The 64,428-nt window shown below is 32.4% G+C and overlaps 5 protein-coding genes and 1 long non-coding RNA gene across 9 annotated transcripts in view; 4 read left to right on the top strand and 2 right to left on the bottom strand.

Annotated features, from left to right (window-relative positions):
- Positions 1–16,142: 16,142 nt before the first annotated feature.
- Positions 16,143–22,373, bottom strand: LOC107496097 (uncharacterized). 2 transcript variants are annotated; one of them, XR_008001295.1, is made up of 7 exons: positions 22,160–22,372; positions 20,978–21,249; positions 20,775–20,861; positions 18,727–18,893; positions 18,179–18,615; positions 16,668–16,730; positions 16,143–16,589 (listed from the first exon to the last, which is right to left on the bottom strand). It is a non-coding gene; the product is annotated as an uncharacterized LOC107496097 (long non-coding RNA). The 2 variants fall into 2 exon arrangements; XR_001593569.3 differs by having other exon boundaries at positions 20,978–22,373.
- A 4,208-nt stretch (positions 22,374–26,581) lies between these two features.
- LOC107496052 (protein MAIN-LIKE 1-like) lies at positions 26,582–27,668 on the top strand. Its single transcript, XM_016117255.1, has 2 exons — positions 26,582–26,653; positions 27,144–27,668. Exons 1-2 carry the CDS (start codon positions 26,582–26,584, stop codon positions 27,666–27,668), a joined length of 597 nt encoding a protein of 198 aa, XP_015972741.1.
- A 12,413-nt stretch (positions 27,669–40,081) lies between these two features.
- LOC107496139 (heat shock protein 90-6, mitochondrial) lies at positions 40,082–45,234 on the top strand. The gene is made up of 20 exons (XM_016117335.3): positions 40,082–40,310; positions 40,628–40,801; positions 40,901–40,974; positions 41,064–41,189; positions 41,273–41,366; positions 41,477–41,560; positions 41,639–41,782; positions 41,880–41,993; positions 42,138–42,197; positions 42,314–42,388; positions 42,478–42,582; positions 42,766–42,906; positions 43,013–43,105; positions 43,220–43,297; positions 43,461–43,715; positions 43,807–43,909; positions 44,125–44,299; positions 44,395–44,500; positions 44,593–44,682; positions 44,786–45,234. Exons 1-20 carry the CDS (start codon positions 40,206–40,208, stop codon positions 44,957–44,959), a joined length of 2,370 nt encoding a protein of 789 aa, XP_015972821.1. The 5' UTR covers positions 40,082–40,205; the 3' UTR covers positions 44,960–45,234.
- Positions 45,235–45,629: 395 nt separating this feature from the next.
- On the top strand, positions 45,630–48,440 carry LOC107496141 (OBERON-like protein). Of its 3 annotated transcripts, none has more exons than XM_016117338.3 (3): positions 45,630–45,786; positions 46,268–47,387; positions 47,593–48,440. In XM_016117338.3, the coding sequence occupies exons 2-3, from the start codon at positions 46,301–46,303 to the stop codon at positions 48,207–48,209; spliced, it is 1,704 nt and encodes a 567-aa protein (XP_015972824.1). In that variant the 5' UTR covers positions 45,630–45,786; positions 46,268–46,300; the 3' UTR covers positions 48,210–48,440. The 3 variants fall into 3 exon arrangements, with proteins under 3 accessions (XP_015972824.1, XP_015972825.1, XP_015972823.1); XM_016117339.3 differs by having other exon boundaries at positions 45,642–45,786; positions 46,214–47,387; XM_016117337.3 differs by having other exon boundaries at positions 45,659–45,786; positions 46,264–47,387.
- A 133-nt stretch (positions 48,441–48,573) lies between these two features.
- On the bottom strand, positions 48,574–49,234 carry LOC107496053 (fasciclin-like arabinogalactan protein 19). The gene has a single exon (XM_016117256.3). The coding sequence runs from the start codon at positions 49,191–49,193 to the stop codon at positions 48,609–48,611; it is 585 nt and encodes a 194-aa protein (XP_015972742.1). The 5' UTR covers positions 49,194–49,234; the 3' UTR covers positions 48,574–48,608.
- A 9,824-nt stretch (positions 49,235–59,058) lies between these two features.
- The window catches only part of LOC107496176 (histidine kinase 2), a 10,241-nt gene continuing 4,871 nt past the window's right edge, over positions 59,059–64,428 (top strand). The window contains exons 1-7 of the mRNA XM_016117376.3: positions 59,059–60,496; positions 60,826–61,101; positions 61,649–62,116; positions 62,399–62,674; positions 62,853–63,022; positions 63,140–63,352; positions 63,455–63,641. Of these exons, the coding sequence (XP_015972862.1) occupies positions 60,176–60,496; positions 60,826–61,101; positions 61,649–62,116; positions 62,399–62,674; positions 62,853–63,022; positions 63,140–63,352; positions 63,455–63,641 (1,911 nt within the window). The 5' untranslated portion in view covers positions 59,059–60,175. The remainder of the gene's footprint in view (positions 60,497–60,825; positions 61,102–61,648; positions 62,117–62,398; positions 62,675–62,852; positions 63,023–63,139; positions 63,353–63,454; positions 63,642–64,428) is intronic.

The following is a 64,428-nucleotide window of genomic DNA, read 5'->3' as shown; positions in this document are numbered from 1 at the left end:
AAATCATCACCAATTTTTAGTAGCCATTCTGCAAAATTTCTGAGTTCTTGTATGTTGTTGTTTTCACCTAGTGACAATCTCATGTTTTTTGTAAGCTTCAAAACCTTACAGTTATGACACAAATATGAAGAATTAATAGAAGACTGAATTTTATCTTGCCTTGAACCTCTGGGAATCATAGGTAAAATTTGTCTAAAATCTCCTCCGAAAATAACAACTTTACCTCCAAATGACAAATGAGTATTATACGAATCTGAGCACCTTAAGATGTCTCTGAGGCATTTGTCTAAAGCTTCGTAACAATACTTACTTATCATTGGAGCTTTATCCCATGTGATTAATTTGGTCTTGGATATTAACCTTGCAAGAGGACTTTCCTGTTTAATGCTACACAAAGAATCCTCATTTATGGTCAAAGAAATTTTAAACCTTGAATGTGCAGTTCTTCCATTAGACAACAAAAGTGTAGCAATCCCACTCGAAGCAACATTTAAAACTATACCTCCTTTAGACCTAATTGAGCATGATATAGTTGACCATAAGAATATTTTTTCACAACCACCTTGACCGTATAAGAAGAAAAGTCCACTCATATTACCGCTAACAGCACCAATTATTTGATCGTATGCAAATTTCTGCTCATTAGTTAGCCTTTCTAAATACCCACTTAGTTCAATCACAAGAGCATTAACGTCAAAATAATTGAAACAATTGACTATTACGACTTATATATATACACTAATTACAAACGATATGAATTTTTAATGGAAATACTTGATACTAATAGAAAAAAATTATATAAATAGAAATTATTTAATTTCAATTTCAATTCCATATAACAAAACAGTGGTTTTCAAAATTATGGAATCTTTTTTTGACATATATATTATGCCATACGTATAAATTATACGGGTTATTATATAAATTCATATATATACATAACAAAACAGTTTAATATTATATATTTTTTACATTAATTATATGCCAATATTTTGAAAAAAGAGATAAAAGAAGAGATATATAAATATGTATTATATTATTGCTATATATGAAGCAATTTTATATTGCTTTAATTATAGAGACTTACTATAATTATAAAAAATTTAATTTGAGAAAATAATTTCCATTGCCATAAATAATATACTAAAACTGTTAGTATATTATCTTCTTTATGGTTAGTTGAATTTATCAATGATTTTTTCGTGTAAATCGTTATTACCCAATTTTTAATAATGACTTAATATACAAAATTTGAAATTGGAAATTGTTATTACTAATTCAATTAACTGGTTAATTGAGTAATAATTGTCAAATTATTAAGGTGCAAAATTATTGATTTACTCAATAGATTTTCATATATTATTTATATTTTAAGTAATAATTTGAAATTATATTATTTACCCAGGTAATAATACTATTATTAAATTTTTTTTTGCATTGATTTTTAAATCAATTATTAAGTAATTATTTTTGTTAAGGTAATTGTTTATAAATTATTTCAAATTATATTTTGTTAATATATAATTATTTAGATTATTACTCATGACATTGGTATAATTTCATTTTATACCAATTAATCAATTATAATTATATGACACGGGTGTAATTTCAATTTTATCTACGGATTATTTCCTGTAATAATATACAATATATTATTTATCGTGATAATTTGATTTGATTGATTTCTATTTTATTTATGTACATAAATGATTAAAATATATAACATAACTATCGTAATTATTATAATTTTATGATATAATTATAATTAAGATTTATTATGTTAAGAAATTTATAAAATTATTATTAAAATCAAAGTTTAATTTAAAAATAGTGAGTAATAATTATTTTACACTTTTTTAAGTAAAATAATTATACAATATACATTGATACAGAATTTAAAATAAAATTAAAATATTTATATTAGAATCCTATTATTTCAAAGATTTTTCTATAAACAACATTGATGGTTGAATTTGCAAACATTCCTACGTGATTCATAAGTAAAACTTTTAAACCTCTCTTACTTAACTCTTGAAAGTGCCACATATAGTTGGCCATGTGTAAAAACTGGTTTGGACAAGTACAATCCAATATGAGATAAAGTTTATCCCTGAGACTTATTAATTGTCATGGCAAATGATACTATTATGAGAAACTGTCTTCGTTGGAATCTAACTGGGACGGTTTCATTTGTTGGTACCATATTCATTCTTGGAATCAAAGTAATATGATCAACATTGTTACCCGTTAAAATTTTACATTCTATGACATGATTTCTAAGTTTCCTAACTTGTAGCCTTGTACCATTACAAAGACCACTAGATTGGTCAATTCTTCAGTAACATCACCGGAACACCAATCTTGAGTATTAATTTATGTGGAGTCAAATCAGATCAATTTATGCTATTCAGTAATTCAAGACCATAGAGATCTAGTTGACTCTCCATATTTTCTTCATCCATACAAATCGAATTCGAACTAAGATATAATTTTTTTTCTCTAGGAATGATAGCCATCAGATGGTTGTTGACATCTTCAACGATGTCCAACGTGGGAGCCAATATAGTTCTTGCTTTGAAAAAATCCTTTGAGGACATGTTATCCAAAATATTTGGATAAAAAAAATGAACCAACTTATCAAATACCTGGTCCGAAAAAAGAATAACAATATCTCCTGGAAGACATATCTCAGATTCACCATCTATATTGTCACATATTAGACCATCATAAACTTTCAATAAGCACTCACCAAATTGCTCTGTCTCATCTTGATCTGAAATAGTCGTTCCTACAAAGAATCTCATATTTTTTGTTAGTTTGAGCACCTGACAAAACTTCCAAAGGTAAGATTAATTTGTCCCGATCTTCGTGAAATAATAGAAAGAATTTATTTAAGTCTCCACCTAGTATAACCACTTTTCCTCCAAAGGAAAAATCTTTGTTATATGTTGGAGAAAATCTCATGATATTACCTAAGCTTTTATCAAGCGCTTTATAGCAGTACCTAATAACCATTGGAGTCTCATCCCAAATTATAAGTTTGGCTTTCAACAGCAGTATTACTTGAGGGGAACCAGGTTTGATGTTACATACAAAATCCTTAGTTATATTTAGCGGTATTTTGAACCTTGTGTGTGCCGTTCTTCCATTGGGAAGAAGTAAAGATGCAATACCACTTGAAGCAATATTTAACACAATATCACCCCTTGAGCGAATCTCAACAGACATAAGGTTCTAGAGAAATGTTTTTCCAGTACCCCATGACCATACACAAAGAAAAAACTCCTTCATCATAATACACAGTTGTAACAATTTCATCATAATATTTCTGCTTAGGTGTTGCGATGGCTAACATGTCTGAAGCATTTTTCTTTAAATCATCCCTGATAAAGTTTAGCTCTTCCTTGATAACCCTTTTGGTTAACAAAGAACTATCAACTTCAGTTGCTAAAGGCATAGGAAGATAGTCTTTCAAGGTTTTACCATAGGAATGTAAGATTTTTCTATATCCATTAAGCACAACTAATTAATCTCATCATCTGACATGGTTAACTCTGTATATTATACGATACTGTAAAAATTCAACCAAACTAAAAATGATCAATAATGAAGAACTTTTATAATTGCAATTATAAAAACTTACCCCTTATGTTCATCACGATTCTCTATCGATACAAAATATTATTTGAGAGTTCATGCCAACATCTATCCCAGACATGTTCTGGTCTTGAGATATTGTTGGATGTTAATAGAATGACAAATAACCTTCTAATATATAATCCTGAGACTCACGAGCATGCTTCCTTAATTGCATCCATGAATTCTCTATCATCTTGCAAGAGTCCAAGGACGAAGCATGCATCTCTATACGTAGCATAAATTGTTCCTCCTACTATTCTTATATCTTAAAAATTCATACATCCTCTTTGAGTATTCAAGAGAAGTCGTTGGTAATATTCTTCGATATTTGCTGCAAAAAACTTGGTTAAAATCCCACTTTTAAATTGCTAAATGGATTAGGCTATGCGATTTCAATTATTATGTAGTTACACATTCGTATAAGATTAATTTTTCTAAAAAATATAGAACAATTCTAAAATTGTATAATCTACAAATTATAACTGGTGAAAGTTATTTGAACATTTATTTTCTAGTGTAGATAAATCGAATAAAATGGACGTGGGATACATGCTGTTAAGATTTTAAATTTAAATAATCAAATAAATAAGATCAAAATTGAATATAAACTCGTCATTACCTGTAGATACATGAGTCAACCTTCCAATTGTGAAGCCTTATATTTATAGTTAAGATTAATTTAAATTTTAAAAATTAAAATTTCTCTAACTTCCTACCCACTTTATAGTTAGTTATTATTTCCTTCTTTCTTCTATTCTGCTACAATATTCCAATTTGTATTTGCAAAAAAAAAAATCAAAGTCAGTATATTTAGAAAAAATTAATCCCTTACTTGTTGTACTTTTGATGAAATGCAGGATATGTTTTACGACTTTCTAGTGATAAATGGTCGAATATAATTATATACACAAACTAGAATATTTTCAATTATAGTTTTTTTTCAATTGTAACACATCTAAAATTATTAAGTTATACAAAAAATATTTTTGAAACACATCCAAAATCATAAATCTAAAATTTAAATTTAAACATTAAAAAATAATTGTAACACATCTAAAATTATGATGTTATACAGAAAATATTTTTAAAACACATCCAAAATCATAAATCTAAAATTTAAATTTAAACATTAAAAAATAATTGTAACACATCTAAAATTATGAAGTTACACAAAAAAATATTTTTGAAACACTTCCAAAATATAGAAATCACACATGCAAAAATAATTTAACATTGCAATATATATGAAAATCTCTTCAGACCATTTTATTCGATTTTTGATTTCAAGAAAAATAAAAAAATTTATACAGAATAATAAAAAAGTAATGGTGTCATAGACTCATCCAAACCTTAGGTAAGTTTTCGGCATGGACGAACCGCAACGTTGATGCGGACCAACGGTGATCGAGGAGGAGGAAGGCGACGACGAAGATGAGTGCTGACGAAGGGGAATGCGGCATTGTGACTGAGCGCCGAGAAGGAGGAAGGCAACGTCGAAGATGAGCGCGGAAGAAGAAGGTGGCGCGGAAGAACGGTGGCGGAAGAACGGCGGCGGAGGATGACTTCTCTGGATTTTCGTCTTTCGATGTGCGGCTCGTGATTTTTGATGTGGGGCAAACGTGACTTCTTTGCTTTTTTGAGTGTTTTGTACGGATTTAGTTAATAATTAGATAGTTTAAGATTTATTTAAGAATTTTAAAATCAAAATTTTTAATTTTGAATAATTTAACTTATATGTATTAAATTTGGAATAGAAATTTAAAATTTAAATTTCAGTTTTATTTAGTTTGTATTTTGAATGTGTATTTAATTTTAAAAAGACACTAAATTTATTCATAATTTTTAGATGTATTTGTTTTTAATTTTTTAAATTATTGTAATAAAAGGCTGAATATTGTACCATTTTTAAAGGATACCTAGTTGAATTGAACCACAGGTTACTCATCTTCCAAATGGAATAGAAGCCTAATCACAAATGGTTCTTTCTCTTAGATTTCATATCCAAATAAACCAGACTGCCTCACATGCCGAAATGTACCTACAATCGTAGTAATTCCTAATTTCGTCAACAACTTGTGTGGCTTCTGACAAATCACCAGTGTTGTATAGGGTAGTTGTTACATGGTCATTGTCCTTGTGTACATACTTAAACAAATACTTAATAGAACTTGTTTGGCATGTGTATTCCACATTTATGTGGCACCCGAACTTGAGCAACAATTCTGGATTATAAGGAACAATGAACTTATTGTCTAGTACACATTCCATTTTCTTCACTGTTTGACCGTTATCAGTGAAGAAAACCCTATATTTGGAAAATCCGGCTTCATCAATGAGTGTTTGCTGTCCAAACTCTTTGAGATAAAATTTTGAACATGATCCATTTTTCATGCAAGGTGAATTCTTATTGTATAGACCACATGGACCATGTACCATGTAATTTTGAACAGTTCCATGTAGATTTGGCATTTCATTTTAACCAGGAATCTCAGCTGTTATATGTTTGTCTATGTCATCTGGTGTTTGTGGCTTGAACTCGTTATTCATGAATAAAAGGATATGTGCATGCGGAAGCCCTCTCTTTTGAAACTCTATAGTGCAAACATATGTAAATTGAAAAGACAAATGAGCAAAACATTACACCATAAGATTTTAATAAGGTGTTGCATAAACACAGACTTACATTCCAAAATTTTTTCAAAGATTTGTTCCTCTTTTAGGTCATCAATCAAACCATCAAGTTTGATCTTGAAAACTCGACACAATATATCAGGACGATCTTCTGCCTTTAATCCAATGGGAGTCACTTCTCTTTTTATCTCATCTTATTCAGGGTTACAGGTCATAGTGATAAAATAGTTAGGATATCCTGCATATCTGCAAATTGCAAATGCATCTTTACAATTATTCATCATGTACTTAGGTCCACCGGTAAAAGTACTGGGAATAATGATTCTTTTGCCAAGTCTTGTAGCATCTACATTCCCGTTTATAAGACTTTCATACAGACATTTGTATTTGTCAACCCTCAACTGTGGTTGTTTACACCTAAAGAATTTTAACCTCTCTGATTTCACCATTATGTAGGTATCTACCAGAAACTGTTGGAATAATCTCTTTGATCTTAGAATTAACAAAGATTCACCCATCCTTTTCTGTACGTAGTTGAAAAGCAAAGAATTGTCGCAAAGTGATTGTTTTGTTTTTCTTTGTAGGCCTAGCGGAGATAGAATCTGATGTTGCAATACCCAAACGAAATCCATCCTCCCCATATGGAAACAACAATGGATATTGCAAGGCTAAATAAGATGGGTGAAAAACATCAATTTGTTGGAGCTTTCTAGTTTGACTCTTTATAATAATATCTCTATCTTTGCTTAGTTGTTCGACATCGCTAACAATCAATGCAGCCACTTTAGATGCAGATGGCATGTTGTTTGTCCTGTCATCTGTAGTCCTTTTACTAATCAACTTAAACTTTATGTTTGTGCAATTTTCCTGTTGGTACCTATCTCTCGCATAGCGAAAACTCTTTGCCAAACTATTATATTTTTCTAGCATGTTTCTTAATATTACCACAATTTTCTTATCCCGCTCATTTATAGCTTCATTGGAACTACAAAAAATAAAAATAAATTTTATGCTATTTTCTCTCACATATAAAAAATAACTAAAATGTTTGATTGGTTGCATGAAAATTACCGAAGTGTGCCTATCCGATTATTAATCTTATTTTCTGTTCATAGATATATATCTAGGCAAATGTTGGTCACAGACTATTCGGAGGAAGTAAGCTACCAATGCTATGGTAGTTTTGACCCAAGGCTTAAAAATTAGAGGAGCAATCCCATTATTCACCCCACGGTCAATTTTTCCGGCCATTGATGTAAAACAAAACATTGAATTAAATGCCCTTATATTTTTTAGGAAATGAATACTTCTTTGATCTCCTCTAGTATGAAGCTGAATGAGTTCATCAGGAGGCACAGAAAGTAGAGGAAGCTCGATCTTTCCTTCCATACAACATAATAAAAACTTTGGTTGGGGCAACTATTGGAATGTAGCAAGCCTTTCTTCAGACCACATCCATGCTTTACAGTGTTGACATTGATAAATAGGATTTTATATATCCCACACATTTCCTGAATGAACTCTCTTTAGATACTCAGTTGTCATACCGATACAATTTAGTCCATGATGTACACAAAGATGCAAATAAACATACAGATAAAATTTTTACATACCGTCTAAAGTTTCTGAGGATGGTATAAAATTATTTTCTATATTCACATCTGACATTGAATCATCACAACCATTCAAATAGTTTCAACAGCAAAAACCATATACATTCAACTTTTTCACCATCTCAGTACAGGTTCGTCCGAATAGAGCTACGGTCTCCTTATCGAACACAACAAAAGTTATTATAGCAGTACCATTTAAAACCAACAAATTCAACTTATACCTACTTTTTTTTATTCAAAAACATCAACTAACACTTGACCTGTCACCCTTTAGTTACAATAAAATCATAAAAATTATATTCAACACAATTTAAATGCTCAAACATAATTTTTTTAGGCTTATCAATTTTCTAGATTTTAGTCTAGCAGAGGAGACTTTGGTATAAAATTGTTGTAGGTATATGAATTTTTTCTATGCACTCTATCTCATTTTGACAATTTTTTTTATGGATAGACAATATTTTCATCAATTAAAGGAGTTTTTGTTTTTAATAAATTGTTCTCTTATTGTCTACTAATTGTTGGTATTAAGCTAGATATTGCTAAATAAATTTAAAAGAGACATAATCAATTACATAACTATATTGCTTTTTTATGAAAAGATTGCACAAATAAGTCCAATTAAAGTCGTACCTATTAAAAACATTATTCACGTCCTTATTACAGCCATCGCAGAAGTATGTATCCGCAATAGCTTCTGCCTTCACGCTGCAAACACAAGATTTATACCACTAACTTAGAACATGTTCAACATCAAGAACAGTGGCCAGAATAACATAGAATCCAACCTACATAGGAACAATTTGAAAGTCAAAAAAATAAATAATGAACAAAACATAAAAAAAGTAGTTTTCTATAAGGCACTCACATCCGCAGCCGCACGTAACTCCTTTATTGTCTTCCTCTCAGTGGAATATAAAACTTCATCTTCATTAACATACGCCGGTTTGCCAGAAAACACAGACAGGTACTGCGAGATCTCTCTATAGTACATGCTACTTATCAATCACAACACCATAAAAATACAGTCAATATGCACAACCATAAATAATTCACAATATTTGTACAATACTTTTTTCGAAGCATCACAACCTCAGGAACATCTGGATTTATCAAGAGTCTGGTACCATACATAATGTTCAGTAAAATATTGGTACCTATGTACAATAATCATTGCTTAAATGAGTTGTATAATTATACATGACAGAAAAATTATCGAATGAAAAATAACCAAAAGTGTCATTAGATTTAAAAAAAACAACTATAATCTACTGTAAACCTAATTAATTAGTAAAATTTTTATTTTAGCAATGAGCTATATAAAAAATATTTATTGCAAATATAAAATAATAAAAAGGATTATATAATAACAAAAATATAGCTTGAAATTATATATTGATTAATTAATTGTTGAGTAACGTAGAATTTACAATAAAAAAAACTGGTGATACAATTTATTCACGTGTATATAATAATATTTTTTATTACTTCAAATTTTAATTTATAGAATGCCAACCATTTGTCAGAATTGTTATTACTGTTTTCTATAATTTCACTTGTAATTCTACATGATCAAAAGTATTAAAACACAAAATACAGTATTTATAATTTTGCTTCCACGACATGTAGTATCACACTCTAAAATTTAAAAACAAAAATTTAAAAGCATATACGCCGTTCTCTATTGCTGGCGTATATGCTTGCTTGCTGGGAGAGAGAAGACCCAAAAAGATTAAAAGAAGACTTTGGTGCGGGTTGAAATTAATTGTACGAGATCCGGATAGGTTTTCTATCTGCCCAACTTGAAATTGGGATTAGTCTCCGTAAGCCCATGTTTTGTTAAGATGCAATGGAGGCAAGCAAATCAATATGGTGTGAGCCCTACTTTTTTATTCCTATCAATACTATATAAATTGCCTTTGTATTCATTTTTTTGTGCGTATATAATATTCAATTAACACATTAAGACATATATAATATTTCGTTAATACATATATAATATAAAGTAATTTACAAATTATTTTATTGAATATTATAATATAAAGTGATTTATAAATTATCGTTAATTCATACATAGTACATAATTATATTTAATTAATGCAATTAGAATAAACAACAAATTATTTATTTTATTTCAGACTTTATAAATGAATAAACCAATTAACTAATATAAGGAATAACAATTAATGTAGTAAAATTAATCAAGTATTATATACTATAATAAATTACATTGATATTTAAATATCTAATCAATTCAATTAGCTGGTATAATTAAGTCATATCAAAACACTTAAAAATACACCGTTCTTAATTAAATACTATCTATATTATATAAATCACATTTAAATCCATTTTTCCGTGCGTATATAATTTAAAGTAATTTACAATTTATTTGATTGAATATTATAATATAAAATAATTTATAAATTAACACTAATTCATATATAATATATAATTAAATTTAATAAATTTAATTAGAATAAACAATAAATTATTTATTTTATTTTAGACTTCATAAAGGAAAAAACTAATTCACTAATATAACGAATTACAATTAATGTAGTGTAATTAATTAAGTAATATAAATTATAATAAATTATATTAATATTTAAATATTTAATCAAATCAATTAGGTGAAATAATTAAGTCATTGCAATAAATTATATTGAATGAATTAAAATAATTAATTTGGGAAACACTCTCCGGAGCATGCCACGTCAGCTCCATCATTAAATGCAGACATCCGATTTTTATATAATAGAATAGATTATTTGACAATAAATCTTAATATGATTTTTTACATCTCCACTATGAGAAATAACTATTTAAATATACCAAATAATATGTAACATTACTATATTCATTTTTTGTTTTTCACTTAATAACTATATTCATAAAAAGACCAAATATGATTATTTAGATTTATCAATTTTTATTTCTAATTATTTTATTTTTAGTCCAGAAAATCTTATACATTTATGATTTTTTTGAACAAAATCTACTGTAAAATGAAAATTTTGAAAAAACATCATTTTGCATTGATTTAAGAAATTTAATATTATTTAAATTAATATTAGTTAAAAGCATTCATTTATAATCTATTAGTTTTGATAATTTAATTATTTGTTATTTTAAATTTTTTAATTTATTTATTGAGTCAATTTTATTCATAATTTACGTTTTTATTATTGATCAACTTTTGTTAAGACACGGTTTTTATTTATAGCCAAATAAACAACTTATGAGTCGTAGTCTTGTTTTTTGTTTTTTTTTTTGAAATTTATCTCTTAGCTAAAATTTATTGTTTCAAAAAATATTATGTCAATATATACAGCAAAATACTTTTATAAATAATTAAAAGTAGACATATATACGATTACGATTTTAGTTAGTAACAAACTGGATTATCTTTTTCTATATTTGTGACTAAAATATCTTTTTAAAATAACAAAAAAATTAAATTCAACCTTAATCTGAAAATTCAAACAAAAAAAATTATCAAAACCAAATATCCAGAAAACAAGTAATAGATTATGATCCTAGTACAAACACAACTGAAGAGATCATGATTTTCTAGAAATTTTTCGTCTCTTGGCACAACTAAATGCGCTTGAAAAAATGGAGTAAATGAATGTCTCATTTTTCCTGAAACCCCACTTTTCGCCCACAATGTTTCCCAGTAATGAACATAGCATGTTCGAAAGGAAATTTTAAATGTGTTTACCAAGGTTCTTACTTGATTTGATACCGATCTTACTATGCTACTCCGTCACCGATGCAAATCCCTTCCTGATTTGCTATGCCGGCGCGTCTTTCTTTACGCTCTGCTCGATCTGTGGTGCACAATTGCTGTTATCGATTTTCCGCCGTCGCTGGGAGAAGGAACCCTCCATTAAGAACAATAAGCCCAAAAACGACTTTCAACTACGTCGTATCACCTGTTTCTCTAATTAACTTGTTAATTAACATTTATCACAGAGCCAAAAGCCCAAACCTAATATCCTACCTTCATTAGCATTTTTATTACCTGGTTCACAAAATCAACTTCTATGGTTAGCATACTCCAAAAGTGGCACGCGTCACATTTCTACCGGATATTCTTCCTTTGGTCATCTTAACCACCGTTTGGTTTGGGCACCACAGACGTCGCCTATTTAGAATGCTGAGAAAGAACGAGTTGACGAGATGAAATCTGGAGAGGTAATTGAAAGTGAGGACGAAGAAGAAATTTCTGTTAAAAAAATTTGCCAAATGGAATGTTCAATTTGATTAAGAAAGAGCTGAAGAAGGAAGAGGCGAAGAACTGGAGTATCCAGCCCATCACGAAGGAGCATAGGAGTTAACGGGTGACTGAGCATCATCAATGGTGGTGGAAGCGGACCAAAAGTATTCTTTTAGTTTTGGTCCGCCACCACCAGCGCTGATGGTGCTCAACCAACTGCCACACCTCCTTCAACCAACATTGCTTTACCTCCTATGCTCCTTTGTGAGAGAAAGAGGAGGGAGGTTAAAGGTTGGATGGAAGGAGTGTATTGGAGTTGTGTGTTGAAGGAGTTGGGGTTTTATATAGGAAAGGAAGTGGCAATTTGATTAAAAACTACTATCAAAAGCATAATTGATATGACCATCAAAATGCTATATTTGCAAAGTTGTAGCTACTATTTATGGATAAATATAATTTTATTAATATTTTCTGAACTGTTGTCTTTCTCTGTTTCTCAAACCAGCTTTATCAGTGATCCAACATATTTGTGGTGCTTAAATAATGTGTTGATGATGTAAGCACAACTTGTTGACTTGTACTCTTTATCTATTTGTTTAATTGTTTATTTATGTAGTTATTTATCTTTTACTGAGGAAAAATATAAAATAAAATTACCAAAGAAAAGAGAGAAGCTTGTGCCAAACTTCTTTATTATCATTAAATATGGATTTTCTAATTCCAGACAATTTAATTAAGTAGATTTGTCCTCATCAAATAATTACTGCATTAAAGTAATGCATATGTTGTTCATAAAACATTACTAATTATTTAGCATTGTTTCTTTTCTCTTTGTGCTTAACGTTTTCTGATGGCCAAATATCTTAATCAAATTTCCAACGGAGTCATTAATCTAATTTGTTAGGTTGACTTAACCTTCATTCAATTTTTATGGAGGGAACTGAACCTGCTCTACCTAATTGCACTGAAAGGTACATAAATCTGAAAATTACTGGTGGCAGTAGTCCGTACTAATATGTATGGCAGAAAAGTGGCTCATTTATTTATTATTTGGATGTCACTGAATAAGTTTGGTGAATCATTAATTATGATCCCTCCAATCTGGTTTGACTTTCAATAAATTATAGAAAGATTATCAGGTGTACTACCAGTATTTTAGTTATTTTAACTGTAGATTTAAATTACATAAAATATATATAATATATATTAATTAAAATTAACAGTTAAAATAATTAGAACACCAATATTTTTAGACACACCTCATAACTTTTTTAAATGTGGCTTTCATCATTCCCACCAAGTTTGACCTTCATTAAGGTCACATGGATTGCACGTTCTTATTTTATTAACAAAGGAATAACATCACCATTATGGGGGTGACTCTCTTTTGCACTCCAAGGATATTTTGAGTGAATAAAAATTAAGGTTTTATTTATATATTACCACAAAAGGAAAAAGAAAATGAAAATGATAATCATGTTGTAAAATAAGGAAACTATGTTAATAAACTAATAAAGCATGGCTTAATTTAATAAATTTTCAGCAAGAATAATAATAGAATATTCCTCTCCCCTCATTCATCTTCAGAAGTGTTTTTTTTTCTTTTTTTTTTAAGAGCAACTTAATTGTATTTATTTTAATTATTGTAGTAAACAATAACAAATTTCACTAATTGATTTGAAAAACAGTCAAGAAACAGAAATGATTACGGGAAAAAACCTCATGCCCTAAAAGTAGAACTATGGAGAAGAGATTCTTAAATTCCACTAAGAAGATGACAATATTTTTTGAAGAAAAAAACAGAAGCATTGCATTCCAAGCTGCTTTTTAAAGTGATCTTGCCCATTTAAAATTTTTCTCTTGAAATATGGACTGACAAGTGACAATTAATGGAGAAGGAACCAATAATCATAAAATTATAAATTTACCTTTTACTTAACAAAGAAATAAAAATGTCCCACTTCATTCTCTTTCAAAATTCAAAAACCGTGTCTAGCCAATAATAGAGAAAGATAATTTTTAAAAAAATATTAATTATTAATAAATATAATATGTTAAAATTTTGTTAATTTTTAATTTAGATTATTTTTTTATATGACTTAAATATATTAATAAATTATAATTTATATATAATATATATAAGGATAATAAAGTAATTTTACTCTATTATATTTTTTCCTCGTACAGTTTAATTTTTTTCATTAATTATATAAAAAATTCACTATGATAAACATTTTATATTAATCAGTCTTTAATTAAATTTATTTTTTTAGATGATATTTTAAATAAAAATGAGACATCATGCAATTAAATCTAGAAATATATAAAACGTTAAATGTTGTGAAATTAAACATAACTTCCATATAAATTAAGAATCTACTTGTTCTGAAAATAAGATCACTAGGTAAATTAATTAATCAACTAGTTGAATTCAACACATATATATATATAGCTTAATTTAGGCATCTAAGATATTGTACAAAGATTAAAAATAATATCATGACATTACGTATCATATATTGTTTTTCAACCGCTGATGTTGAGCAAGAATGCAGGATTTTTTTTTATTTTACTTGGTAATGAAAAAGCAATTTAGAAAGTGAGCACATATGTGAGTATGTTTTTGACTTGAGAAGTTTTAAAAGATAAATTGAAGTTACAACAGGAGGGATCAATATCCTTCGCATACTCAAATATTAGGATCTATAAATTTAGTTATTATTATTATTATTATTATTATTATTATTATTTTAGTTCATGATAATAATAAAAAAAATTATGATTTATAAATTTAATTTAGTAGAATAGCTAAAATTTTAGTTTATATATTTTAATTTTATTTTTTATATTTTTTATGTATTTTTTATGTACTCTTTTAATTTTATTATCGTATGATAATTGAATTTGACTTGTGGATTTGACGGGTAATGAGACTTATAAAGACTAATGTGTAAGAGGAACGGCTTAAGGAAGCGCAAAATGTCAGATTCTTTAGGTATACACCATTATTCTTATCTTTCACTATTCTTAATAAATATTTAGTGATATTTTCTTCTGGAAGAAACTCAAAATTGACACATTTACTTTAAGATTTTTTAGGCATGTCTACTTCTTTTTATTTTATTTTCGATGTGTATATGAGAACACCCAACTTTGATAATGCTCTTACCTAACATATAGAGAGTGACTCTAAAACTTTGATGTTTCTGCACATCAGTCAATTAGAGAAGGAAAAAAAGGTATTTTTCCTGAAGGTAACTTCTTATGTTCTTGCATAAATTGCACTTTTGCAAATTGTTATATTATATAGCACGGGCTTTATTTTGTTGCAGATGAAGGAATTAGAGGACTTCATTCTTGAAGAGCTTTACGAGAAGAGCTCAGAGAGAGGCTGACTGTGAGAGAGACCAAGAGTTTGTTTGTAATGCAAGCAATTAGAGATGATAATAATAAAAAAATTTACGATTTATAAATTTAATTCAGTAGAATATTTATAATTTTAGTTTATATATTTCAATTTTATTTTTATAATTTTTTAATAAAAAATATATAACAATATTTTTTATTTTTGTATATTTTCTATGTACTCTGTACGTACTCTTTTAATTTTATTATTGTATGATAATTGAATTTTTAAAAAATCTTCATTCTTCAGCAGCTAATTCTTTAATGCCACATTTTCTCTTATGTAATATGTATTATTTGGGGATCCCGTTAGGGAGACAATGAACTATTTGTACAATGGCTATTGAGTTACAAAATAAACATCTCTCATACTATCTAAAATAATCATCCGAGTACTATGGATAATAAACATCTTCCTAAAAACTTAAACTAATTTTGGGATTTATGGTTTAGGAATTTAGGGTTTAGGGTTTTAGGGTTTTAGGTTTTAAGGTTTTGGGTTTAAGGTTTTAAGGTTTTAGGATTTAGGGTTTAAAATATTTTACACTGTAATATGTAAATACATCAAAATTAAACTCATAAAAATAATACTTCCGTATGTATTTACATAATACTCTGGAAGTAGATGTGATCAACAAAATAATAGTCTTATGTATTAAGATTATTATTTACAATCCGCTAGTTCGCTTTGGAGGTCTTCTCGGACATCCTCGTCCTCTAAATGTAACTGCCTTACCCTAAATAGTAGCTTGCAGCACTCGAACAGGAGTTGAGAAGCTAGCTTCTGTAGTTGCAAAAGATTGCCCATCACTAGCTCCAAGGATTCACTAGCTCCAGGGGATTCAGATCCCTATGACATGGGGAATCCGAACTCTTCTCACCAATTGCAATTGATTGTTTGATTCGGAGATAGAGAGTTGCCTGGCGAATACCTCCGATGCGAGGTCCAGGAACTTCCGCTGTAAAGCGGAGCAGTTATTCGTGGCATCGATGACCACAGCCTTTGAGCGGGTACAGAGCATGTCAAGCTCCTAGGCCGCGTCGGCTGTGGCCTTTCTTTGCCACTCTTGTTCCTTCATCTGCAACAAAATAAAATCCGTGTTATATAATATAACACGTTGCAAAAGTACAATTCATGCACGAACATAAGAAGTTACCTGCTGACAAAGCATAGCTGAACTCTGTTCCTACTCTTTAAGTTTGTTCTCGAGCTCCTTCATCTGAATAATGAACATAAAAATCGTTACATACCCGAGAGAGAATGCTGAGTAATAAGTGACAATAAATTCTAGTGTAACATATATTCAACAGAAACTAAATTTATAGGAAAAATACCCTTTCCTCCTGCTTTTTGCAGGTTTCTTCTTTTATTTTCAATTTCTCCGACAACTGAAAAATTTGTTTTTCTAACTGGTTTTTTATGGATGTCTTCAACTCAATCTAGCCTTCAAGTTCTTTAGTTTATATATTTCAAATTTATTTTTATAATTTTTCAATAAAAATATATAACAATATTTTTTATTTTTGTATATTTTCTATGTACTCTTTACGTACTCTTTTAATTTTATTATTGTATGATAATTGAATTCTTGAAAAATCTTTATTCTTCAGCAGCTAATTCTTTAATGCCACATTTTCTCTTATGTAATATGTATTATTTGGGGATCCCGTTAGGGAGACAATGAACTATTTATACAATGGCTATTGAGTTACAAAATGAACATCTCTCATACTATCTAAAATAACCATCCGAGTACTAGGGATAATAAACATCTTCCTAAAAACTTAAACTAATTTTAGGGTTTAGAGTTTAGGGTTTTAGGGTTTTAGGTTTACGATTTTAGGATTTAGGATTTAAAATATTTTACACTGTAATCTGTAAATACATCAAAATTAAATTCATACAAAAATAATACTTTCATATGTATTTACATAATACTCTGGAAGTAGATGTGATCAACAAAATAATAGTCTTATGTATTACGATTATTATTTACAATCCGCTAGTTCGCCTTGGAGGTCTTCTCGGACATCCTCGTCCTCTAGATGTAATCCTCGTCTTCTAGATGTAACTGCCTGCCTGGGTAGTAGCTTGCAGCACTCGAACAGGAGTGGAGTTGAGAAGCTAGCTTCTGCAGTTGCAAAAGATTGCCCATCACTAGCTCCAGGACATTCAGATCCCTATGACATGGGGAATCCGAACTCTTCTCACCAATTGCAATTGATTGTTTGACTTCGGAGATAGAGAGTTGCCTGGCGAATACCTCCGATGCGAGGTCCAGGAACTTCTGCTGTAAAGAGGAGCAGTTATTAGTGGCATTGATGACCATAGCCTTTGAGCGGGTACAGAGTATGTCAAGCTCCTGGGCCGCGTCGGCTGTGGCCTTTCTTTGCCACTCTTGTTCCTTCATCTGCAACAAAATAAAATCCATTTTATATAATATAACACGTTGCAAAAGTACAATTCATGCAAGAACATAAGAAGTTACTTGCTGACAAAGCATAGCTGAGCTCGTTCCTGCTCTTTAAGTTTGTTCTCGAGCTCCTTCATCTGAATAATGAACATAAAAATCGTTACATACTTGGGAGAGAGAATGCTGAGTAATAAGTGACAATAAATTTCAGTGTAACATATATTCAACAGAAACTAAATTTCTAGAAAAAATACCCTTTCTTCCTGCTTTTTGCAGGTTTCTTCTTTTATTTTCAATTTCTCCTACAACCGAAAAATTTGTTTTTCTGACTGGTTTTGCATGGATGTCTTCAACTCAATTTGGCCTTCAAATTCTTTAATTTATATATTTCAATTTTATTTTTATAATTTTTCAATAAAAAATATATAACAATATTTTTTATTTTTGTATATTTTCTATGTACTCTTTACGTATTCTTTTAATTTTATTATTGTATGATAATTGAATTCTTTACGTACTCTTTACGTAATATTTTAATTTTATATAGTCCTATAATTTACTCCTCTATTCAACTTTGTTCCCTTCATGGTAAATGTCTTTCCTGTTCCTGTTGGCCCATAAGCAAATATGCATACATTGTAGCCGTCCAACACAGATGTTACCATTGATAAGGCATCAGCAAAAACATCAACTGTAGAAACAAAGCAACACTGTCCATTTACGAACCACCAAATTCCAGATCTTGCACAATAAAATAAAATATATAAAATAGTACTAATAAAATAAAGCTTTATATGTATACCTTGATCATCTTTTGGTGTATAAACTCTGTCAAATTTGAATTGTTTTTTTTGACATACTAGTTGTCAAAATTTCATCCTTTGCTGCACCAAAATTCAAAACTAGTACAGCCAGCGGAGATCTCGTCCTTATTTAAGGGACAGCAACGGCAGAAAACCCTAATGTTCCCTAATATTCTTAACAGAAATGCGTTAGTGCCTTTGGCTTAGAATACTCTTCAAATCAAAACAACTTGGGAGATTCTACTATGCTGAACCCATTTCCTTTCTTTACATGCTGATGACAAATGGAGAGGCTGCTGCGATGACACGCGTTGAGAGAGACTGCCCAGGAAAGCTAGCTTTCTGCTTTGCAACAGAATATGGGTCCCACACACTTTTATCTGTCGGTTACTTTTCAGGTGTTTATGTTTCTAACGTTGGATTAAGTAAGGTGTTAATTTTTTTGTTATTAAGGTTGGTAGTTGTTGCAAAAGTGTGATGGGTTATTTTACAAAAGAAGGGTTTGGGTTTAGCCAAAAGAGGCCTTTGTCTTATTACTAATAATGGATTGTAAGACCACCAAAAAAGAGGATTGGATTAGATTGACCCAAAAAAAAAAAGAGGTATGTTTATCATGTTACAAAATATTTTGTTTTGCTGAAAAGTCTTAAATAAGAATATCATAAAAAAAAGCCTATAATAATGTATAATTTAATAATAACTATAACAACATTATTAGTAAATAATTGTCTTACTAATAACCATCATGAATAAAAATAAAAATTTTAAACATTTTTTCTCTAACAATTACAATATTTACATCACACCAACATATTCTATCACTAAGACAAATGTTGGCAGATTGATTTAAAACTTTGTTTACATAAAAGATGAAAAAATAGAAGGAGATAAAAAGAGAAAAAAAAATGACCACCTAAAACTTGGGAAAAAAAAATTCGGTTTTTAATGTCTTAATGGAAAAAAGAAAAAACAGGTCTCAGGAACAACATAACTAGGAATATCATTATTCATTATTTCTGTTGTTTTTTCATAAATACAATAAAAAATTATATTCTAAAATTATAGACTGTTTGCAAAATTAAATTATTGAACAATAATATTTAATACCATAATTATTATTTCTGTTATAGGCCATACTATGTATATCAATAATTTTTATTGATTATTTAATTTTATGATTATTTATTTTCATAGCTTTCGTATTTTTATTTTAATTTATTTTTATAATATTTTTTTTTACTTTTTTCCCCCTCATATTTATGTTTCTTATTTTTATTTGAATTTTCATTCACTTATTTATGTTAATTGAAATTATTAACAACTTAGAAAAAATAAAAATTATAAATGTAGCGATAAGAAAATCGAGTAATAAAATAACTGGGAGTACCGTACTATCTACGATACAAGTAAATAAAGGTGATTGTTATTGACAATTTATTTTTAAAAAATGATCTTTAATTTCATAAAAAATAAATTAACACTTCATTTTCAATTCAAAAATTATATTATCACTATCTTTTATCTTGCCAACAAATATGGTCACAACTTTAATTATTAAATTATACATTATTATAGGCTTTTTTTTATGATATTCTTATTTAAGACTTTTCAGCAAAACAAAATATTTTGTAACATGATAAACATACCTCTTTTTTTTGGGTCAATCTAATCCAATCCTTTTTTTGGTGATCTTACAATCCATTATTAGTAATAAGACAAAGGCCTTTTTTGGCTAAACCCAAACCCTTTTTTTGTAAAATAACCCATCACACTTTTGCAACAACTACCAACCTTAATAACAAAAAAATTAACACCTTACTTAATCCAACGTTAGAAACATAAACACCTGAAAAGTAACTGACAAATAAAAGTGTGTGGGACCCATATTCTGTTGCAAAGCAGAAAGCTAACTTTCCTGGGCAGTCTCTCTCAACGCGTGTCATCGCAGCAGCCTCTCCATTTGTCATCAGCATGTAAAGAAAGGAAATGGGTTCAGCATAGTAGAATCTCCCAAACAACTTTTGCTTATAGAACATGTAAGATGTACCTTTAGACTCTTGAAGTTCATTGAAGAGCTTTTTTCTCTCTGTCATCTCTTCATTGCACTTCACTTTGAGATCTTCACACTGCTTAACTGCAAAAAGTTTAGTCCCTTAAATATTTTTGTAATATTTCAAAACCAAAAAAGTTAAGTGCAACTCAACTCTTGACTAAAGAAAAAAAGAGAACAAGTGTATTACTCAAGCATACCCAATTTGGTGGTTAATTTTTACCATGGTGGTCGGTTCATGTATGGCCATTGGTGTGTTTGTATTCACTTTCATGTTTTCATATCTCAGCCAACTTTCATATCCTCATCCTCGTCACCACTGATGCGGCTGCAGGAGGATGTGAAAGTGACTGCAACATGAAAAACATGAAGAAGTGACCAACGCCTAATGATTAGACATATTGACAATAGTGAAGATGAGTTCCCTGCTTCTACATACAAAGAAAAATTACGGCCAATTTCTACTGTAGCCCTGCAAAATTACCAAGAAGTGCAAAATTACCAAAAAGTGACCAGCATCAGTGATAGAAAATGTGAATGAGAAAAGTAGTATGAAGGAAAATGTATATAATATTTTATTTAAGAAAAATATTATCTACAAAATTATAAGAAAACGTCAAGTTTCTTATGTATATTTGATAGGGGCTGAAACATCTATATACTTCAATCACAATTTCAAAAGGAGAGGGCATGCCTTAAACTTCACAGCTCAAAAGAAAACTTCGCATGAATAGAAAAAAAAAACCCAAAAAATTTGGATCCTTTCTGAAACACAAAAAATAGAGAAAACCTATCATAGAAGAAAGGGAAAAATCAGAATCACTTGCAACAATCCAAGCGCAAATGAAGCAGAAAGTTTTCACATTTCAATTGAAAAGGATAAAAAACAAAACGATAAGTTTTTGGTTTTCGAAGAATCAAAGAGCAATTAAAGTTACTGTTTTGAACGGAATGGAGGAACGAGAAAAGCTGGGAGAATGCTTGTGTTGTTAAAGATCTACCAAAATCACTTTTGACAGCAAACACAAAGTTTAAAACAAATTACCACCAGTTTAAACAGCTACTAGTATTATCATGGTCACACTTTGAAATCACAATCGACATTCTAATCTATTCTCATGATGAAGTAAAGATATATTCAAATTGTCATTAAACAAACTCCATGAGAACTCAGTTTCATCTCTTGAAAATAAAAAATAAAACAAAAATAGAACTAGAACATCGTGAACAGAATCATAATCACAGAAATTGAAATCATTACCATAAAAACAAATTCCAAAATTTTTTAACCCTCTTAAAACAAAACCCAAAAAAAATTCAGACAACCAAATAAACAGAACCAACAAAAAAACTTGAATGAAGTCAATGAAACAAATTCATACAAAAAAACCTTAACAAATATGTAGAACAGAAAAGCTTGAAGAAGAAGGACGGAAGGAGTGTATTGGGGTTGTTGTGTGTGTGTTGAAGGAGTTGGGGGTCAGGAGGGAGTCAGGAGGGAGTCACGGGCTGGGTTGAAGGGATGTTGGTTATAAGGAATAAGTGTGGTCAAAGGTGATCCAACATATTTATGGTGCTTAAATAATGTGTTGATGAACTTATATATTTATGTAGTTATTTATCTTTTACTGAAGAAAAATATAAAATAAAATTACAAAAGAAAAGAGAGAAGCTTGTGCCAAACTTCTTTATTATCATTAAATATGGATTTTCTAATTCCAGACAATTTAATTAAGTAGATTTGTCCTCATCAAATAATTACTGCATTAAAGTAATGCATATGTTGTTCATAAAACATTACTAATTATTTAGCATTGTTTCTTTTCTCTTTGTGCTTAACGTTTTCTGATGGCCAAATATCTTAATCAAATTTCCAACGGAGTCATTAATCTAATTTGTTAGGTTGACTTAACCTTCATTCAATTTTTATGGAGGGAACTGAACCTGCTCTACCTAATTGCACTGAAAGGTACATAAATCTGAAAATTACTGGTGGCAGTAGTCCGTACTAATATGTATGGCAGAAAAGTGGCTCATTTATTTATTATTTGGATGTCACTGAATAAGTTTGGTGAATCATTAATTATGATCCATCCAACCTAGTTTAACTTTCAATAAATTATAGAAAGATGATCAGGTGTACTAAGAATATTAGTATTTTAGTTATTTTAACCGTTGATCTAAATTACAAAAAATATATATAATATATATTAATAAAAATCAACTGTTAAAATAATTAGAACATCGATATTTCTGGACACACCTGATAACTTTCTTAAATGTGGCTTTCACCATTCCCACCAAGTTTGACCTTCATTAAGGTAACATGGATTGCAGAGATTTTTATTTTTAATATTAGGATAGAAGGTGAGTAATACGCAGAAATGAGGCTTCGAATGTGTTATGCATAGATATGAGTTTAATAATTAGTATATTCAGAAATCGTTAATAACGATTTTAATCAAATTGTGATTAACGATTTTTATTAGGAGAGAGAGTGTGGAAAAAGAACCTGGAGGCGTTGGATCAAGTAAGAACGGCTAGGATCAATAAATAAAATGAATGTACCGATTTGGTGGGAGGTGAGCAGAGAGACAGGGTATAGCAACCGCAAGATGGACGATCTATGGCTGGGAAGCATGAATCAAATCGGTACTTTCGATTTGATGCTGTATCTACGTGGCTCGCATGCGGTGAGTCCCTGTGTGGTCAGTCTGTGAGTTCTCTCTCCCAGAAACTCTCACTCATCATTGAGAAGTCCAAAATACCAAAACACAAAATGTGTATTAACTCTTTGCTCTCTATTTCGGTTCCTTTGATTTGAAGTGCCATTGTTTCCATATGAAGGTTGCATGTGAGGTGGAACTCTAGATTTATCATTTTTAAGATGGGGAAGAAAAAAATCTCAATGGATAAACATATTGTGAAATATCTTGATTATCCATTATATGTAAGTACCTTTTTTTGTCTATAAAATTATTTGCGACGTCCGACTCAATGGTGCAGTCCTTTTGTTCCTCATCTGCATTCGGATCAACGAAATCGTAATTTCCTTCATATTCCTTTTCGCTGTCACCGTTATAACTTTCCCCATCATGATCGTCTTGTTCCACCGTATTCGGTAATTGGTCAAACTCCACATACAGCTCAATAACAGATACTCGTGATCGGACTTGATAATAGATTGAGAACATCTCTTGCAGACTTGTGTCATCATTGATGCACATCGCATGAAATTGAACGAATCCACCGAATACTAATATAGGTCGTCTGTATAAAATATTTGTCACTCTCTTTGGCATGTGAGGACTATATTCTGACAAATATAACTCTTAAATTCTTCGAACGACGCCATAAAAGAAAGAACAGATATACAAGGATTATTACACATAAATATCACACCTTCAGCTGTTTCAAATAAAATTTGCCCATTATAATAAATTTTAAAACTAATATTATTATTCATTTTTGTGATCACGAAAATTATATTTCTATTATAATTTTTAACACGAATTAACGAAATATCACCGTATCAAAATAAAATATTTATATAACTAAAATAAACAAAAAAAATTTACCCAATAACAAACAACAAAAAAAATTGCTTGCACACAGCAAAGAAGAGAAACAACAAAAAAAAAGTAAAAGTAGAAGAAGAGCATTAGAAAGAAAAAAAGAGATCGAGAATTGCAAGACATTACATTCACGCACGCATTCTATATATAAAGAAGTTAATAAATAAATCGTTACTCAAGTTTACGAATTAAATAATTTTAAAATAAAAAAAATGAAATCGGCACTAACGATTTCAAGTTCCATAGGTTCAGAAATTATTTTTGTCTTACTTAAAATCGTAACTTCCATTTTTTTTTATCTTTTTTGTCCTATTCAGAAATCGATAATCTCATTTTCACAGTTTTTTGTCTTTTCTGAAATCGTTAACAACGATTTCTTATTGTATTTATTTAACTCCCATATCAATGCATTACACTAAATTAATATAATATCTCTGTATTACACATATGCTTTGATAATATCTAAAAAATTTAGCCTGGATTGCACGTTCTTATTTTATTAACAAAGGAATAACATCACCATTATGGAGGTGACTCTCTTTTGCACTCCAAGGATATTTTGAGTGAATAAAAATTAAGGTTTTATTTATATATTACCACAAAAAGAAAAAGAAAATGAAAATGATAATCATGTTGTAAAATAAGGAAACTATGTTAATAAACTAATAAAGCATGGCTTAATTTAATAAATTTTCAGCAAGAATAATAATAGAATATTCCTCTCCCCTCATTCATCTTCAGAAGTGTTTTTTTTCTTTTTTTTTTCCCTTCAGAAGTGTTTTTTTTTCTTTTTTTTTTAAGAGCAACTTAATTGTATTTATTTTAATTATTGTAGTAAACAATAACAAATTTCACTAATTGATTTGAAAAACAGTCAAGAGACAGAAATGATCACGGGAAAAAACCTCATGTCCTAAAAGTAGAACTATGGAGAAGAGATTCTTAAATTCCACTAAGAAGATGACAATATTTTTTGAAAAAAAAAACAGAAGCATTGCATTCCAAGCTGCTTTTTGAAGTGATCTGGCCCATTTAAAATTTTTCTCTTGAAATATGGACTGACAAGTGACAATTAATGGAGAAGGAACCAATAATCATAAAATTATAAATTTACCTTTTACTTAACAAAGAAATAAAAATGTCCCACTTCATTCTCTTTCAAAATTCAAAAACCGTGTCTAGCCAATAATAGAGAAAGATAATTTTTAAAAAATATTAATTATTAGGTACAGTTTAATTTTTTTCATTAATTATATAAAAAATTCACTATGATAAACATTTTATATTAATCAGTATTTAATTAAATTTATTTTTTTAGATGATATTTTAAATAAAAATGAGACATTATGCAATTAAATCTAGCAATATATAAAACGTTAAATGTTGTGAAATTAAACATAACTTCCATATATAAATTAAGAATCTACTTGTTCTCAAAATATTTTTTTATTCGGTTTTTTCATTTTTCTAAATTTTTATTTTACCGTTTTCAAAACTACATTAATAAAAACTAATTTCATGTAACATGGTCAATTTAGCGATTCATTACAGTAAACACCAAACTAATTTGGTGATGAGTTTTCAGGGATATATTTTCCAATAATATTAATCTCCCCTCATTCATGATCCATGTGTGGCCTCTATATAAAACTGTTGCATGCTATTACATAACTTAAAAATTTTTCATTTATTCATTTAATTTATATTACAGATATATTAAAATATTTTAATTTTATCCCTACAAATAAATAATAAATCCATAATGGACAATAAACAAACTAACACAAATATGATATTAAACTATAGGGTAAAAAATAGAAATAAACCATGGGAGGAAAGTTGTTACATGAATAAGCGAAATTGAAGATTGATTCACGAATGAGCCAAAGCATACTTATATGTAATTCGAACTTATTTGGTTCGAACTACATTTGCATATAAATCGAACCTATTTGGTTCGAACTACACACACATAATTCGAACCTAATTGGTTCGAATTACACACGAATAGGTGTCATCACATAATTCGAACCTAATTGGTTCAAATTACTCATGATTAAGTGCCACCACAAATTTGAACCAATTTGGTTCGAATTACGTACAATTGGGCTATATAAGGAGTTCGAATCAAGCAAATTTGAACCACTTCTCATTTTCCATATCCCACCAAATCCCAGAGAAAACGACCCAGATTTGATCCGAGAAATAGTAGAATCGAAGACTCAGCTGATGGGGGACGATCCTGCAAGGCTGTACCGGTTGGACTGGATTGCTCATATAGCCGGGGTCATCAACGACGAGGTTAGTACAAAGAAAATTTTGTGCACTCGGTTTATTTGAGTTAGTGGTTTTGCATGTGGTTTTAGTGGCAGTTTATGTTAGTGGTTTATCGTGGTGGTATTGCAAATGGTTTATATTAGAGGTTTTGCATGCGGTTTAGTTGGTGGTTTATGGTAAGTGATTTTTTGTAAGTGGTTTTATATGCGGTTGTATTAATGGTTTATGTAAGTGGTTTATGTTAGGTGGTATTGTTAGTGGTTTATTGTAGTGGTATTGCAAATGGTTTATTTTAGTGGTTTTGCATGCAGTTTAGTTGGTAGTTTAGGGTAAGTGGTTTTTTGTAAGTAGTTTTATATGCGGTTGTGTTGATGGTTTATATAAGTGGTTTATGTTAGTGGTTTTATATGCGGTTGTGTTGATGGTTTATGTAAGTGGTTTATTGTGTTAGTTTTTTTTTTTTTGTTACCAGTATTGTATGTGGTTCTAATAATGCGGTCCATTTAATGCGCAGCCACATCGATGCATCAGGAGCATGCGGCGGCAACAAGGCATGCCACTCGATGAGCGTTATGTTCCCTACTTGCAGATGGTCGGGTTATACCATCTGACTAGGCTGAACGATAGATGGTTCCGGTTAGATGAGCCCCTTGTCAGCGCCTTCGTCAAGCGGTGGCGTCCTGAGACGCACACCTTCCATATGCCTTTCGGAGAGTGCACGATCATGCTTCAGTACGTGGCGTACCAGTTGGGGTTGGCAGTGGACGGGCGTTATGTCAGCGGTTGCCTTACAGATTTCCATATGTATATCGAGGGTGGACGTCCAGCTTGGGTGTGGTTCGAGGAGTTGCTTGGAGTGATTCCTCCTCCGAGCCACGTTCAGAAGTTCGTAGTAAACTGCACCTGGTTCCAAGAGACTTTCGGAGAGTGCCCCGAGGGAGCCGATGAAGAGACTGTGCGGCGCTTTGCTCGTGCATATATTATGATGTTGTTGGGCACTCAGCTGTTTGCCGACAAGTCCGGTGTAAACCCCGGTTAAATTAGTAGATAATTAGTCAATAAATTAGTTTTTAATAAGGAGGATTAAAAATGCGAATATTATATCAAAATAGGGTAGAGCTCATCGAAACAAGAATTTTGACACTAATTTCGAAGAAAACGGTCCAAGTTTGGACCGAAAGGACCGAACCGATTGAACCGGACCCGAACCGGGCTGTCGGTTCAACTGGACCAGCCCTATTAAATGAACCCAGCTTTGTCTTCTCCTTCATTACTGCTAGGGGTGTTCAAAACCGATCTGAACCGAACTAAACCGACGGAGCGAACCAAAAACCGAACAAAATCGAAAACCGAAAAAACCGAAAAAATGTATTTTGCTGTTTTTTGCGGTTCGGTTCGGTTTTCGGTTCTGACTATGAAAACTCGAACCGAACCGGTAACTAAAGAAACCCTAAAAAAACCATTAGTTAACCCAACCCATTAGACAGCCCATTACCCCACGGCCCACCTCCCCACCCCCTTCAGAAAACCTAGCGTCCCCATTACCCCTCCCTTCCTCGTCCTCCCTCTGCTCCGCGCCTCCGCCATTGTTGCCAGCTTGCCTCTGGACAACACCAACCCTGACTTGTGTCCCTCGGCCCTGTTCTCTTCCTCGTAGCACGGCTCTCTCTCCGTCGTCCTCCCCGGCACGGCTACGCCATCGTCCTCTCCCAGCAGCATGCCATCGTCCTCCACAGCTCCACGAAGGCCGCAGCAACACACCGTAGTCCTTGTAGTGCCTCTCTCTCCATCGTCCTTTCTGCACTCTGCCACTCTGTCTATATCAGCAGATTATCAATAATGGAGCCTAAGTCAGGTTGGTTCTTCTACTTCTGATCCAGCCACTTGTTATTTTTTGCTTATTGATTTTCTCTGTTCTATTGATTTTATTTACTGTTCTGTGTTCTCTCTTCTGTTCTAATTTTTGCTGGCTGCTGCTACTATTATCTATTTTTTTAATTTGTTATTATTATTGATTATTGATTTTAATTTGTTAATTAATCATTATTATTGCTGCTGCTACTGTAACTGTTATTGTTAATGGTTTATTCTTATTATTGCTGCTGCTAATTCATTTGAATTTGAATTTGTTAATCTATTAGTTAAAAAAGGGAGACTCCAAATGCAATTTTGGTGGTATTTGTGTGGTTTTGATGAATTAGTGGTGTGATGAGGTTGAAAATAGATAGCCGGTATTATTGTAAAAATTTTAACGGGGGAATTCTTTCTTATTGGTCTGATGGCTGCTACTATTTTTTGCTTTTAACTTGTTATTAATTCAATGATTTATTGTTATTCTGTTTTTGGTTTTGATTCACTGTTATGTTGATATTTAATGTTGTATTTGTGATTTTTTGCAGTTTGATCATAGTATGAGGGATAACATTGGTGAAACTGAAGGTGGAATTGGTGGATATGTAATATTGTAATGCTTTCAATGCCGTCAAACAGCACCGGCGGTGCGGCTCTTTTGGTTCTGTTCTTTCTAATTTGTTCTTGCAGCTTTGGTAATTTGTGGTTCTGTTTGACAATTTCTGTTTGAAAATTTGTGGTTCTGAATCCTTTTCTTGATTTTTTTTATCATGACAGGTATAGGATGCATCCAAAGATATGCAAATCCTCTTCACTGCATTTTTATGGAAATAAAGCACAAAATAGGAGCCAATAACGTATATTTGATGGATTGCTGCTGATTGTTGACTTGTTTATTTCATTGTTGCTGCCTTGCTGGTTGTTCTGTTGAATTACTGAATTAGTTTTGAGTTTTGAAGTGATTTAGTATGATTTATCAAGTGTTGGAGGTTTTGAATTACTGAATTATTGTTGAATTACTTTATTGTTGGTATTGTTGCTGCTTGGTTAATGATTTTGTAAATTGCTTGATTTTGTAAATTGTTTGTAAATTGATTTTGTTGTTTAATGTATTTCTTTAGTAAGTTTGATGTCAGTTCAAGTGAGAATATGGGTGACACCGGATTGTTGATTTCAATTGTGTAGTTGTGTTTGACGATTTCAATGTATAAGACTTTGTGAAATAGTATTTTAGTATTTTGTTTGAATTGATTGAAAAACCGAACAAACCGAACTAAACCAAACCGATTTTAATTGGTTTGGTTTGGTTCGGATGGCCTCGACAAAAAAACTGAACCAAACCAAACCGTAGCTTAATTAGACGATCGGATCGGATGACATTTCTCTTAAAAACCGAACCAAACCCCACCGCGAACACCCCTAATTATTGCAGCAACGAAGCTTTCAGCTTCCAGGGAGAAGAGAAATGAGAAATATCCCGTAACCCTTTTGTTAATTTCCAACTCCCGTAACTTCTCTGTCCGAGCTCCAATCGTCGCACCATTTGCGGCCACGCGTTCAACGCGTTGAGCTCTACATTTCTACCGGAACAATTTCATAGGTAACTTGCTATTTCACTTCAGCCTCTCATTTCCCTAATTTTCGAGTTTTGAGAAGGGGTATTGAATTTCTTTGATTTCTGATGTTTTAGGATCCAATTAGCTTGAGAAAAACGTTTACTCTTGCTTATGTGAAGCTTGGGTAAGGTGAGGATACGATAATTTTATTTTAATTTCATTGAATTTGAGCTTTGAGTATTAAATTGGATATATATGTGTTATGAATGTGTATTAGGTTGTGAATAAATAATTGGAGCTTGAAATTGTGAATACTGGAACTTGGATGAAGCAAATTAGTTGAGGTTTTGAGGGCTGTGTTCTTTTAGGAAAATTGTCTTGGAATAATACTTGGGAATTGGCTAAGGTATGGTTTAGGTTTCTTGCATTTAATATATAATGTTCTGTGAAAACTTAGGCTAGATGACCATAGGATAAGTTGGATTGCATGTGTATATTTAATATTTAGTATCCTGTTGATGAATATGGTTGGTTTGATGCTTGAGGATTAATCGGTGATTTAGTGAATTATTGATTTTGAGGTATAATTATTGTGGAGGTTGTTGTGATAATGAGGTATTTTGTGTTATGAGCCTAGGATTTGTGAACTATGATTCTTAGTTGAATTTTGGTTATTGGATTTGAATTTTGTATGAGTATAATTGTTGATCTGAGGTAGATTTATTGTGGTGATTGTTATGATGATAAGGAAGGGTATGTTGGATTGAACAAAAAGCAGGTTTGGACCCGAAAAGGGTGGCAAAGTCTGAGTTTTAGAGGAGATGCTGCCGAAATTTTATAAAATTAGAGATTTTGTTTATATGATTATTTAAAAAGATTTAGATTCAAAAGTTATATGGTTTGATTTAGAGTTACTAAGAAAATGAGTATGTTTTAAGTTTGATTCATTTAGAAAAGAATGAACTATGTTTTGAATAGGAACTATTGATGGACGGAATGGGAGGTGTGACAATGAAGGATAAGGATTGAACATAATTGACGTATAATGATGAATGAGATGCGATTGAGAATGATGTGGGTGTTGATAAATTATAATTGAATTATTTATATGGCTTATGAATTTGAATAATCTGAGATACGAGATTCCCTGGATCAAGTGTCGTGGCTTGCCACCACATGTACCAGGTTGAATACTCGATACTCTGTTGACTCTACGACGTAAGTGTGACCGGGCACTATATAAATTCCCGGGTATGTTACCCCCATTGAGCAATATTGATTATTTGAGATAAAGCTATGCATAGACTCTTGGGGATGCACGTCGGGGGACAGTCTAAGTGCAATACAGACTTGTCGGGTTGGCTGGATAACTGACAGATGAGCCTCATCAGCCATAGGACAGGCATGCATCATATGCCTATTACTTGAATTACTTGCTTGTGCTTTAATTGGGTGTGTCTACATGTACTTGCCATGTTAAATGAGTATTTGTTACCTGCAGTATTTGTAACCTTCTTGTGCTTGCCTTTATGTGTCTATTTGTCTGTGAAAATGCATGATGGAGTTGGAGGTATGGAGGAATGACAGTATGAGATTTAGAATTAAGATTAAGTTAAGTTAGGTATAGATGCTCATAGAAAACCACCTTTTATGGCTTCTGTTTAATACTTTAAGCTCTATAATCTGAGTGTCGGCGTTCTAGGATTGCCTTTGGCATTCCCATGACCTTATATATTATGTGTGTGACACCTTTACTATACTGAGAACCTCCGGTTCTCATTCCATACTATGTTGTTGTTTTTCAGATGCAGGTCAAGAGGCATCTCGTTAGGCGTCTGGACTCTTGAAGCGGAGTGGTTACTGGGTTATTTTGTTATGCTATGCTGTATATATATGTACTTAGCTTTCTCTCCACATAACTTATTCTTTTTGATCCTCCTATAGGTGTATGGAGAGGCAGGATTTTGTTTATGTACATTTGGGTTTTGGATATGTATATATATGTATATATGTGTGTATATTCTCCGGCCAGTCTTGACTTCGCAGGCTGAGTCAGGAGCTCGTTATTTTTTATCTTTGACTCTCTATTCTTGTTTTAGGTTACTTTACACTTGACGGCTGTAGCTTTCTTAGCACGCAAGTTAACTCATTTCTCGAGCGTTGCGCTTTTATATTCGCGATTTTTTTTATTTCCTCTATTCTTCAAGGCTCCTAGCATATTATAATTCTTCTGCTATTATGTGTACTCATTTTATTTTAGAGGTCGTAATACCACACCACCTCTGTTTTACGACTTAAGCATAAAGCTTAGTGTGGTAGGGTGTTACATCCGGCAACCGCATTCACATCAGATGGCTTCCCTACGTAGTTAGGCTTGAGGAGATGGGTTCCTACAGTTGGGGGTCTGCAGCATTGGCATGGTTGTACCGGTGCATGTGCCGAGTGGCAAACAGACATGTGGTGAAGTTAGCGGGCCCACTTCAGCTACTTCAGTCCTGAATCTTCTGGCACTTTCTCAGGTTTAGGCCTGTTGGGTATGATACGTGCAGCTGGCCTTTGGCATCGAGGTACGCTACTCAGGCTTTTCTATTTCAAGTTAAAATAGCTAATGTTCATGTACGCTTGTACTGTATTACAAATCTGTCATACTTCTGATTAAACATAACACCCATGTGCGCTGCAGGTGGTCAGGTTACAGCCCTTCCTACAGCGAGAAGGGTCCTATAGTGCAGAGCACGAGACTAAAGATAGACATGTTACAGCCCAGGAATGTGAGTGTTATTCTGGTTACTTTTATTTGAATAACTAGACATCTGATGTTTCTGTAGAGGGAGTTGGTGTGACAACATAGCTATTTTTTTGTGCAGTTTATCTGGATGCCGTATAGCTCCCCCGAGGTACTTCAGGTTGTGCATCCGAAGGCGTTGGAGCCTTGACACAAGGCGATGTGGCGGTCTGTCACGTCGCTGATATACTTTGCCGTTGTAGAGTGGCATCAGGTAGGTAGATAGGGTTCTACCGCAGTTCGGTGGTGTGCAGCCCCTCCCGCGTCCCGCCCTTAACATCGACCTTCTGATGTCGAAGGACGAGAGAGGCGGTGATCGTTGGTTCCCGTCCGCTTTACAGCATTGGCATATTCTTTGGGAGACCCGTGCGGACCATGTTCTCCGGTTCGATGTTGTTGCCGACCCTGGACCTTCGCACACCTACCTAGACTGGTGGAGTCAGCATGGAAAGAGGTTCTTGTCACCCAAGTTTTATCTGGGGGATCCGAGGGGCGTTCCTATTCTTATCGAGGCGTCACAGAGGGGTCCTGGGCGAGTTCCTGACATGGATCAAGTCGACGACATCCCTGATGAGGGCACCCGTTGCGGGATACGACGATGAGGGCGTGGTGGTCGAGGATGAGGGCATGGAGGCAGACGGAGGGCACCCGTTGCGGGATACGACGATGGTGATCTTCGTGACGTGGACGGTGAGGGAAGGGGTGCAGTCGTGGTTGTTAGTCCCCATCATGGCGGCCTTGGTGGAGAAAGGTACGCCACCGGAGATCCCACTGCCCATGGTGAGGCTGGACTTGGGGAGGGGCCGCTCGAAGATTACTTCGTTGGAGTTCCCCCTGACAACCACACACTTCAGGAGAGTACGCCATGGGTGTGTCCCGGCAGCACGTTTTCAGACTTCCTTGCCGATGTTGGGTATGATGGAGATTTTGGTGGATCCCCCTTCTTAGATGAGATCAGTGCCATCATGCATGATGGTGAGGCTGCCCGTGGGCGGAGTCAGACGACGGGGACACAGGCACCGTTACATGTCGATCTGAATGAGCCTCCCTCCGTGCCTCCTCCTAAGTATTTTGCTTTGGGTGGTACCCCAGCTTTGGCACATACTGCTGGGTCACATTCAGTTGTCGGGCCGTCCTCATCTCGACCGGTACATGTCCAGCCTAGGACGCTTGCATAGCCAGCCCCGCAGGACAAGGACGAGGACGAGGACGACGAGATCGATGATGATGAGCCGCTTATCCGGAGAGGTTAGAGGACACGGGTTCCACGTCGTTGCTTCACGGGGTCGCACCTATTTAGATGATTTCTGTGCCGAGTTGTATGTTACCTATCTTCGTCTATGTATTTTGTTATGTGTTACTTCGTATCCACCTTTAGATGTATGTGTGTGTTACTATGAAAACATATGTAGCATTTTGATATTATTTAATTTCCGCATCATGTCTTAATTAATTTAATTCGTAGACTAATTTATTCCCATGTGTGTTCAACAGACATTTTGTTTAAAACTCCTTAAATGAAATATATTCATCAATTACGATCCCATGCACGTAACATATTCAGGTATGTTCCTTAGTAATTCGAACCATCTTGGTCCGATTTACAATTAGTGGAATTCGAACCAATTAGGTTCGAATTATGTGATGGCACCTTTCATGTGTAATTTGAACCAATTAGGTTCGAATTATGTGTGTGTAGTTCAAACCAAATAGGTTCGATTTATATGCAAATGTAGTTCGAACCAAATAGGTTCAAATTACATATAAGTATACTTTGGCTCATTCGTGAATCACTCTTCAATTTGGCTTATTCATATAACAATTTTTCTTCCATGGTTTATTTGTGTTTTTTACCCTTAAACTACACCCATTCTATTTTACCATAACTTACCTTAATTTTTCTCTCATCAAAACCATTATTTTCTATTTTACCATAACTTACCTTAATTTTTCTCTCATCAAAACCATTATTACCAAAAATGAATTTCTTCCATAATTACCAAAAAAATGACTAGGCCCATTTTTAACACATCTACACAAAACAACCTAGTCTGAACAAGCTTTCAACTTGGCTGATAAAGACAATGCAAAATCATCAATACTTCTCAAGTATACAACCAGTCTCAACCCTACTATGAGCTCATCCTCTTCATCATCACTCAGCGGAATACCAAATTTATTATTTTATTTTATTTTTTATAGAGTGACTTTACTTTACTTAGTTACTTGCATAAGGCTTTGTGGTCCCCTTTTTTCTTTTTCCGGTTACTATTATCCTTCACTTAGGCACGTACGCGTATTTCTATAATTTATAAAAATAGTGTATTATATATAATAAATCTGTGTATAGGAATACCGAAAGTGTTCTTTTTTCTTTTCTTTTTATAATCCTTAAATCTGCTGATGTAAATATATGTTTTATAGTTTGTCATATATCTTTTTATATGTTTTATAGCTAATTAAAAAACAAAATGTCAAACCAATAAATATATGTCATCATATTGTAGAATTGTAAAATCATGTATTCTCCAAAATTGTAATATCCTTTTCAGTTAAGCGCGTTGCACTTTAAAATATTGGGTGATGCTACGGTGCTGAAAATAAGCACCTACTGAAATGAGGTGGTGACAAGGAGAGTGGATACGTGTTGGTATTATTATTGCAGGAGTCACATAAAGTGTGAAGTAGCAGTGGTGGCAGAAATTATGTTGGAAATATTATGTAGTTGTTAATAGTTTAATGAAGATAATTTTTTTGATGTCATTGGACCTAGACATGCTGACTTTATTTTGTAATTGGAGCAAATTATTCTAAAGATTCTATTATTTTATCTTTTTTACAAATTTATTAAACTTTAAAACATAATTTTTTAATTAAAAATTTATCTTTATTATAAAAAACAAATCACATAATTTAAGCATATATATAAAAGTATAAAATAAAATAAAAAATTTAATAAAAAATAATAAATAAATTAAAAAAAGGTGTTTGAAAATTTATAAACCAAGCTACTAAATTCTAAATCCCTAAATTCTTGACAACAAACTCTAAACTTTAATCCGCAATAAAAAAACTCCAAATCCTAACTCAAATCTTATACCCTAAACTCTAAACTGCAAACCTAAATAAAAAATACTAAATAAATAAATTTTAATCATAAATGCTAACTCATAAATCTTGAATCATAAATCACATTTTCTATTCTATCAACAATAAACACTAATTTTTTAATTTTAAACCCTAAATAATATCATATATAGTAAAATATTAATAAAGATATTTTGTATCACTTTTTTAATTAAAAATATTAAAACTTTAATATTTATTTATACAATCCTTTAAAATTTTTTTTTTTCACTAAAACCTAATATTTCAAAATGTCAAATCTAATATTGTAATAAGTAAACGAGTTTCTAATTTTTATGTGAAGATAATTTTGTTTCAACAGGGTTTATTAAATAATATTAAAGTTAATCCAAAATCTTCTTCTATCCTTTAGTAGTCATAAAATCATTTATAAATGTACACTTATAATTTTCATAAGTTGCATTTTGGCCATACAAATTAAATTATGTGAATAGACTAACATACATTAACATAGAATAGACATATAACTAATTTTTATTCAGGACATATACATAATTTTAGCCTTCAATCAATTTATTAATATGAATTATCATTGTTTTTAAATCCTATATATATTCTTCTTTTAGTTTTATTTTCTTAAAAATTTACTATTCTTTTAAATTTTGAATGACTTATTAATTACTTTGTATTTATTATGTTCTTTAATTTTTTTTATAAAAAAATATCAAAATCATCAAATCACAAAACACTAGCAAAAATAATTTTTTTTTAAATTTCTAGAAATTTTTTATTTAAAAGATTGTATACAATAAATATTAAAGTTTTAGTATTTTAATTAAAAAAGTGATACAAAATATCTTTATTAATATTTTACTAAATATGATATTATTTAGGATTTAGAATTAAAAAATTAGTGTTTATTATTGATAGAATAGAAAGTGTGATTTATGATTTATAATTTATGAATTAGTAATTTATGGTTAAATAAGGTTATTTATTTAGTGTTTTTTATTTAGGTTTGTAGTTTAGAATTTATGATAAAAGAGTTGAGTTAGGATTTAGAGATTTTGGATTAGAGGTTAAGGTTTAGAATTTGTTGTTTAGAATTTAGGATTTAGAATTTAACAGCTAGGATTTATGATTTGTTAAATATATTTTTCTCAATTTGTACATTGTTTTTTTATTAATTATATTTATTTTATTTTACACTTTCTTACATATGCTTAAATTATGTGATTTATTTTTTATAATGAAGATAATTTTTTAATTAAGAAATTGTGTTTTAAAGTTTAATGAATTGGTAAAAAAGATAAAATAATAGAAGAATTTATTATTATTATTATTATTATTATTATTTTTATTTTTTTACTGGGATTTATAATTTTAAATCATTATTACTATGATAGCATTACCGTGATTCTATTGATTTTTATGTACAAAACTACAAATAACTACTACATGTTCCAAATATCATGCCATATCCAAATATTATTATTATTATTATTATTATTATTATTATTATTATTATTATTATTATTATGACCCAAAATAATTTTTTAGCAACGGTTCACTTTCTGAATAACTGGGCCCAACTATAAAATAAAAACAGCATGTCTATGTCCATGTCCAATGATAATTACAATTAATTAAAGTAACAGGCTTTCGAAAATTATGCAGTTCTTATTTATTTATCATTTTCTTCACCTATTTATTATTTTATTGTAGCCACAATAATATTTAATAATACAGGAACAATTATAAATAATTAAGAATTTATAAATTTATTCAAAAAAAAACATACTGTATCCAAAAATTATTAACAATTCGGCACTTTTTATTTATTTTTAAAATTTATTTTCTAATTATTTTAATAATATTTTACTTCTTCCAAAATTCTAAAAATTATAAAAAAAATTCTGAAAATTATACAAAAAAATTTAAACAAATAAAAAAATTCTGCGTTTTTATTTTAATCACCGCAACAACAAGAATTTATATATATAGCAAAACCATTAACACACTAACAATAATAAATTTCATACAAAAATAGTGAAAAAAATTAAAAAAAATAAAATTATTCCAAACTATTCTATATATATTTTTAAGTTCAAATCCTAACAATAATAATAACTACTAAAATTTTAACAATAATAATTATAATTATAAAAATTAAAAAAATTGATAACAAACTTACATAATCAGGCACACTGAGATAGTGTATAATATGCAACTCAAGACGATCAACATCTCTCATTTTATTTTTTTTGGACATCTTTCCTTTCTCCCCAGCATGCAAAGCACCAACAACAGAGGGATGAAGAACAGCAATGGAGTTTTGGGAATGGAAAGTGAGGGCTCAAAGGTGAAACTCGGATGGTGAGAGTTTAATTCGCATCCAGCAACCTTGTATGTGGGGCACCGTCTGGGGAGCAACGTCTGAGTGCCGCGTGTCCAACATGCAGCAACTCGGACCCTCCGCTTTGTCACACACAACTCGTACCCTCCGAGTTGATGCTGGTGTCTCGCACGGTCCGATTTCCTTGCCTTCCTGACACCACATCCATGTTCAGCACCCTCCCTTCCCATATTGCGGTTCAACACATTTCATAGTTCCATATCAAAATTAAATTCTGCGATACCAACACGTTTTGTTCTGACTCTGAATATTGGACATATCACATCACATAATTAACCTAAACACTGATCAAACTTTGACTAATCATTATCCTTTTGCTAGTTTTCGTTCTGTTAATGGGCTTGAAGAGAATACAGCTACGTACTAGACATAGTGAGAGAAAAGGAGATAAAAGAAAAAAAAGCAAAAGAATCCGGCCCAAATTGTATCATGTAAGGATGAAACTTGGCCCAACAAAAAAACTTACATTGGGTCCGACGAAACCCGGTTCGACCCGCCTGAAATTGGTGACCCTCCCTGTTTTATATAACCCGGAGTTAGCTCTTTTATTTTTTTTTTCCAAAAAATGAAACACGCGTTGTAGACTTGGAGCGCCCTCCTCCCTTCCCCCTTCTTTCTCTGAAACGGTGGAAGCCCTGGTGATCACCCCCCATTCTCCAACGTCTCTCGACTCTCTTTCTCGTCACTCTCTCCCACGAGTTCAAGCTCTCGTCAGCTCGTCTCATCTCCGGTCTCTCACCTCTCGTCTCCGATCTATCACTTCTCTCTCGGTCTCACAATCATCGCTTCGCACTCAGTCGTCGTTGTCGTTCTCTGTCTTCGCCGCGGCAGAAGCAGCAGGTGCGGGACTGGTGGTCGTCGCTCTCTGTCTCGTCATCGTCTCGCACTCAGACGCGCGCCTTTCCTAAGCTAGTCGTCACCGGCAGCAGGTTCCGGTGGGCTGGTCTTGTTGTCGTCTTCTTGCTTCTATCCTTGCCGTTAGCTTTCTTTGCGCAAGCCGATTTGGTGAGTTCCAACAAATTTCCTGTTGCTGCATCACTGCATTTGATTTTGTTGGTGGAAGTTGAATTTGTTGTTGAAAGTTGTATGTGTTGTTGAAATAATGGCTTAACTAAATTTTTTTGTTGCTGTAACTAATCTTTTGTTGTTGAAAATTATTATAGTTGAATTTATTGTTGAAAATGAGGTTCTGATCTCTGCAATTCAGAATAAAATTGTTCAGTTAAATTGTGCATGCATGCAGCCATGCACCTTAAACTAGCTTTTTTTTGGTTTTTTGGGAATGCCTTAAACTAGCTTTTATATGTGGGGAAGGGAGGGGGTGCTGTTTTTTGTCACTGGGGGAAGCCTTTTTTTTCGGACATGAAGGAAAGCCTTTTATAGTTGGTATCTATGGAAAATGGATTTTTCTTTTTGGATGTGAAAAAGGATTGAGAGTGGATATGGGCCAAACTACAAACCCCATAGCCCAAATGGTCCATAAACAATAAAATTAGCGACAGAAAACGAAATACGTGGTGTCTACAAGGCAGTAGAATTTTAATTTGCATAATCTTACTGGATTGTTATTTAAAACAGCTAAAAGTTATGGCTGTATTATGATTTTTAGTTATTTAAATAACAATTTCCTTTTACATTTTATAACTAAACTCTTCAATCATAACTACTTATTACAGGGGAGGTTTTCAAATAATTACCACTCCTAGTTTTTCTTTGACTGCAAAATCTTTACATCACGTGCAAATAGCGAAGTGAGGAAACGAGGAGCATCGAGAAGCTTCTGAAGACGGAAACCCCCACTATTTGAGCTAATATCACAAAGCCCTTCTAAAACCCTACCATTTCTATCACTCACTCACTCAGTCAATCGTAACCGTCAAAATGCACCGGCTATCAAGGCGCTGCTCCTCTCTATCCGCCGTCCTCCGCCATGCCGCCGCTCCTCGACGTCACCTCGCTGTTCCACTTCTATCTTCCATTTCTTCGGTATAATCCATCGCTTTTGTGTGTTTCTCGCGTTGAATTCATTTGATTGAACTAATTGTCTCTCCTACAATTCCATGTTAGCTTCACTAGCTACTTCCTATCAATTTTCTCAAGTTCCATCCGTTTCTCTTCAGTTCTGTTTTTTCTGTTAAAAATTGCAATTCTAATTGTAGTTTGAGATTTTGATATTATGGGAGAAGCATTGAACCAGCTGCTTTACCTTTCTTTGTTCTGTTGCTTTAGAAATGTGGCGTTTTTTGAGGTAGTTGTGTGTTATCACTTATCAATACCTTTTTTTTTTCCTGGGTTGGAAGCAGGTAGGTGAGGAAGATGCTAAAGCTAGATGGTATTCCGTCTTAAGTTCAGAGAAATCTAGGAATTATCAAAACTTGAAGAAAGATTTGTTTTTGGGGAAGCGATATGAGTCTACTGCTGCAGAGTCTGCTGAATCCAACTCCACACCATCTGAGAGATATGAGTACCAAGCTGAGGTATATGGCTCTTTTTTCATGTCCATGTTTCCTATCCTTATAGTGTGAATAATATATCATATCGTGATCATAATTTTGTCTGTATGCATCGTTTTGCAGGTTAGCCGGCTCATGGACCTCATTGTTAACAGCTTGTATAGTAACAAGGAAGTGTTCCTTAGGGAACTTATCAGGTTTGTTCTTCCACTTCTGCTTATATATGAGTAACATTTGATCTTCACTTTTATTTATAGCTCTTGATTGTTTACTGTTTTACATACAGCAATGCAAGTGATGCCTTGGATAAGCTGCGGTTTCTGGGTGTTACAGAGCCTGAACTTTTGAAGGATGCTGTTGATTTTGATATCAGAATCCAAGCTGATAAAGATAATGGGGTTATCACTATCACGTAAGATAAATGGCTTTTTTAATTTGTTTTTGACTAATATTTTCCTATTTTCGGTTGGTAATGCAATTTTTTGCTTTATGCAGTGATACAGGTATTGGTATGACAAGACAAGAACTCGTTGATTGTCTTGGAACTATTGCACAGAGTGGCACTGCAAAATTTTTGAAGGCATTGAAGGTCTTACATCTTCTGAAGGATGCTTTATGATTTTAGATGTTTTATGTATTATCTTTATTTCTTTTACAGTTATATATCTTATAGGCTGACAAATGTTTATCATTTAAAAGGATAGCAAGGATGCTGCTGGTGACAACAACTTAATTGGTCAATTTGGTGTTGGGTTCTATTCTGCTTTTCTGGTTTCTGATAAGGTATGCATTTTAACAAAAATAAGTGTGTCCATTTTTGGTATCTCAAGTTATTAATTTTCTGATGTTTGAACTCTGAAGGTAACTGTCTCAACCAAGAGCCCGAAATCTGATAAACAATATGTTTGGGAAGGAGAGGCAAATGCTAGCTCATATACCATTAGGGAAGAGACAGATCCTGAGAAGCTGATTCCAAGGGGAACTCGTCTTACACTGCATCTTAAGGCATGTTGATTATTGATAGTCTTTTATTTTTTCCGGGGTAACAATGTTTTTTTTGGCCTGAACTTACGAAGTGGTATTATCTGTGACTTCATTTCAGAGGGATGATAAAGGTTTTGCTCATCCAGAGCGAATTGAAAAGCTTGTGAAAAACTATTCACAATTTGTCTCGTTCCCAATATACACTTGGCAGGAAAAAGGATATACCAAAGAAGTATGTCATTATTTTCTACAAATCTTTTTTTGTTTGATATGATGGCACTGTATGTATACTTGGGTTGGTTTTGCCTCCTCCTGGATTAATTTGATAAAAAACATGAATGTTTTCTGCATTTATTAAAATATATGCTTATTCCAGGTTGAGGTTGATGAGGATCCAGCTGAAGCAAAAAAAGACGAAGAAGATGGGAAGACTGAGGTAATCTTCTGCTTGTTACGTGAACCAAGTATCTGTTCTCACTTCTTATGTGTGAGGTCGTATGGCTTCTGTATGTTTACTCACTCAATTATGACTTTGAAACCTTATTATGGCAGAAGAAGAAGAAGACTAAGACTGTTGTTGAGCGCTACTGGGATTGGGAGCTCATAAATGAGACCCAACCAATTTGGGTGAGTCTTATGATCTTAATTTGCATGTTTTCTGCTTTAATTGAAATTTGTTGTCTGAATGGAGATTAAATGCCAGTCTGCTTGTGCAGCTTCGTAACCCAAAAGAAGTCACTAAGGAGGATTACAATGAGTTTTACAAGAAAACTTTTAATGAGTATTTGGAACCATTAGCATCATCACACTTTACCACAGAGGTAAGTTTATATATGTATGTGTAATGTTCACCTGTTCATAAACATTAAATTCTTAGTTCTGCAGTAAAGCATACTCTGCGACTTCCAAACATATAATGATGAGATTTTAATACTAATTTGGAATCTGATGTCCTGGACAGTTGTTTTTGTTGACATTTGTGGTGGTGGTATTTGCTATTGCAGGGTGAAGTAGAATTTAGGTCTATACTATATGTTCCTGCCTTTGCTCCTACGGGGAAGGATGACATAATCAATCCCAAGACAAAGAATATAAGACTATATGTTAAGAGAGTATTCATTTCGGATGACTTTGATGGAGAGCTGGTATAGTCCCTTTACTGTCCATCACCTTGAGTAATAGCAACTTGGTGGGTCTGACCGTCTGATCATAACTTTTTTTCCTGTGCTAATTTCTTGTTTTCTTTGACAGTTCCCCCGATACTTAAGCTTTGTCAAGGGTGTGGTTGACTCAAATGACCTTCCACTCAATGTGTCACGTGAAATTCTCCAAGAAAGTCGCGTAGTAAGTAGTAGGAGGTTATGCGTGTATAAAGTTTAAACCTATCACTCTGTTTTGGATATGCAGAATTCATAACTAGTTTCATCTTGCTTGTCCTTTTTTCCATGTTTCATGAAGGTGCGGATTATGAGGAAACGTTTAGTTCGGAAAGCTTTTGACATGATTTTGGGGATATCTATGAGTGATAACAGGGAGGTATGTTCATATTTTGACGAATTTTAGTTGTACACATTCTGCCATTATTCCACTCTACATAGGATAAATTGTGGTAGCTTCATCTTAGATTCACTAATATTATCCGTATAACTATGTGTGTTTATTCATTAGTATTTGACTAGATGTCTTGCTCTGTATGCAGGACTATGAGAAGTTTTGGGAGAATTTTGGCAAACATTTGAAACTGGGTTGTATTGAAGATCGTGAGAATCACAAACGCATCGCCCCATTGCTTAGGTTTTTCTCATCCCAAAGTGAAGAAGAACCGATCAGCTTGGATGAATATGTTGAGAACATGAAGCCTGATCAGAAAGATATTTATTACATTGCAGCCGATAGTGTGAATAGTGCTAAGAACACACCTTTCTTGGAGAGACTTGCAGAGAAGGATCTTGAAGTATAAGCTTGTTTTCCTTCCTAAGTTTATAACTTTGTACCTATTAATTATATCATTTATTAATATTGGTGTTTGCGATTTTTTCTTTTAGGTACTGTTTCTGGTGGATCCAATTGATGAGGTTGCTATTCAAAACCTCAAGTCATATAAGGAAAAGAATTTTGTTGATATTAGCAAGGAAGACTTGGATCTAGGTATGTTCCTATTACATTGTGTACGGGAATAACATATCTCAAATGCTTGATATACTTCATGTTTTGGGAAAATGCTCATTTAGTCAATGGTATCAGCATTTTCATCAACCAAATATTTAGTAGCCCTTGTTTGTAGAGGCAATCTTAATATTTCGGTGGATTCATCATGGCTTGGTCCTTCATAGCTAGTTAAATTTGATTTGTTGTTTCTACAGGTGATAAGAATGAAGAAAGGGAAAAGGAGATGAAACAGGAATTCGGCCAAACTTGTGACTGGATTAAGAAACATTTGGGGGATAAAGTTGCAAGTGTGCAAATTTCAAACAGACTAAGCTCTTCACCCTGTGTTCTGGTGTCAGGAAAATTTGGTTGGTCTGCAAACATGGAAAGGTGGGTCTTCCTTTCTATCATGTACTTAATGACGAATTTTGAGGATTTTACATAACAAATTAACATTGTGCTCTATGTAATTGAATTCACTGTAGGCTAATGAAGGCACAATCTATGGGCGATGCCTCTAGCTTGGATTTCATGAGAAGCAGAAGGGTGTTTGAGATCAATCCTGACCACCCTATTATCAGGAACTTAGATGTATGATAAAATAGTGTTTTTACTTTTTTTTTTTATCATCAATAAATAGGTCCAATAATATTAAATGCAAATCTATCTTGTGTAATTTTCAGGCTGCATTCAAAACAAACCCTGATGATCAAGATGCCCTCAGAGCTATTGACCTTCTCTATGATGCAGCTTTGGTTTCCAGTGGATTTACGGTAAGTTCATCGGCTCGGTTAATACTATTGTTTTGATCAGCATATATTGGCTATTTTAACATTACGTGTGACATTATTTCTTGGTGTGCGTGTCTGCGCGCAGCCTGATAATCCAGCACAGCTTGGAGGGAAGATATACGAGATGATGGGTATGGCTCTGACCGGTAAATGGTCCGCCTCTTCTGGTCAGTTTCATCCCACTGGAACCCAGCCCCATGTCCCTGAAACCGTAGAAGCCGAGGTGGTTGAACCTGCTGAGGCAGGCACTCAGAAATGATCAAGATTTTTGCTCTTTCTTCCCCCAATTCGCTCTATAATTTTTCCATTTTAGCATTTCCTTATGGACCAAGTTAGTATTGTTGACAACATCAACTGAGTAGTACACTTCACATACAAATACAATGAGCGATATTCAATGTAACGGATACTGAGTTCGTCCTTTCTTGGTGATATGCTATTATAAGTAGTCAATAGCACACCGTCTCCAAGTAATTCTGTTTCAACATTTCAATGATTTTTATTGTTTGTTGGAAAGGTTATAATGTTATATAACTGGCGGGTATTATAAGCATGTATATATCATGCTCTCTAGTGTTATGGGATTTTATTCTTATCAAAATATTCAGACTGAAGTGGTCACATTATCCTGTAATTTAAACGGAAACAGTCATTAGCGTTACAGTGAATCCGCATAATTCCACGGCAACGGTAACCATACCTCTCAACTGATTTTTTCTATATATATAAATACCGAAATAAAATTTGCTAACGAAAGTAGAAAACTTCTAATAAAATGATAAAATTTGTAAGTTTTTTAAAACATTGAATTTGTTAAAAAATACATTGAAGAATTCACGTAAGTATTATTGAAAAAATACATTGAAGAATTTGTTATTAACTTATTATATTCCATCTTTCTTGTCATCTTTCGCCGGTTCGCTCATTCTACCGGTCTGAACCGTATACCACCGATTAGGGGCAAAATGGGAACATTGTTGGTTCTTATTTTGACCTAAATCATTTCTCTCTTTCTTTTTCGATCCCATTTCAATCGAAGTCGAAGATACTTCAATCGGGGCTTCTCTTCTGCGTTCTTCTCCTTTGGTGAGTTTCTTCTCCTTTGAATTTCAATTATCTACTTTGGAAAACTGAGACTTTTTCTGTGATTGCATAATTTTCAAATTGAGCTGTGCAAACACTTTGATACTTCATTTTTAACTTCTGTTTTGCTCTGTGAATCTGCTGCACTGTTTTTTCACTTTTGGTTCTTAAGTGCTGAATTTCTAGGTCAACTTCATATGAGTATTATTCAAGTTGCATATTTTATCACTTGATCTACTTTTTGACTTGATGAGTTAACTTCTTTAATATAAGAATTTGAGTTAGATTTTGCATATGTAACTTCCGTGCTTCTTTCCTATGATACAAAGCTAAAGATAGTTTTTTGAGTTGAACACTGAAATCCTTTGCTTAAAACTACGTTTCTCCTTCATTTAACTTGTTTGGTTTTATTTGGTGTGTATATATAAAGCATCTCTTTTGAGTTTCTGACATAATAAATCTTGTCATGGGTATGGCAAGCCAGTCTCTAACATCAACCTGAAGCCTTGGAAGAAAGATGCTTCCTCCACGACAGCAATCCCGGGCTGGTGGACCACAAACATCCCTGTCTCTAGTTCCATTGGATACTCGTCTTTCTCCGGAGGAACCCAGATCAAACTCTGACAACCTCCGTGAATCTCCTACTGAAAGTGCCAGTTCTCGAGAAACTTGGCCTACAGCTGATGCAATCGCATCAAAGAAGATTGAGAATGGTAAAGCTGAGATTGATTGCCCTGAGCAGTCTGTTATTCGCCGTGTTTCTACTGCAGACAAAATTAGTCTTCAGGACATTGCAAGAGAAAGAGTTGATGTAATATGTGAAAAAATGCATCATCTACCCGAAGAATTTCTAGAGGAGCTAAAAAACGGACTTAGAGTCATCCTTGAGGGAGGTAATGGCTCACAGCATCGGGAAGAATTTTTCATTTTGCAGAAGCTTGTTCAGAGCAGATCTGATTTAACAGCCAAGACATTGATTAGAGCACATCGAGTGCAGCTTGAAATCCTTGTTGCCATAAATACTGGAATTCAGGGATTCTTACATCCAAGCATCAGCCTATCACAGACTTCCCTGATTGAGATATTTGTGTACAAGAGATGTAGAAACATAGCTTGCCAAAGCCAGCTTCCAGCTGATGATTGTACCTGTGAAACATGCACTAACAGCAATGGTTTCTGCAATCTTTGCATGTGTGTAGTCTGCAGCAAGTTTGACTTTGAAGTAAATACATGCCGTTGGATTGGATGTGACTTGTGTTCTCACTGGACTCACACGGATTGTGCCATTCGTGAGCAGCTTATTTGCATGGGCCCTTCTGTGAAGAGTGGAGCAGGAGCTAGTGAAATGGTTTTCAGGTGTCAAGCCTGTAACAGGACTTCAGAACTGTTGGGTTGGGTTAAAGATGTCTTCCAACATTGTGCACCATCATGGGATGGGGAAGCCTTAATGCGAGAACTTGATTTTGTTAGTAGGATTTTCCATGGCAGTAAGGATCAGCGAGGAAGGAAACTATTTTGGAAGTGTGATGATCTCAAGGAAAAACTTAAGACTGGAAAGGTGGATGCTAAGGCAGCATGCAGAGCAATTTTGATGGTTTTCCAAGGTACATATTTTATAATTTACCTGCAAAATCTAGTCTTGATATTTCTTCCCTGATGGAGGCTTTTGGTTACATGTGAAGGTACTATGAATGGGGTGTTGTCATTAGAAAATGGAGTTAATGTATATAATTGTAGTTGGATATTTAGATGTTACTTCTAATTATTTATTCCATTCCTTGTTATAACCAATGCCTTTCCTAATTGAAGAGCTTGAGATGGACTCTCCCAAGAGCCTGGAAAATTCAGAAGGTGGAAGGCTGATTGCTCCCCAAGAGGCATGCAATAGAATTGCTGAAGTGGTGCAAGAGGCTATAAGAAAGATGGAAATAGTCGCTGATGAGAAGATGAGGATGTTCAAGAAGGCTCGCTTGGCTCTTGAGGCTTGTGATCGTGAATTAGCCGATAAGGCCAGAGAAGCAGCAGAGCTCAAGATGGACAGGCAGAAAAAGAAGGTTCAGATTGAAGAGCTTGAGAGAATTGTGCGGCTTAAAACGGCAGAATCTGATATGTTCCAACTGAAAGCTAATGAAGCTAAAAGGGAGGCTGAGAAGCTCCAGAGGATTGCTCTTGCCAAGTCAGACAAATCAGAGGAGGAATATACTAGCAATTATTTAAAACAAAAATTAAGTGAGGCTGAGGCTGAGAAGCAATATCTGTATGAGAAGATCAAATTGCAGGAAAGTTCTCGAGTATCACAGAGCAGTAGCGGCGGTGATCCCTCTTCAATGCTGATGTATTCCAAAATCCATGATCTTCTGTACAGTGTTCCTCCCAAGGCAGACAGTCAATCTAATGAGTGCCACCCTTTCCGAACAAATCCATGAGAGTACTAAGATGTGTATGTCGTAATATATTAGATAATTATAATTGTAGCAATGTTTTGTTAAACAATTGATGAAAAGTCGGTCTAATTCCATTAAGATTCAAGACGCCAAAGCCTTTGTGGATGAGAGGTACTAGTAAAGGCTCTAAATCAGTTTGAAACTGGCTTGTTTTATGTAGTATATATATAAATATGCTTTGACAAACTTGGATGAGTTTGATCGTTTGCTTAACTTTGTGAAATCTGGGATCCCTTTTTTATGTTATGCATCTGAAATTAGTTACTGCTGTTTTATATGTGTCCTCTGAATTGATGAGATAGATTGTACGTGAAAGTAAAATGTTATTATTGATAAAGAACACAAGTGCACAAGATTACTCTAAAGGGGTTATCTTCTGCCTTAATAGAGAGGCGGAATGCTCATCTTTTTGACAGAATGATTTGGGACTGGTACATCACTACCCTTTGGGGGATTCTTGGGATCTTGAACTCGGCGAAAAGGTGCATCATTCTCGAATGTCAAAGCTGCACTGATTCCATGGCACCTTATGAAAGAGGTTTGGCACACATTTGGTGTGACTACTTTTGCATTGTTGACAAACAAACCTGCTCTCCCACTATTGGTTATGCTGATCACCCTGCTTGGAAGACTTGAGGGAACCACAGAGCCATTTGGGAAATGCAATAGATGATTGAGCACCAGTGATGTTGGAATAGAATGACTGAATATGAAATCATGAAGCTGGTCTGGAGTTATTGTGTACTGAGATAGTTCTTCATCACTTGGCATTAGGAATGTCAGATCATTGGTCTGCAGTGAGTTTGGTTGGCTGTTGAGGATTTTGAGGAGGATCACAAATCCGTAGTAAGACTTACTTCTCATGTCAGCCATGGCTTCCTGCAAATCAGTTTGGTTGAAAGGCGGCGTGGGCTGAGATTCACCAACTGTGAATAGGGTAATAAAGACCACAAGCCAGATAGCCATTGGGGTCAAAAGATGAAGCAGTTATGCTTCAATGCTTTCAGTTTGTGTTAATAAATGGAATGCAGGAAAGTCTCACTTTCTTAGGTATTTATAGCCTTGTTAATAATAACTCACACCTATTTTGCCACACACCTTTTAACCCTTTGTAGGTGGTAAGCTGGTTGTGCATGAAGAGGTGCTCTTATCTCTTTTGAACAGAACAAAAAGCAGAGTATAATAATGATTTTTTAGTTATCAGCACTAAAAGCTGAAACTCTGCTTTGAAATAGGTTGAGAAAAGCAATAATAATGAAGCCATTTTGTTAATACTCCTGAAAGTAGAGCCTCCATGCATGCATGCATAATCTATTATCATTGCATATGTATCTTTTACTCTTTTCACGTCAATGGTAAGATCAAAAGAGTGATCATTATGACTTTAACCTGAAATTCCCACTTAATCTAATCATGAATCTTCCTTCTGTATATTCATGATATACAGTATACACATTTCCTCTTTTACCATTATGGGGTTGATAATTGGTTTGCTTAAATTTTTGAACTTGGACCCTCCTGAACATATTCCCACTAATTCACTAAGCAGGATTGGATTGATTCAGAATTTGAGTAAAATGGATAAAATTTAAAGATTATATACATAAATCAAATGTTATGTACAACATTTAAATAAATATTTAACATAATGAATCATCAACAAATGAAATGAAGTGTGTTGTTCTTTTTGGAGAAAGAAAAAGTCATCTATTTTTGTTTCAAAAGTTTCCATTTCCTATAGTCTCAGGTATCAAAACCTATAAAAAAGTTGTGAACAACTAACAAATGTGGAATTTCTTAGTTAGTGAGGTAATGACTGATGAGAGTAATTCATTAATGTCAAAAATATCAGGCTATTATATTATAGGTCTGCAAAAGAAGCAGCTCTTAAATAAGAACAAAAATTATTAGTATATTGCAATTAGTAGGGTATTAGGTAGCAGTTTATGAATTCTTTTAAAATATAATTGTTCATTTGAATTTTTTTTATATTAAATCATTTAAAATTAACATGAATTTTATCTTGTAGTTGAATTCAACATTTTTGGCCTAGTTTTTCCATTTTATTGTCTAACTTAAAGGGTCAATTCAATTATTATGCTCTAAAATTGATTCAATTGTTGAAAAAAAAACTTGAATTGACACTTTGATGTAGTGGTGGCCGTTTCACCACAAAAAGGTAGGGGACACCCCTTTACCCAAATAGCTAGCTCCTAGGTCCTATATATCTAAACCAGAAAATAATAAGAATAAAGTATTATTTTTGTCCCTAACGTTTGGAGTAAGTCCTATTTGTGTTCCTAACGTTTAAATCGTCCTATTTGTATCTCTAACGTTTATAAAAGTGATTCAATGTTATTCTACTATCAATTATATTAACAAATCAGATTATATTTTTCAATTATTCTTACTTGGATGTATTCATTCTCAATTAAGTCTCACTTGGATGTGTTCGATTTTAATATTATACCCACTATTTGTGTTTAGATTCAATTATGTTCCTAGAAAAGTGAATTATGTAAATGTTGTAGGAATTAATTTTAAAATGAGCTATTTTTCGGAGTGGATCATCGATTTTATCCCAGATATTTGAATTTTAACTTCAATAAGAGATTTTTAAAACTCAAACTAAAGCGTTCATGATGTGTAATTGATGGGAGGATAACATTGAATCACTTTTACAAACGTTAGGGATACAAATAGGACGATTTAAACGTTAGGGACACAAATAGGATTTATCTCAAACGTTGGGGACAAAAACGATACTTTACTCAAATAATAAATAAAAAAAAGTTAAAAAACTTTAATTTGACCAAGAGTCAATATGTGATAAACCATTTAGAGACAAGTTTGGAGATTACAATCTTTCATGCTCTTATTTATAAAGTCATTTTGCATCACCATATCCGCTTCACACACCTATTATAAAATAATACCAACACATAACAAACATTTTGTGATGAAGTTTCAAATTTTGCTGACTATATGAAGGCTTGTTACAGGAATAATAATGTTCACAAGAAAAGGGTTGCAACACATGTCTTGCATATACAAATATGAGTTAGAGAAAGGGTTGCTATCAAAACTTTGGTCAAGACAAGGGGTTTGTGTGTCAGGAAAAAATAGATGGGTGAGCTAATTTATTTATAATGTCCCTTGTCTTCTTATCACTTTTGTCTCTATTTTGATTAACTTGTCAACTTCAAACCATTTGTGTAAAAGTTACAGTTGTCTTTCTTTATTAAAGAGAATTATGATAAAGATGACATTTAGTAGTATTTATATATAGATTTACAGATAGATTGGACAATCATATAATATGAAACAATCATCTTGAATTACATTTTACACCATAAATATTGTACTAAATGAGCAATTTGATCCCTTAAAAGATACAGATACACATGATATGAATTAATAATTAGTCCTTCAAAGAATTTTGACATTAATTTAATTAGTTGCCAAAAAATATGTGTCATACTCATATATGATTTTAATTCTTGAAATGTGCTTTGTAATATCAAGTAAGCCCATAGAAAGAAAACATTAAGTATATGTTATATATGTGCATCTTATATGAGATACAAAATAATGTTGAATATCTTTTTATAGACTAAATAAATGTCACATACATATTTAATAAAAAAAATAAATTGACATCATATGTAATTTTTCAAATGACCAAATTGATGTCACAAATGATACCGACAAACATTTTTAGTTTAGTCTAAATATTATTATTATGTAGTTATTTACGTGAAAATATTTTTATATGAAAATAATAATAGCTAAAATATTAACTAATTAACTAATACTATACTAAATATGTTAATTCATCCATCAGTTATTATTTTTACGTAAAAATATGATAGCTTGTTATTAGTATAACACACAATCTATGTTTGTCACTTTGTCTTGTAGCCGGGTAGCTAGGTTGGTGCATGTGGTAGATTCATACCAAATTTTACGGTAAAAATTTATGTGCAGTTAATTTTTTATGAAATTATAATTAAAAGTCGTTAAATATGTTGATAAATTTAATTAAATTATTATTTAATAATTTTTAATTATTAATTTTATATGAAGTTAATTGCACCTAAATTTTTACTAAACGAAGTTAGAAAGGGAGTGAAAGAGCAGTTATTGTTCCATGGAGACAAAGAACACATGGTGGCTGCAAACAGATCTTGGCTCAACGCAAGCATAACTCTTGTTAGGTACTGCCTTTGCATCAAACGTGTGATGTTACATTTATACAACTTACATGCTTACATTATTTATATACTATACCCTACTTATATATTACTTGTTTATTTCTTTACATTTTTCCCTTATTTTTTAGTGTGATTGTTTAATTAGGTGGGTCATGCTTCACACAATTAATCTTACCTAATTTACTTTCTATCCTCTCACAACATTTTTTGTTATTTTTTATTTTCCATTGTTGTGTTAGTTGGAAAGAGAATCTAAGAACTTAAGAAGTAACTTATATTCTTATAGAAAAAATTTTAAGTGTATCTAAAATATTAGTATTTCAATTGTTTTAACCGTTAATTTTAATTAATATATATTATATATATTTTTATAATTCATATCAACGGTTAAAAACTTAAAATAACTAGAATATTGGTGTTTCAAATATACTAAAAACTCTTCCTTACAAAATTTCCATGAAGCTCTTTTGGCTTTGAATTTTATGATGGGATTCTACATGTTAAGTAGTTACTGCTATTTGGAACAAACTGTTGAATATATATAAAATGAAAATCCAAAAAAGGATTATTAGTTGCTCTTAATTTCTATAAACTGATGTCATCAAATTTTGCAACTTGATTATTACTCTCCTAATTTAATAATGGATTATATTTGGAACACATACTACTTTTTTTATTTGATCATTAACATTTATGTGAAAGATATTTTTATCATTATTTCAATTGAAGAATAAAGTAAAATAAAATAGAAAAAAAAATTTAATATACACGGATAACAAATACATATGTAGAGATATATATTAGTTACATTTACACTAAGAAGTTTACATGTATTATTTACATGTGCAACTATGGTAATATATAAAAAATTAAGAAAAGTGAATATATATTAGTCAAGGTGTGGATTTTTTTTGTTGATGGCAATGACGGAGATGATAATGAAATAAACAGTAGTTTTACTTGGAGTTGGATAGCTTAGTTTATGGTTTACTCGGGTTTTTTTGTTATTGTTCGCTCCACTTGATGTGTTGAGTTTCTTTCTTTTCAAAAAAAACTAGTTAAATAAAAAATTAATGTGTGTAATTTGATAAACTTAAGTTTCTTCAATTACTTTAATTTAACATTGGCAAGTTGACCTAACTTTTCAATCAAGGTCCTTAATTTCAGATTAAACTATTACTCAACCATTTGGGGAATTACATTATCTAAGAGGAAAAAATTGGCCATCTTATTCCTACAGATTAAAATTCATTAAATTATTAAGCTAGGCATATATGATCCCTTTTAAAATGCTGGCATGCATATGAACAGCAATATTGTACAAATATTTGAACCTAAAGAGCTTTGTACACCTAATTCATTGTTCTTTAGAGATTGTGACTTCTGACTTTCACTATAAAATTATTTTTTGTAAACATGTGGAAGATATATATGAGTTTTAATTTTTTTTATCAAATATAGTAAAATTAAAATTACAAAAAAATTATAAATTCAAATAAATAAATAAATAACTCAATCATCTATTTTGAATCAGCACAAGTTTGTTTAATTTTAAAATAATATTATAATTTTTCTGCGTTTTTAAAAAATTTGAATCCAAAAAATTTTATTTGCGAAATAATTATGCTGATGATCACTCTAAATTTTAGAAAATTTAGACTTTTTCATAAGTATTTAGTTCTGAAAACTTCATATTATTCCAGAAAAGCCCATATAATTGGGGAATATATTTAACAAGAAAAAGTAAGCTATTAGAATTTTATCTTATTTAAGAATTAAGAATATAACTAAAAATAGGCTGTCGATCCCCCTTCTTTTTTTAATTGGGAAAATTATAAGAATCTAAAGATTTTTTCTTGTCCAATAGATGATTTCATCAATTACAAATAATATATCATATAAGGAAAAAACAGAAAAAAAAACTTATATAAACAAGCTAGAAAAGATGTTCCTAGAAAAATAAATATAAAAGGAGTAGTCGTAAAAAAAAAAATCATAAATTCATGGTGTTTATTAGTTGATTAAATTAATAGATTGTGTAGAAGAAAAAGGAAGGAAATCATATCATTTATGTAGGTGGAATAATTACGAATGGAATGCATATTCTTGAAGAGAAATCTTCCTAGGGAGAATAATATAATAGACATAGTGGTGGGTCTATGTCCAACTGGATTTTGTAATTATTGAGGTTACAATGTTACTTGATGTGCCCCATACAGTAATCCTATGCACTTCCCACATGAACATAGTACTAAACCTCCAAACATGATATGAAACATATAAACACACAAATTTTTAATTTCTATAAAATTCAAAGACACGATATATATAAAATATGAAATAATTTTTAAATAAATTGTAATAATATTTTAATATTTTATTTATATTAAAAGATAAATTAATTTTTTAACTATTTTAATATTTTTTATTATATAAAATATTTAACATATTTTTTTAATAAATAATAATATATATAATTTTTAAATTTATTTTAAAAATATATATTAAAAATAAGATTAAATACACTATTATGTAATATTATTTGGATATATCTAAATATTTTTAAAAATTATTTTTTAATTTTTTATTAAAATATAATTAGACATAAAAATACGTTATGTCCCAAAAACATGTACGATAAGTTAGTAAAGTGTTTTGTGCTTCCTAAATATTAATATTAATATTAAATAATCATATAGTTATAGCATGGTAGTTTAGTTTCCACAGCAAGAAGTGAAAAGAAAAGTTGGGAAGAGGAAAATAACAATGCTTCCAAAATGTTATTATATCAAAGTGGATTACAATGAAGCATGGCCCTACATAATTTTAAACCATGTAATGTATGTTTAATTGTTTATACTTTGATGATTGGAATTTCTTTTTTTCCTTCTGGCTATAGCTACTTTCTTTTGATAGATCATATGGATCCTTTAAAATGAATGGTGGGGTTTTATCTCTTTTTCTTCCTAAGATTTGGGTTTTGATTTAATTAAATTTACAGCCACCTTATCTCTATCTAGACTTTCAATTTTCCGGCGCTAGAAAGTAACACTATTTAGTATTTATTTATATTAGGGTTAATAAATATTGTTTTATTCTCTCTTGAAAATAATGAACGAAACATTATTATTAGTTTTATTAACAAATATTATAGCTTTGTATTTTTTTAAGTATGGAAATAAAGTTTTTCTCAAAAATTATTTTAAAATTTTATATTATTCTCGTTTCTCAAATGAATGAATGAAATGCTTAATTTTTGAATTAATCTTTAAAAATTTGTGAATACGAGTATAATTCGGTATTATAAAGATGTAGGATATCAATGGGGCAGGACAGGGTGGGAGCAGGGATGTCTCCCTACTCTCTATCTCTGTCCTTAAATTTGCTTTCCATTTTCGTTTTCATTTCCTGTCATAGGAGAATATTGTTCTCCATTTTCATTTCTCACGAGGTCCCATTTTTTGTGGGGACCACATTCCCCATTTATTTGATAGGTCTAACTAATTATTGATTTTTACATGATTAGAACTGCAAGTATTCATCATATACAAAAACAACAAGATTTTATACAAAAGTCTAAATGACATGATGATGACTTCTTTTGAAATGATGCAGTAGGGGGATACAACGACGAGCCAAAGAACAAAACAGTGAACGAGGTGAGAAACGCGGCAACAAAGACGAGAATGGACATGACGGCAGAGTTACGAAAAGAAACGCCGCAAATAGAAAGCATGACGCAGTGAATGGTGATGGCACGGTGAGGTGTGACGATGCGGTGAGAAGAGAAAGTGGCGAGAGAGTGGCTGTATGGACAGCATTAGAGATATCTGAATTGAAGAATGGTTATGTAAATGAAGATGAGGAGTTTTGGGTTTCTAGATATATATGTGTATACGTGTGAGAAATGACTAAAAAAACATATACGAGAAATAAACTATTAAGGATAATTTAGTAAATTTATAAATTTCGAAAAATAGCGAGCACGGGACGAGAATTCTGCGCCTGCCTCAAAAAAAATTTATCCTCCATTTCTATCCCTGCAAAAAAAATTTTCTACCGTCGAATTCTCATTCTAAATAATCTCCGCAGAAATTCTCGCATCTTGAAAAATTTTGCCATCCCTAGTATAACTTCTCTTATTCACTTTGAATATTAGAAATGATTATTTTTTAACTTGTGATTTGAATTACAACCGAAATATTATTCTTAGATCTATCAAATTCAATAAATGGATAATGTATAATGAATAGTTATCTTGGTCAAGTATATTTCAAATTGCATTAAAAATAAATTATACCCAAGGAACTAATTATTAACTCACGAATTTAATAACTTGGTGGGGGAATGCAATGCTTGTACGATAATTTTTCACCAATGAAAACGACCAATCGATAGAACTCAATGGATGGGTTTCATTGAGTTGATGATTATAGCATATGAAGTTATCAATTTGAATGAAAGGGAAAGCTTCAAGCTTCTATACATCATTATCTTTCTACCACTTTTAGCTTCTATTTATGTTGCTGTATATTGTTTCTTCTCTCTTTTCTTTGGTAATTTTATTTTATATTTTTCATTTTTTCTTGAGTAAAAAATAAATAACTATATAAATAAACAATTAAACAAATAGATAAAGAGTACAAGTCAACAAGTTGTGCTTACATCATCAACACATTATTTAAGAACCATAAATATGTTGGATCACTGATAAAGCTGTTTTGAGAAACAGAGAAAGACAACGGTTTAGAAAATATTAATAAAATTATATTTATCCATAAATAGTAGCTACAACTTTGCAAATATAGCATTTTGCAAATTACTATTTTCTCATTAAACCAAAATTCTTCATCATCACCCTATAATGATTCTTAATTAACCCTAAATGCAAGAAATCCAAAGATCTAAACTACAAGGCCATTCTGTGTGTTTGATCACCACCTAATTAAGATTAACTTAATAATATAATAATAAACAATAATATAAAAATCAGGTTAATATAATAATATCCTTGCAATGATGGTCAAACCAATTATGCTTTTGATAGTAGTTTTTAATCAAATTGCCACTTTGTTTAGTACCATTTCTTGTTGATTCTCACTTTCTTTAATTTCATTATTATTAATATTATGATTATTATATATTTTGGTGGTTAAGGTATATAGCCGACATTCAATTTTTTTTATGCCTCCATTACAAACCTTTATAATTTCTTGAAAACCATTGATTCCAATCACACAGGAATCTTTTAACACCATGCGCACATTAGCCACTACCCCTCTGTAACAATGAATGGCCCACTCTTCCTTCTAGTACTTTTGACCCCTGCCAAGCTTCTCTTACTATGGACCCTTCTCCACCCTACACCACATAATATTTTCATAAACTCACAATTAGTGTCACTTCATGTTAGATTAATTGCACTCCACCTCCTTGAATTTTCCATCATTTGCAAATATATTGCACTCCACCTCCTTCAAGCATTTTTTAATTACAACTTTGACCTTAGACCTTTAATACCAAAATTATTAAGAAGGACTAAATTTTTTTTATAATATTTAAGAAGAAAAATCAAATCTTTTATAAGGAGACCTTAATTATTTTTTTATTTTTTTATAATTTTATTAAATTTTTAATTAAAAATATATATATATATATATATATTAATTAGGTCTTTATATTACTTTTAATTTTATAATTAGGTAATTTGTATGTCAAAAATATTAAAATTAAGAATTTTTTTTAAATATATGTCGTCAAAGATTTAATTAGGTTGTCAACGATCTATAACTCAAATGACTTAGTCTTCTCATACTCATATAAAAATTGCAGGTTCAAATCATTTGGTAAAACTATAAGAACTAACAAAATAACTAGGGGTGGCAATGGGTAGGGTAGGTTAGGGTTGGATCGCGGGTTGAGATTTTTATATAAACTCAATCCTACTCTATCCGCAGGTTGAGAATATCTCAACCCTAACCCTATCCGCTCTTAATCCGCGGGTACCCGACCTTATCCGCGGGTTAGAAAAAAAGTATACAATATTATTGTATAACTTGATGATAATTTAAAATAGAACTGATTTTTATGTAAAAAAAATTATTAAATTATCAATTAATAATTTTCTTCTAATGGCTAAAAATCTTTTGCATTTAGTAAGAGATCATTGATTCAATATCCACTATTTTTATATAAGTATATAACATATACATATATAGAGTGCGGGTTGGTCAGGTAGAGTTAAAGTTCAACCCGCACCATACTCGACTCACACGAAAATCCTACCTACTACGGATCGAATTGGTAACCCTACCCGACCGAATAGAGTCAGATTAGATACCCGCGGGTAGGGTATATATTGCCACCCCTAAAAATAACTAATTCTATCTAAATTGTTTAAGAAATCCTAGTTCCACGGTGGAGTGAAAAGTGTTTGGATCCAGCCTAAAAAAAGAGCAGTGAGCATGGCATATTACTACTTGTGATGAAACTGGGAAATAGAAAAAGAGAAGTGTGCAATGGCATTTTTACCCTTATTTCCCTGTTTCAATGTTAGAAATGTTTGTGTGTGTGTCTGTGTCTCACACTCACGGTTTCACCAGAACCATTTCTTCTCACATCTTTTCTTCTGACTCTCTCTTTATCTTTTTCTCTGTCACTCATAAGTCCGTATTTCTGCAGTGCCACAGTTCACAGTTGTGAGTACCCATCTTTAAACACTCAATGGTGTGGTCTTTTTCAACTCTTGCAAAAGAGCATAACACCAAAACACAAGTTAAATAAACAGCAGAAAAAAGTTAATTAATAATTAATAATAATAACAATAATGAAAACATTTTTCTTTTCTTCTTCCAAAAATAGCCTTCTTTTTTATATAATCTTGGAATTTTTGTTTGCTTTTGGTTAAACCTTCCCCACCAGATGATGAGATAATCATGATCCATACTCAAATGCTGCACACCAAACTGGGAGAGAGAGAGAAAATAAAAAATAAAAAATAAAAAATAAAAATTGAAGTTATTATGAGCATTTGCAAGGTGGTGATGGGAACCCTTTCTCTTTGAGATTTTTTTTTTGTTCCAAACTTGATGCTTCTTTTGGGTGTTCAGAGCTGAGTGAGGCAGAAAGTGTTTGTTATTGGAAAAAGAACAAAACTTTGCTATCCTCATTCTCTCAACAAACAAAAATTTGTTGTCTCAGTGAGTGAGATTGCCAAAATGACAACTGGTTCTGATTCAGCTTCTTGTGCTGTTGTGTGAGTGATTATTACCATTACCCCCCACCCAAATGCCCCTGCTACTCTCCCAACCTCTCCCTTTTCATCATCATATACATAAAAAGCCACACTCTGACTGCTGCACCAACATAGATAACAACAACATCAACAACAACAACCTTGGACCACTACCACAGTGTCTGATTTGAGCTGGTTTGTTGAGATATGAAGTGGATTGCATTCAAAGTTCTAGTCTTTGTTTGGTTCTGTTGAAGGGAAACATCATAAAGCATCAAACTTTATGAGTTTTTGGAGCTGGATTGCTGGCAGAATTTCTGGGTCTGCTTCAGTTTTTTCTTTTGTGGTTAAGCAATTTGAAGATTCATGGTGGGGTGCTTTTGGTGGTGCTGTTTTTTGGAATGTTCTGCTGAAAGCTGGAGCCTTCTTAGATTTGAATCTTCAAGTGAGTTTGTGAAGAAGATAAAGAGAGGTTGCTGAATTTGGCAAAAGGAAAGAAGATGTCTGTGAATAAAAGAATTTCAGGATCAAATGGGAGGTTGCAACCAAGCATGAAGTCATGGAAGGTCAATGAGCCTCTAAATGGGTCTAATTCTCCTCATAGGACAACATGGAGGAGGAAGCCCTTGCTCCTTTTGATTGTTTTTGGTGTTATCATAGCAAGTTTCGGGCTTTTCTTGAGTTTCAAGAATAGTGAGTATTTGATGAGCAAGGAGAAAGAAGCTGCTTGTGAAGAGAGTTCAAGAATCTTGCTACAAAGATACAACATTAGCAGGAAGCAGCTTCATGCTTTGGCTTCCCTATTCTCTGGATCAGATCAGGTGATAACATGCACTTAGCTACTCTTCTGTATTTAATTTTCTTGGTTTCTAGCTTGGAAGCTGGAAAATATGGTTGTTGAGGACAGCTACTTCTGCTTAGAACATTGAATTAGCTGGCTGCTTCTGTACAAACTGTTCTTTCTTTTAGTTTAGTGTTATTCTCATTGAATTTTTGACTTGTTCAATTATAACTTTGAGCTGAAGTAAAAAATTGTCAAATAATGAGAACATAAACTATTGTCTTCTGATGCTTTTGCCACAAGATATGAATGAGAGGTAAACAAAGTGGTGCTCTTTGTCCTGTGTCTTATTACTAGTATGTAATGCAGATTTTCTCCAACTGTATTGATGAAAGAAGACTACAAATGCTGTTAAACAGTGGCATAGCCTGCAATCCACAGTTAGTTTGTTGTCCAGAGAATCAGGAGTTACAAAAGAAGCATAGACGTTTTGCAGACACTGTAGAACCTATAGAACAATGCCCAATTCTCGAGGATTATGTCCGGACAAGGATTCAATTATCATTTCCATTTAAAAAATACGTATTGTTGGCATCACACTCTCTACTTTCGTCCAATTTGGTTGATTTTCTGTTCTGTGGAAAGGTAGAGTCTTTACCAAAGCTGAGGAACATATATATATAAAGTTTAGTAGTTACTGTGTCAATTCTTTGCAAAATAGTTAGTAGTTAGTACCTTTGAATTCTAGCTGAATTACCATTCCCATTTCAAACTGCTCAACCTGTTAAAGGGTTCATGAGCATTAGGCTTTTCTTGTGTATCATTTCCTGAAAAATTGCTGAGATGGTGGATGCTGGGTTAGAAACTAAACGATTACGAACTTGAACACATAATCAGATAATTCCCTAAATTGCCTAACCAAACCTTAACATTCTTATTAGATTTTTAGGAGCATTTTGTGCCATTTGTTTTACATTTCCATAACATTATTATGTAAAGGCATATCTTTAGAAAGCAGAGAATTTTAATTAAAGTTGATTCAAGTAGAGCCTTTGCCGCCGTAGTTGTAGACAGATTGCATTTTAGCTTGAGCAGTAACTGAGAAAGCATGAAGTTGATACTTGACACATCCTTATATGAAACAGTTACATCCACAATATAATAATATTGCTCTTTTATTTTGATTCTTCAGAACATGCTGCAGTCATGGGAACTGCATGTCTCGGCAATTATGGACTATACAAGTTCATTAAATTTGGTTAAAGAGTACTGGTGGGTCCTTGTAGGAATTATAATATCATGCAATTTGTCTGGATTCTGTTTACTAAGAATTCAAAAGCAGAAGCTAGTTGAGGGACATCAAGTTGGTCATCAAAAGCAGCTGCGAGATTTATCCCGGAACCCTTTAAAGAGTGTTGGGACTTGGAGGAAATGGTCACTAGCTATATTCTTGTCACTTGGAATACTTTTTTCCATTTGGTTATTCTGTGACTTATACACCGACTTTAAGCAGACAAGAGAAGAAATGCTTACCAATATGTGTGACGAGCGTGCCCGTATGCTTCAAGATCAGTTTAATGTCAGCATGAACCATGTTCATGCACTGGCTGTTCTTGTTTCGACATTTCACCATGGTAAACATCCATCTGCAATTGACCAGGTAGAGTTCATGACATCCATCTCTTATGCTTATTCTTAGTCCATTCCATGTAGAATTAATCATGGTCCAATGTCAAATACTTTACAGTGTTTTTAGTCATAGCTTTTTGACTGTGTAAGGAAATCTAGCCGAAGTACTTGTGTGATAGTGTAGTAATGATGGAAATTTGTAAGTCATATATGTAAACTAGTGGGGAGGCATAGTAGCTCCTTCCCTTGTAGTTTTGAATACATACATATCAATTAAAGATAGCATAACCTTGGAGTTCCGGTTTTACTGCAGAAAATTTTTGGAGAATATACCGAGACTACTGCATTTGAGAGACCACTTACTAGTGGTGTTGCTTATGCTAAGAAAGTTCTCCACTCTGATAGGGCTGAGTTTGAGAAGCAGCATGGGTGGACTATTAAGAAAATGGAAACAGAGAATGAAGCACTAGTCCAAGATTGTATTCCAGAAAAATTGGATCCGGCGCCCATTCAGGATGAATATGCACCGGTGATTTTTGCTCAAGAAACGGTTTCTCATATTGTGTCTATTGACATGATGTCAGGGAAGGTGCCTCTTTTTTATGTTTCTATTGCCTCCAAATAATCCTCATTTTCTAGTACATTCATGTTAATGCTCTTATCATAAGTGTTTCTGTACTAGACAGAAAACTTTCATGGGAAAATTTCAATCAGAAGGATCTTAACTTTTGTCCTTTATTATTATTATTGTTGTTGTTGTTATATAGGAGGACCGTGAGAATATCTTGCGAGCAAGGGCAACAGGAAAGGGGGTTCTGACATCCCCTTTTAAACTTCTAAAATCAAATCACCTTGGTGTTGTACTTACATTTGCTGTTTATAACAGCAATGTTCCTGCAGATGCTACACCAAAGCAGCGAATCGAAGCTACTGTGGGGTAATTTTATCTAATTATAGCTTTACATAACCTTGAACCATGTATATTTCCTCTTAATATGAAAAGAAATTGATCACAAACTCAGTAATGTGTGTATTGGTACTTCTTTATTGGAAGGTACCTGGGTGCTTCATATGATGTTCGATCACTGGTGGACAAGCTTCTCCACCAACTTGCAAGCAAGCAAATAATTGTTGTAAATGTTTATGATACAACCAACGCATCTGCACCGATTACAATGTATGGTACTGATGTTGCTGATACTGGACTACTACGTATAAACAGTCTAGATTTTGGGGATCCACTTCGAAAACATGAAATGCACTGCAGGTTTTTCTTTAACTTATAAGTGTCTTATGTCCAAAGAGTTGGTATCACATATCAACACAGTTCCTAATATCTTTACTTTTAATTTTTTGTTTTTTATTTCAGGTTCAAGCAGAGGCCTCCTCTCCCTTGGAAAGCAATCAATTACTCGGTTGGCATATTTCTCATCGTTTTGCTTATTGGTTATATATATTATGTAGCCATAAAACGAATAGAAAAGGTGGAGGATGACACTCAAAAAATGGCGGAGCTGAAAGTTCGTGCTGAAGCTGCAGATGTTGCAAAATCTCAGGTGCTATATATTTCTTGGATTGTTGCTTTCTGTCATGCAAAGTAATATTTGAGTGATGGTTAGAATATTGTGATTTCTCAAAAGCAGATTCAACATCAGAATTCTTTGTTATACAACAACAACAAAGCCTTGTCCCACTAAGTGGGGTCGGCTACATGAATCAAACGACGCCATTGTGCTCTGTCATGTATCATGTCTACAGAGAGACCGTTTACATGTAGATCTCGTTTGACCACCTCATGGATGGTCTTCTTAGGTCTTCCTCTGCCTTTCGCCCTTTGTCCATCTTCCATCTCATCCACCCTCCTGACTGGATGTTCTATCGGTCTTCTTCTCACATGTCCAAACCACTGAGACGCGATTCAACCATCTTTTCCACAATCTTCATTCCTTATTTTATCCAATCGCGTGTGACCACTCATCCATCTCAACATCTTCATCTCTGCCACACTCAGCTTATGTTCGTGCTCCCCTTTAGCCGCCCAACACTCCGTACCATACAGCATAGCCGGTCTTATAGCGGTGCGATAGAATTTACCTTTAAGTTTTAAAGGCACTTTTTTGTCGCATATAAAACCAGATGCACTCCGCCATTTTGACCAACCTGCTTGGATCCTATGATTTACATCCTGTTCAATCTCTCCATTATCCTGTATGATGCACTCAAGATACTTAAAACTTTTAACTTTTCCTAGGATGTTTTCTCCAATCTTCACCTCCATATTGGGGTTTTTCCTTCTCAAACTAAACTTACATTCCATATATTCCGTCTTGCTACGGCTTATGC

The sequence above is a fragment of the Arachis duranensis genome, chromosome 7, assembly GCF_000817695.3.
Source record: "Arachis duranensis cultivar V14167 chromosome 7, aradu.V14167.gnm2.J7QH, whole genome shotgun sequence".
Lineage (NCBI taxonomy): Eukaryota > Viridiplantae > Streptophyta > Magnoliopsida > Fabales > Fabaceae > Arachis > Arachis duranensis.
The sequence above is the reverse complement of the archived record's forward strand: the minus strand, read 5'-3'. Positions and strand labels throughout refer to the sequence as shown.

Coding starts and splice junctions, on each gene's coding strand:
- LOC107496052 (XM_016117255.1), top strand. CDS start 26,582: ATGGGGGACGATCCTGCAAGGCTGTACCGGTTGGACTGGATTGCTCAT. Junction 26,654..27,143: donor CCGGGGTCATCAACGACGAG/GTTAGTACAAAG, acceptor TTTAATGCGCAG/CCACATCGATGCATCAGGAG.
- LOC107496053 (XM_016117256.3), bottom strand. CDS start 49,193: ATGGCTATCTGGCTTGTGGTCTTTATTACCCTATTCACAGTTGGTGAA.
- LOC107496141 (XM_016117338.3), top strand. CDS start 46,301: ATGCTTCCTCCACGACAGCAATCCCGGGCTGGTGGACCACAAACATCC. Junction 47,388..47,592: donor AATTTTGATGGTTTTCCAAG/GTACATATTTTA, acceptor TCCTAATTGAAG/AGCTTGAGATGGACTCTCCC.
- LOC107496139 (XM_016117335.3), top strand. CDS start 40,206: ATGCACCGGCTATCAAGGCGCTGCTCCTCTCTATCCGCCGTCCTCCGC. Junction 41,190..41,272: donor AATGGGGTTATCACTATCAC/GTAAGATAAATG, acceptor TGCTTTATGCAG/TGATACAGGTATTGGTATGA. Junction 43,910..44,124: donor CAAGGAAGACTTGGATCTAG/GTATGTTCCTAT, acceptor TTGTTTCTACAG/GTGATAAGAATGAAGAAAGG.